Source organism: Mytilus edulis, chromosome 13, assembly GCF_963676685.1.
Source record: "Mytilus edulis chromosome 13, xbMytEdul2.2, whole genome shotgun sequence".
Lineage (NCBI taxonomy): Eukaryota > Metazoa > Mollusca > Bivalvia > Mytilida > Mytilidae > Mytilus > Mytilus edulis.
The window spans coordinates 69,074,662-69,146,750 of NC_092356.1; the positions used below are offsets into that span (position 1 = coordinate 69,074,662).

The following is a 72,089-nucleotide window of genomic DNA, read 5'->3' on the forward strand; positions in this document are numbered from 1 at the left end:
AAAATTTAAAAAAAATTTGTAAACAGTTTATTTATAAAAATAACCATATCAGTGATATTTCATGTCAGCACAAAAGTGCTGACTACTGGGCTGATGATACCCTCGAGGAAATAAATCTCCACCAGTTGTGGTATAAACGCTGTAATCACAACTTTGTATTTGAATGTTGTATTCCGTGAAAAATATAAAAACCTTAAAAAAAACTCTGATCCAACTACTTTGTCCTAGATTGTTTCATTTCGTTAGGAATAACTCAGTACGCAACATTGTGTCCCAAAGTGTTTAATTTTTCAGAAATTACTGTTGGTTTGAAAATCTGTAGCCACTACACTGTCGTGAAGTATTTTATTCCGTGTTGAATAACTTCGGCGTAGAAACTTAATTGCCACTTTTGTGCTCTGAAGTGTTCATTCCGTAAGGAATAAATGAGACCTTAAAGCAAATAGGACCAAACTATTGTCTTCTGAACTGTTGTATGCCATTAGGAATGATTGTGGTGTAGACACTTTGTACCAACTACTGTGTCCTGGAGTGTTTAGTAAGTAAGAAATGAGGCATTTGATAAACATAGAACACAATACTGTTTCCCTAAATGTTTTATTCTGTGAGGAAAAACTGGAGTGTGAAAACGTTGATGCAACAACATGTATCCTGAATAGATTATTCATTCAGGAATAATTGAGGCGTGGAAACTCTGTAGCCATTACTGTGTCCTATCAACCAGTAGGTCTTCATCTGACCCTTTCCCTGTAAATTTAAAACATTTGCATACAATATGTAACCCCTAATTTTGGTTCATCACTCAAGACATTTTACGGTCGCCATCATGAGCTGATTGGCCATTATGACAAAGGTGTGTCAGAAATCATATCTGATATTCTTCCTTAGTCATAATAACCTTCCATCATTACCGACCTCAACAAAGAAATAACATGACGGGTGCCTATACGGTGCAAGAAATGCTTACCCTTCCGGAGCACCTGATTTCACTTTTAGTGTAGTTTGTGTTGTTTCTTAATCAATATTTATAACTGTTGATGTAAATGTCCTTTGGTTTTGTGAGTCTTTGTTTACTCCTTGGTTTTGATTGATATGGTCTTTGGTAAGTTCATGATGATCAGTCTCTAGTTTTTAATGTAAATTGTTGGGTTGTTTACGTGAGTATGTCTGTCATTCTTCAATTTATGAGTTAATGTTTACCCTTCTGTCCCCTAATTGAAGCATGTCTTTTGTCTAACAGTCCAAAGGTATCCGTCACATGGGAATCACTCAATAAAGACAAAAGTAGTATACCGCTGTTCGCAATTTATAATTCGATTGAGAAAAAAAAAACAAATCCGGGTTACAAATTAAACCTGAGGGAAACGCATCAAATATAAAAAAGGGACAAAAGATACCAAAGGGACAGTCAAACTCATAAATCGAAAATAAACTGACAACGCCATGGCTAAAAATGAAAAAGACAAAGAGACAACAATAGTACATATGACACAACATATTAAAGAATACACAACACGAACCCCACCAAAAAATAGGGATGATCTCAGGTGCTCCGGAATGGTAAGCAGATTCTGCTCCACATGTGGCACCCTTCGCGTTGCTTATGTGATAACAAATCCGGTAAATAGTATATTTCGGTAGGTCACATTCATTAAAGGGAAGGGGATTGTAGTAACGACGTAAAGAACATATCCGATATCATTTGTGAAATGGTAATTCCATAACTCGTGAAATTAACGAAGGGATGATTTCAACTTCACCATTATAAGAGGAAAACTACGACAAAACAGAAACACGAAATTAAAACGTTACACACACAGAAAGAAATGAACTGATGAAAAATCTTTCTTAATTTAATTTTCTTAAATAGTGTGTCATACATGGGATACCAATATAATAATAATTTATTCATGTAAGTTACGGACTTCAGTCCACGATTTTGTTTCGACATCATTATTAGGAAGGCAATTTATAACAAAACATGAATCCATGTAAAGGTTTGAGTGACCATATTTAATTTGAGTATAACTTGGTAGTCATCTCATCCCTTTTTTGACATATAACAATGATATGAGGTACCTTTATTGGCATGTCACTTGTTTCTCTGACTTACCACGATGTGATTAGTTACATTTATTGTACCGCCAACTGTTTCCCTGACCTTCAGTGATGTGACTAGTAACCTGTAACCTGTTTATCTTACCTACCACGATGTGATTAGCTACCTTAGTGTCATGTCAACTCTTTCTCTAACCTACCACGATGTGATAAGTTACCTTAATTATCTTTTAACCTGTTTCTCTGACCTACCACGATGTGATAAGTTACCTTTATTGCCACGTCGCCTGCTTCTCTGACCTACCACGATGTGATAAGTTACCTTAATTATCATTTAACCTGTTTCTCTGACCTACCACGATGTGATAAATTACCTTAATTATCATTTAACCTGTTTCTCTGACCTACCACGATGTGATAAATTACCTTAATTGTCATGTCGCCTCTTTCTCTGACCTATCACGATGTGATAAGTTACCTTTATTGACATGTCACCTGTTTATCTGACCTACCACGATGTGATTAATTACCTTTATTGTCATGTCGCCTCTTTCTCTGACCTACCACGATGTGATTAATTACCTTAATTATCATTTAACCTGTTTCTCTGACCTACCACGATGTGATAAGTTACCTTAATTATCATTTAACCTGTTTCTCTGACCTACCACGATGTGATAAGTTACCTTAATTATCATTTAACCTGTTTCTCTGACCTACCACGATGTGATAAGTTACCTTAATTATCATTTAACCTCTTTCTCTGACCTACCACGATGTGATTAATTACCTTTATTGTCATGTCGCCTTTTTCTCTGACCTATCACGATGTGATAAGTTACCTTTATTGACATGTCACCTGTTTATCTGACCTACCACGATGTGATAAGTTACATTTATTGCCATGTTGCCTTTTTCTCTGACCTACCACAATGTGATAAGTTACCTTAATTATCATTTAACCTGTTTCTCTGACCTACCACGATGTGATAAGTTACCTTTAGTGCCATGTCACCTCTTTCTCTGACCTACCACGATGTGATTAATTACCTTAATTGTCATGTCGCCTTTTTCTCTGACCTATCACGATGTGATAAGTTACCTTTATTGACATGTCACCTGTTTATCTGACCTACCACGATGTGATAAGTTACATTTATTGTCATGTCGCCTTTTTCTCTGACCTATCACGATGTGATAAGTTACCGTAATTATCATTTAACCTGTTTCTCTGACCTACCACGATGTGATAAGTTACCTTTATTGTCATGTCGCCTTTTTCTCTGACCTATCACGATGTGATAAGTTACCGTAATTATCATTTAACCTGTTTCTCTGACCTACCACGATGTGATAAGTTACCTTTAGTGCCATGTCGCCTCTTTCTCTGACCTACCACGATGTGATTAATTACCTTAATTGTCATGTCGCCTTTTTCTCTGACCTATCACGATGTGATAAGTTACCGTAATTATCATTTTACCTGTTTCTCTGACCTACCACGATATGATAAGTTACCTTTATTGCCATGTTGCCTTTTTGTTTGACCTACCACGATGTGATAAGTTACCTTTATTGTCATGTCACTTGTTTATTTGACCTACCACGATGTGATTAGTTACCTTTATTGTCAGGTCGCCTTTTTCTCTGACCTACCACGATGTGATAAGGTACCTTTAGTGCCATGTCGCCTTTTTCTCTGACCTACCACGATGTGAGAGCTACCTTTATTGCCATGTCGCCCTTTTCTCTGACCTACCACGATGTGATTAGTTACCTTTATTGTCATGTCACCTCTTTTTCTAACCTACCACGATGTAATGAGTGACCTTAATGTCACATCACATCTTTATTTGACCTTCCAAGTTATGATAAGTTACATTTATCGTCATGTCGTCTGTTTTACTGATTTACCATGATGTGATACGTTACCTTTATTGTCATTTCACTTGTTTATCTGACCTACAACAATGATATTATTTACCTTTATTGTCATGTCACCCCTTTCTCTGATGAAAAACTCTGGGTATGCGTCTAAAGCTTTTTTTGTAGCAGACGATATCTGAATCATACCAGCTGAAACATTATAAAAATCATATATTATTAATTATCAAATTCTTAATGTAGATAGCGGGACAGCATAGTAACTAGATATATACGGGTAATAATGTTCCGTTTTTGGTTTTTTTCTAGTTTTTTTATGGTGGCTACTCTGTATATTTAATTATTGCCAATGAAATAGCAGATACTCTATAGCTCCTCTTACATCTTTTGAAGACGTTTATGTCACAACCCATATTATTTCTTATACACAGGTATATTATAGGAGTAATACCACCATTCATATTCCCATATTAGTCTTTGTTAAATATGCACTACAAAAATGGGCAGAATTAATTTTATGTTCCTATTATCCTGGGTAGTACTGTACACAAAATTGACAAAATGATAATAATCATCACTGGAAGTTAACCATTCAAATTGTCACACTGATTTGCCTTGGACTCAGGCCGTTGGTTTTTATTTATATCCACATTATTTCACATTTTCTAATCAGAGGCCTATTACAGATTTGATTCACATTTCATTATGACGTGAGCTTTATAGCTCAATTGTAGGAAGTCTACGGTGATCAAAATATAATTGTTTAAATCCACTTTCTTTAGACAAGTTGTACATTTGTCACATTGAAAATATTACAACATCTCTTTATTCTAAATTGTAATTTTGTGATTTAACTTAGTACATGTTGTGCCTTAAAACTAATTTATTTCATCGTTGTACTAAATAATTTACTTCTATACATTACATATAAAAAGAAGATGTGGTATGATGGCCAATAACAAATCTTCACAAAAGACCTAATGGCACACACATGAATAACTACAACTATATGCCATTATACGGCCTTCAACAATGACGAACATCCATACCAAAAAGTCGGCTTTAAACGGACCCAACATGACAATGTAAAACAATTCCAACGAGAAACTAACGGTCTTAATTTTGTACAAAAAAATTAACGAAATTTTTTTTTTTACTGAGCAACACACGACCCCTACTGAATTACAGGCTCCCAACTTGGACAGGTGCATACATTTTGTGATGGGCGTTTAGTTTTTAAATGTTATTGACATGTGTTTAAGATAAATAATAATATATTTTCAACATGGTAAACTGTTTCATTAAATATCTTTATGCTCACGTTTCCCAGACGATTCCATTCTCGATGCTACATTGACAGTGTCACCAAACAAACAGTACCGAGGCATCTTAGTACCTACTACTCCAGCTACAACTGGACCTAAAGACCAATAAATCGATATGAGAAAATATGGTAATGAAATAATTTTCGGGATTGGAATTTTCATTTTTTATTTTTAAGACCATTATTCATGAGTTATTATCATTGCTTTATCAGTTTGCAATTATACTCTATTCTCAATTTTTTAACACTCCATTATTTTCCTTTATCATGTAAACACTATCAAAGCCCGCGGTAATCACGAGAACTGCATCTTGAATGAAAGTTTATAAGACACTTGTACATTTGTTGACCTTTTGGAAAATAAAATTGAGAATGGAATGGGGAATGTGTCAAAGAGACCACAATCCGACCAAAAAACATAAAACAGTCGAAGGCCACTAGTTGGTCTTCAATATATATATATATTTATATTTTTCATCAAATGTAAATTATAACTCTCAACTGTGAGATTTATTTGTTTCATTGGCTTTTATTATTATTGTTATTAATATCATGTTCATTAGGGAGCCTCGGTGGCCGATTTTCTTAGTGGTTGACCAACTGTATCATGAGCCAGTAAACACTGAGTTTGTGAGTTCGAAACTTGCACTGGGAAGATGCACTCGACACCAATATTAGTAAACTAGGATTGTCAGGTATTCTACCGAAGTCAAATGGTTTTCTCCGGACACTCTTGCTTCCTACACCAATCACTAATGGATCTCCCTGATATAGGATAATAGGGGTGATAGTGGCGTTAAAAACCAATCCATCAATTATCATGATTATTATTACCTGAATTGATACCTATTCTCACTTTCCATTTTTCCTGTGGTAAATGAGGAACTGTAGCTTCACTGACTGTACTCATGATCTCTAAAGACATTGATGCCACTTCTGTTGCATGTCTTGTTCTGTTCTTTGCAGCCACTGGTAAGCCCGAGGCAACCATGTACGCATCGCCTGGAACAAATCAGCTGTACTAGACATATGACTAAAGCTAATCCGGAAAAAAATTAATAAGAGAACTTCATGATATTTCATGTCATACATCGGCTCTAAATCATCCTTAGGCACATTTTCAAAGACTTCAACTAATTTAGTACAAGGACAAAATCGTGAAAATATCAACAGAGACAAAACAAAATGAAACCAGATAAACTATATTGTTTTAATGCAATCAGTTTAATTATAACACATTGAATTTCCTAAATAGTAATAAGTCAACTGAAAGACATAGACCAGCAATTGACCACCTTAGTTTATGTGCCATTATGCGGAGAAAGTGTCTTAGTTCAACTTGACGTGACTACATGTATATATATTCAACACACACAAAAAGGGTGCCCCTTTGAAACATGAATTTGACATCTGAATGGAAATTCAGTCATGAAACCCCGGCAACAGGGTCTCATTTGGTTCCTATGATAATGTCGTATATGAACGAACTATATGTTCCACTAGATGTTGATACACAAACAATTATTTAATATATTATGTATGAATTAATTTACTTTAGTCATGTGAAGTATACAGTGTGTCCCTTTGATGTCTGAAAATTCATATCTGAAAACATTTTTAATGGCAACTGAAAATTATGCTAAGGCAATTGGACACTAACGGTGTCATTGACTTTTTTGTGTATGCCTATTTGAAGTTATAAATTCCTCAATTTACGCAGTTGTATAAATTACATGTATTCCATTTAACATGTTTTTCTATACATACCTATAGTTTCTACTTTATACACGTCAAAAGCCTCAAGTTTAGCGTCCATCATAATATATAATAGATTCAACATATAGATAACCTGCATTGGAGAACTTTTGGAACATATGTCAGTGAAACCAACAATATCAGAAAAATATACTGACACTGAATCATAATGCTCCGGAATTATCGTCATTTTTTTCATCATTCTCCTGGCTATGGATATGGGAAGCAGCTGATACAACAATTGTTCTGAACGTCTACGTTCCTTCTCAAGGTCATACGTTTTGTGCCTAAGTGAATTCGCGAATTGTTGAAGTTTGTTTGTGAGTCTGTATACGAGGATCACAGTTATCGGAAACAATAATATCGCACAAACCATTTTTATCACATTTATAATCAAATTTGTTTTTAACGACGTTACGTAGTCTTCCAGCATTTCTATTATTTCCTGAAATAAAAAAAGTCATTGTATGTAAGCCTCGAATGTAACTCCACGATTAAGTCTGATCATCGGCTTTGTTGTTACATTTGTAACTTAACGGTGGGCGCAGATGGAGCAGGATATGGTCACCCATCCGGACAAACAGAGATTTCTCCATGTTCGTTTTGGGTTTGTTTTGCTCAGTCTTTTGTGTTCTTTATTATGTTTAATATACCGCTGTCTTTTGATCCTTTTTTTTAGTGTATTCAATGAAATTGTCAGGTTTTATTCCGACTAGCGATTTGTATATTCATTAGGTATATATATCTTTCTTCTCTTTTTTAATAAAAAATCATTAAAATCTCTAAACATTCCTGTAAATAAATGATTAAACTTTTCATGTCTAGTTCCCCCTTTCATGATTTTTTCTTTCTTTAAAAGTAATGTCTTTCATTTAAACGAAACATACAAACTCTGTCTTTCCATAATAGTATCTACCTGCGATAAGATATCTTGTATTTCTTTCAGCAAATCTATATAACTAGTGATGTTATTGAACCATAAGATACTGGTTTCAACAGATCCATGAGTACAATTATTAGTCAATATGTCTGACCTCATGATGTTAATATCTGATTCTAGTTCACTTGAGGTATAACGACTATTTATTTGTTGTTGTACTGTGGTAGAATATTGCATACTTCTTTTTAAATAGCTTGCACCAAGTGTTGTTTTTTCTTTATACCACAAAAGTTCTGGTAATGCAACACTACCTGCAAATATTTTTTTATAATTGGTTATGATGTCTATACATGTAGCTTGAAGTATCAATTAGATATATACAGAAAGGTTTTATTAAATATATATTTACATTCTATTCTATTCAATCTAATGGTAGTAGACAATGTAGGGTAATTTTTAAAAACGGGTATGTTTACTAAATGCATACAAATACCTTTGTACATACATCTTGATCATTCAGTGATCACATGGCATAGTATCATGCAGATTCCATAAAAAACTACATATGTGTAAATAGGGGGAAAATCTGAGATACCAATTAAGGTTAAGGTCAGAAAAATCATTTGTCAATATATTATATATAACAAGTGTTTCGTGGTTGATGCACTGTCCTCTTGTATCCATCATAAGTCGTATTAAAGTGTAATGTACTATATGGCATTATCGCAATCTGTGATTCAAACGTCAAAGAAGCGTACAAAGATGATTTCGTACATATGTTCAGGTAAATTGAAAAACGAGAATACATAAACAAATTCATGAATCATTTACAACAGCATCTAATTACGTTAACTTTGCTTTAAAAGGTCAGTATAGCTACGATAAGATAAAACAATATGATGAATATACTTTTGAACTAAAAAACCTTGACAAATTCAATTGGACGTACGTTCCGTTTGTTCAGATATTCATGTAAGTTAATATCGGGTTATATGCCCATTGACAGTCGTTAGACACGCAATGTGTATGCAAAATCTTAAGTACATGTGTTGTGAATGCTTATTTTAAAATTTTGAATATCCCTCTGGTATCTTTCGTCCATCTATGCCAACTCTGATGTTAGGAGTTCGGGCTTTGACTCCGACATTGATTGGCGAAGATTGGATGTTTTCATTCCATGTCGGAATGAGACGCCTGCTTTCGTTATAGAATATTATCAAGATTCACGACAAGGAAGTAAAACAACAACTATCAATCGGTCTTAGCTAACCATGGGGACTGTGCAGGTTTTATTTATTTTGAGGGTAGGGGTTTGAGGATCACGGATAGTTTTGTGATTGAGGTCGGTGCAATGATTTTTATCCATCTGATGAGGACAATTCACATATACTTTATACTGTCTTTATTTGTTTTTTGACACATCTATCAAAACACTTCAACTGTTATTCTATACGACTTTACTATCAGTATTTGCTATACCAAGAAATAAACCATTTTGATTGATATACTAACATGACCTGATTATGAATGTAATGAGCTTTTATTTGACATTGGCTTATGTTTATGTCTGATTTTTACCAGAGATAATGTATCGTTGAAATCTGATTATTTTTTTCAATTAAGGCTAGGAAGGCGTGCCTTACATTTCAAGAGAACACTATTTACATTTCAAGAGTACACTATTTACATTTCAAGAGTACACTATTTACATTTCAAGAGTACAAATAGCTTTTAGAAGGTCGGTTAAAATATCAACAACCATATTTGTTTACTAGGCTGCCACAGGAACTGTAGACACATGTTCTAATTGGCTGCATCTTTTTTTATATATAGTTTGGCATCTGTTAAATTTTATTTGAAATAAGGTTTTTGGTTTTTGGTATTGATTATTTGTCTGTTTGTCCTTGTTATGTTTAATCAGGCGTTGTCAGTTTATTTTCGATTTATGAGTTTGACTGTCCCTCTGGTATCATTCGTCCCTCTTTTACAGAGAGCATATAACGTAGAACTTAGTCCCTTTCAGTCGCCGTGCACCCATTTACAATGAAATGAACACAGTAAGGGTAGCAAGCTATGAAAGGACATGACAACGCACAATGTAAAGCGAATAAATGGAGATGGTCAGCTGCCTGATTTATTTCAGCTATACAAGGAATTTAAGAACTTTAACTATCAAAGTTACTTTCTTTTAAAAAATATAAAAATACTTGTGAACATACAGTACCACTCGTATAACGTAATTACTTATGGTTCTACAACTACTTTTGTTTCGTCTACTAGCATTACAGCCAGTCCTACTACTACTACTACTACTACTACTACTACTACTACTATTACTACTACTACTACTACTACTACTATTACTACTATTACTATTTCAACTACTACTATCGGATAGGCTCGTAGATAAAGGCAAAATTTGTAAACGGGGTGTTCAATAGTTATAATGTGACTGAGAACAAATTTATCCGGGTTACAAATCAAAACACACCAAATATAAGAGAAAAAAAAGGAATAATAAATACAGCAACACTGAGGTTCAACAAAAACAAATGCCCAATACAAATTGAAACGAAAATGTTGATAACACTGCAATATTCCTGACTTGGCACACGTGACTTTATATGTTGCAGCCCAGTAGTCAGAACAGAAGTATTTTCTACTTCATGAATAGATTACCTTAGCTGTATTAAGAAAACGTTTTAGAAATTTTGGTCATCAATTCTCTTAAAATTCGTCATTTTAACTTTTTAGAATCGAACATAACTTATGAGACTTTTGAAGACAAAACGCGCGTTTGGTGTAAATACAAATTTTAATCCTGGTATCTATGAAGTGTGTATTTGGGTGGTGATATTACGAAAAGAAAGTTAGTTTTATTCGGTCAAATAATTTTATTTACAAAGAATGTTGCAGATGTATTTAACCTTGAACTTTTACAAAGATTGATACTATTTTATCAAGTAAAGTGAAATGATCTTTGATGTTGACTTATCCATTATGGTTTTTTTTGTTATTTATATTCAAAGAACAAGATCAATACCGTCGTTTTTCTCTTTAACAATAGAGTTAACATTGCGATCTATGGCTGCCTTGTCGGATTTAATCAACAGTTATGTTATGACAATATAAGATTGTTTAAACATGAAAAGAAATAATTTCCCATATGATTCTGCTACGGTTCATTTTCATGGACTCATATGTCAAATAAGCTGCGATATTGTTCCTAAGTCTTATCGTTTGTGATAAATTCATCAACTAAACACTATCGATAAAAGGAGATAAAGTGTTGCAGTTTATCATTTTTTAAAGCAACCAACTTCACTGATATCAATATGGTTATAGAAATAATAAAATAAATGCATTCCTTGTAGTTATTGTATTATACTTTATTGCTTGATCAACAGTATAATTGTTGATATAAATCTTTAGCCTCTAGACTTCAACAGAACGACTTCTGTCGTGATATTGTACAATCGTGGTATTTGTTTGAATATATTCTTGTGTGCGTAATAGTTCCCAAAGTACCGGGATTATAATTTAATACGCCAGACGCGCGTTTCGTCTACATAAGACTCATCAGTGACGCTTAGATCAAAATAGTTATTAAGCCAAGCAAGTACAAAGTTGGAGAGCATTTAGGACCCACAAAAGTTTTGCCAAGTACGGCTGAAGTAATTTTCTCCTGGGACATCCTTAGTCGTAATTGACTCTATAGCATCTCGATGCTCTTTGACTAAAACTTTGAATTGGGCCTTTCATATTTTTGTATTGAACTGTCACTTTTGAGCCGTATGCAGACAACACTTACATCTGACGTTGACCATTACAACAGATAAAGCTTTATTCGTAAACTATGCAGCTCGTTTGATGTTCACGTTTAGCAAACAGTTAAAAGTAAAAAACAAAGACACTCCGAGGAAAATTCAAAACGTAGACCATCATCAAACGACAAAAGTGATACTCTTAAACACTTTAAACGAATGGACAAAACTGCTGTCATATTTCTTCCTTGGTACAGGCTCTTTTTTATTTTATTTTTTTCTTATTCAAACACATATATTGAGCTATAACGGATCAGGAACTTCGTTGGTGAATTTAAATGACTTTTATTTTTCATTGAAGAATGTATGTTACGATACATTTTAATAAAAATGAAGCCATAGTAGAATTGTCATAAAGATATTTGATGTAAGCATCTAGTAGTACATACTATTGTACGGCATTCACATATTAGCCTATCCAATACTTGGATATATAATACAGCGACAAACATGACCAAATATGAAACAATTCACATTTGTAAGACCACACGACTTAGAACAAAGTATTTGACATAGACATTTAATTTTTGCTGACTCCCAGAAGCATTTTTTGGTTTCAGTTTGTTGTTGGGTTGTTTTTGTGGTACATTTTACAACGATTAAAACATCATCCTCCATTGATGATAAAGTGTCCACACCACGACAAAAATTATTCCGCACTATTGATGAGGCAGTAGAAAATATGCACTTTATTCGAATTCTAATCTAGATAACATCAAAAAGAAAAATGCAACCGCTTTAAAATTCATTTTCAATTACTAACCATTAAAGATCAAGTCTTCAAGCAAAAACAAAAATTAATTTAGTAAGCCATTCTTTGATATTAAGATCAAGAAATTCAACCTAAAAAAAGTTACGTCATATTGAAAAGGTTTTTCTATGAATAACGTGACTCTTTAATGAACAGAGATAGAAAACTGATACGTTTAATGAAAGTCGTATATTTTGCATTATGATTTTGAATGTATCATTTTTAAAGGAAATTAGTTAAAAATTATAATATCTTCTTACAACAAAAAATCAAAACAATATGTTATATATTGAATGAGTCCGGATTTTATTTTTGGATTTAACTTCATCAGTTGAGCGCAAAGCCGAATATTAGAAAGACAGAATTATAAGAACCGAAACAATTGAAAAGACCTTAACCAAATTGACATAAAAGAATTAGCCAAAAACATCTAAAGTCAACTTTTCTTGATGAGGTTGAAACCTAAGAGTCTAATAAACAGATAATTACAGATTGGTTTGTTAAAAACCATTTCATTACCAAATAACCATTTACTAGAATGGTGATATCCTCGGATATTGATAGTCAACCAGCAGAGGTACCGACCCAGTGCTTAAAAACATAAAAAAAACACGCTATTATTGCATGCGTCAAGCGGTCGTTTCAGTATTTACCCTCATCAGAAATAATACATTTGTCCATGTTTGAAAATCATAATTTCAAGAGATTTGAAATAGAAAAACTTTCAAAATGCTGAAAATGTAATGGTAGTAATCAAAAATCTGTAATACCTAAATTTCAAGTACAAATTTAGTACTGTAAAAACAGGTCCCTAAATATTACAATAATTTTAAAGTAGCAAAATAGTACTGTATATTAAAAGTAAATATCCAGTACTACAGATTTTTAGTACAGAAATAGTACCTATGCAAAAGTAGCTGTGTATATTTGCTAAGATCTATATGTTCGTTGTTTTCGTCTTTGATGTATATTTTTTTCCATTGTTAATCGTACAAAATCTTTCTCTCATACTAATGTTATGATCTCTTGTATGACATATCAATCAAATAAAGCAACAACCACTGAACTCCGAATTGAGATAGGTAAGGATAAATTCTTTCAAACTAGACTAGGGGTCAATTACATTGGAATGTAATTATTTAAATTACACATTACATTGCAAAAATGATCAATTACACTAATTACACGTTACAAAGTTTTTGAAATGTAATTAATTAAATTACAATTACATTCCATCATGATTCTTTTTATCAATATACGACATGTGTAAAATCTTCATGTAACCATAGGTTTAAGCATTGCATTTGATATTCATTAGTTATCTAATGTTTTGCCATTTAGTCTAAATCTCTCTGGTCTTAAAACTTTGACAGCAATTCTAAAAATAGCCTTTCGAATGGAGCTAATCTGGCAGATATTGCTTAATCAGAACATTGAAGTTCCATGATCAGAAGATCGTCATACTGATAGGAGAAGGAATTTGTTCCTATTGACTTGCCACTACATTAAGGGGTATTTTAACATCTCAGAAATGAAGTCATTTTAATTAAACATAATAAAGAAATTATAAATAAATAAAAAAAAAAAAAAAATTCACTTTAAAAGTATTAAAAAGTGTGCCTGTCACAATATTGAATTTGTTTTTTAGTACATTATATATATAATGTCTAAAGATAAGCAATAGTTTGCTAATTAGATAAAATACATGTAATAATGGTATTGCCACTGGACATTTCTAATCGGATTAATTGCTGTTTGTTTTTATAGCTGTTAATTTTTATTTCTATAATCCTTTTGTGTATACAAATTTGACAAAATAATTGAGTGCATTGAATGTTAATTCTAAATGAACTGTATAAGAATGATTTTTCACAATCACACATTTATTTGTTTTTGTTTAACAAGGTGATTATATATAATTAATTATTTATTAATCTGTTTAGTTAATAGATCTTTCTTAAAAACTGAGTAACACTATCACATGTTCCTCAAATTTTTTAAGACTATTTAGAAAAAATGTGTAGGTCAAATAAATAATATAAAAATATCAAAATAAATTACAGACTTCATATATTAAAGACGTATGTGATATCAATATTTGAAAAAAATAAATATAATTTTACAATATATATTATTAAACACAAATCCTTATCTTTAACATCATACAAGTACATGTAATTGAAATGTTATTCAATTACATGTACTTTTTCAATGTTATTAATTAAATTACCATTCATGTAATTTATAAAATGCTCAATTACACATTACATTCAATTACATGGAAAATGGTAATGCATTACACCTAATTACCATTACATTTTCAATTAACCCATCCCTGTTTCAAACCATTTTATTATCCACAGCATCAGAAAATACTGACACTTCGTGGTTTGTACGAGAGCTTTACAGCTCAGGAGCGTAAATAGCGAGACCGTCTGTATGGTGTATAGCATATACAAATCACCATTTCTAAGACTCGTTGATGATTAATATTCGTTTGATCATGCTTAAGAATGGTTATTTGAGAAGATCAAACGCTTTTTAGTTAATTAAAAAGATGAGTTTAGGACATGTCATTTCTACAATGGTAATTGTTATAAATAAGGTTAAGGTTTTATCTTGAACGCAGGTATATGATCTCAATACTGCATAAAACGTTTATTAATTTGACTTTTACATTAAGTGTCTGCATTATATACACTTTAATGCTGGATCACTCACTCTTCTGGTTGAAATGCATTGATCTAGACATTTCAATTTTCAGAGATTAACCTGTGTAATTGACAAACATTATATACCTGTACTTTTTAAAAAGGTTAAAGCAGAATACATTAATTAGATGCACTGTAAAGTATGTGGTTGATTAGTACTGGTAAATGATCATGTAAATCAGTTATTTTACACAAAGTCATTTAAATTAGCTTAAAACTGTATGTGCATATTTAATGCAATACTTCATACAACATGCGTTCTAATGACTGCTCAATTAATTAAACTTGATTTCAATTTTTATCATCTACAAAAAACATGGAATTTGATTCTAATTCAGTTGTTATGAATGTCTAATTGACATATACGTTGATGTAATGTATTTCATATGAACTCATTTATTAAGAAACAGTTCACTCGACCAGTAATGGCTAACTAAGTGTTCACGGTTATTGGTGGTTTATCCATTGTTTTGGTAACATATGATGGAGAGAGAAACATATCCATCCAATCGTGATCCCGTTAGCAACGTTAAATTTAATGATGTCATACGCACTCTACGGAAAGCACGACTTTAGTTGTTTTTTCCAAAATAAAGGTATCTACAAATTGTAATGTTATAATTTCGAGAATGTTTTAACTTTCAAGAAATATATGCATCTTAATAGTCAGCGGTCGATTAAGAAATGTTTGTATAAATGAAAAGATTTGAAATATTGCAATTACACCATAAATATATATCTTCAGCTTATCTACCTAGCTTTGAAACTAAAGTAGTTTTATTGATTTGTAATGAAGATGATATAATGTAATGTTTTTTTTTATCATTTCCATGAAATCTGATTTGTATCTGATAGATATGCGATGTTAAATAACTTCAGTTTATGACAAACGGATGTCATTCTGAAAATTTTCTCATCAAATTCTACAGTAATAATTAGCTACTAACGCTGTGTTTTTTTACAAATTGAAGGTGCAGTTATAACAATAAAACTGAGATTGAAAACGGGAAATGCTTTAAAGAGACAACAACCCAAGCACAAAGATAAAAAGAAAAAAAAAAGTTCAAATTATTAAGCTCTCAAAATAAAAAAAAATAGTTAAAATTACTCTTACAAGCAAAAGTATGTTGTCAAATCAAAGAAGACTATATTGCAACTGTACTATAAAAGTGATAACATTAGTGGGAACAAAGTATAACAAAGATATCATATTAAATTCTGAATAATTGTTTAATCATAGAACAGGCACTTTGGCCGATGCGGGCTTTATAAACAATTAAGTTCTGCATTATGATACCAACTTACTCATGTGTCATGCCACATTTATTTTTCATGGTGTTGTTGTAAATTAAGTAAGGAATCAAGTCCTGATAAAAGGTCGTAATTTATGATCTGTTAATATAAGTATTAAAGGAAGAATGAACTGTTTATTCAATAACCTATTACATACTTCCAATGTGAATTTCATAAAATACGATTGAGAATAATGATTATAAAAATAATATATCAATATGAGGATTTTAAAGAAGAAGAGATATGAAAACAGTCATATGGAAACAGAGGAATAGAGCTGTTTCATTGGAAAATATATATTATCTTCTTCGGACGCAAAATATTTTAAATGTGTCGTTTATTTTTCTTTCTTTCATTTTTTTCTATTTTATATCGTTTATTGGTAAATTTTAAACAGATAATGAGTTGATTTACATTACTCTTATGTATCAATGGATTAATAGTCCTTAAACTTGTACATCTATAATTACCAAATAACGTGCGATGCATTAGATAGATAAGAAAGGTTAATCTTTGTTGTAGATCAATATCAAATATCAATATGTGTATGGTATGTCTCGCAGTGTTGACTTTAAGCATATATTCAAATCAAACACAAAACTCCAGTAGCAGAGACTACTATCATGTTTTGCAACTCTAGAAAATGAAAAGATATTTTTATATATTAAAGTGTAATTCGTTTGATCTCACTTCTTCATTGGTCAAAAATCAATAGTTACTACTAATTGTTATTTCTACTTAAAGAATGAAATTGACCAATTCTGGTATATGGTCTATAAAACAAAAATGAAATTGAAAAATTCTGGTATATGGTCTATAGATCAAAAATGAAATAGATTCCTCCACCGTATCTCGTTTTATAAGATATCATAAATCAGTAAGTCTGTCGTCCAAACGTATATCACGAATCTCACATCAAAGAAAACATATAAAGTGTTTAATACGGCACATTCTATATGTGTACTCCTGTGTCAAGTCAGGATCCTGTAATTCAGTGGTTGTCGTATTTTGATATGTTACATGTTTATTTTTCGTTCATTTATTTTGTACATAAATTAGACCGTTAACTTTCTCGTTTGAATTGTCATTTCGAGGTTATGAATATGTGTCCATGCGCTAAGTTCTTTGCTCATTTTTTAAGGCCGTATAGTGACATTTAGTTGTTAATTACTGTTCAATTTGGTTTCGTCTGGAGAGCTGTCTCATTCACACATTATCTTCCTTTTTGTATAAACATCGTATTTGTTTGAAATTTTGTTTTAGCATATGTATCCCCATTTTTTAAACGGCATTTTAACATTGGTATCAGAACTAAATTATCGTTTTTTTTTCTCAAGCAGTACGATATCATATCATTTGTGTTCATCAAGGGTTTTTTCTGTAGGTTGTAAATTTCTTTATTCTGTAATATGTTTATAGAAACAAATTCAAATGTCCTGTACAGTTTTTTTTTTTAAAACGAGTGTAAGCCTATTAGGTTTTTTTATTCTGTTTCAGTCATTATGCTGTAGGTTGTTTTTAGTCTAGCGTTATGTTTTGTTTCCGCGTTGGTATGTCTTAGTGTTTTTCCATTGTTAATTAATATTTAATCGACTTAAATTTCATTTAATGATGCTTGAAAATATTTAACTTTTTTAGATAAGATGTAAACATGTGATATCATTACCTTTCGCATAATATACTCCACCCAATGCTCGTTCCAACCCAGCTTGTTCTTTACTTAACACAATCATATGATACGCTATTAATGGTTGCCAGCTTGTTCCAGTTATATATTTCGCGTCTGTTATAACAGAGCCTAACCAATCTAATATGATGTCATTATCATAAGAGTAAAATCTTATTACTTCACTAGAACTTTTGTTAAGGCTATCAAAAGTATTTCTATGTTCCTGTAGTCGTTGAAAATATGTACTTCTGGAACGGAAGTGTCCAGGGATAGACAACGATATCCATTCTTCTAGAGCGTTTAATGACATGTCTGTTATTGTCCGTTTATTTTTTAGAACTGGTAGAATATCCATCCTTCCTGAAGAAACATACATGGTTGTGATTCCCCTTTCAATTTGTAAATTGTGGACGAGTAGTCCAATTTCTACACTAAATTTTATATCTGCTTCCACTTTGTTTTGTGTCACAACATGATTATTATCATAAGCAATAGTTATACCTCCTTGAATTACTAGAACAATAATAGGTATGATAGTCAATACTAATATTTTAACGAGTATGATATGTTGTCCACGTTTAGTCGAAAGATTTGAGTTGCAAGTGCAACAGCTCTTAAATGGAACAAATAAATCTGGTTGATCCATATTTATTTTGCAATACAGATACTAAGTTCGTAAATAGTCTTCGAATTATGCTGTGTAAAGGTTGCGATCTGTAATGTAATGAAAACGCTACTGTCGATATGTAAAAATATTGATGAAAATTAAGATCTTTCAGGAATATTTTTTTCTACTGATTTTTTTTTTCAATCTGCGCGAACAATATCACAAAATAAATATTGTCTAACTTATATTTCATCAATCTTGTGCTGCAAAGTAAAGTTGATGTAGAAAAGATTAAAGGACTGTATTGATTATAAAGTATTTCATGACAGTCCTGATTGGCTGAAAGGTATCTGGTGTAGGAATATGGTTGATTATCTCGATTCCTCTTAAGCATTGCATTTTTTGTTAGGAAGTATTGTGTTTCCAATGGATTTAGATAAAGTTTATAGTGTTTGAAAGCTCATTATTATTGAGATTTTTTTTTTTTTTTAATTATTTTTTGGTTACATCATATCTTTGATGAGAGCACGTCTTACGCAAAACAACTTTACAAAACTTGTTTTCATTTTTAAAAAATTGAATAGATCGTTTTCACAAAGTTTGCCGTTCAACATGTGAATTGGTTACGTCGAGTTACATGTATACAGGAAAACCTGCAAATGGCAAAGCCCTAGGTATTCTCTTCTCATGAAAAGGTAAAACTATAAAATCTCAAGATTGGAACCGGAAAGTTCCTTAATCAAATGGCAACACAAAAGCTTTAACACAATAAACGATACAGGCATATTCTTACGTAAAAAACAGTAAAATTAATCTAGTTTTAAAGATATCGAAACATCTCACTGATATGGCAGTCGCATAGCATTCCCACTTTGTGACATTTGTCCATTTTGGATTATATGATATAGTACTCAATAACAAGTCTGTTCTTCATGTTAAACGTAAGAATATCAAACAGTCATTAATCATTAATAATACCTATTACCAGAATTTTATATCTTAATTGACTTTAAGATATTTAAATATCAATGAATTATATGTTATATAAGCACTGCAACGCAGAACTAGATATTTCATAATGCATGTATACCCAAAGTGTATGCATACGTTCCGAATATGTCTTAAGTACTGGTTTTGAATATGACTAATGCGAGACACCAATATTGCAGCATTTTATATGAATAATAATTAATATTATCACCAAAATATATTTTTTTTTATTTAAGCAGAAAACGCCTTTTTGATTTATCAACATTGTTATGATTGAGAAAAGAAATAAACTAGTTTTGTAAATTTGGCCAAATAATATTGCTTTTTAAATTTGTATATTTAGGTCTTTCCACCTTTCCGTGGAAAGACCTATTGATTTTGTTCTGATTATTATTATAAGGTCTTTCCACCTTTCCGTGGAAAGACCTATAGGTTTTGTTCTGATTATTATTAGGTCTTTCCACCTATCCGTGGAAAGACCTATTGAATTTGTTCTGATTATTAGGTCTTTCCACCTTTCCGTGGAAAGACCTATTGAATTTGTTCTGATTATTATTATTATTATTATTTTTTTTTTTTTTCTTCCGCCTAATTTTTTTTCTTGCGTATTATTGATGTTTCAAAAGATGTCGCTTAGATATTTGGAATATGGTATCGTATAGTTTATACGCTTTAAAACTTTACAACTGTGTAACAAAATACTTTACGTTGTAAGAGTTATCTCCCCAAACACTGTTTTTCTTGTGGCCACTACTCCTTCGCAACCGTTAAAGATTACGACAAATTTATTTTACCAAATTGCTCGTTACATCTTCAGGATTAGGATATTCATTTGGACCGAAGCTTTACGGAGACTCCATATGAGAGTTATTCCCCCTTTTCTATTTAATTAAGTGATATGCATTTCTAAATGGTAAACCATAAGTGATAAAGACATAGGGTCTTTAGATTTGGGGTCCTTGGTCGAAAATAATAAAAATGAGGTCAAGGTCAAAGGTCAAGGTCATATTCTAAATTTTGATTTTGGCTTATTTTCATTTATTTTCAAATACCTTATGACATATCGACAAATAATTTTTCATAAATTGTTAGTTGCGACATGTCCTTACTTGTATATTTTGATTGAAAGGGTGCGCAGACAATAAATGGGAGTTTTTGCCCATCTTACATTTAGAATTACGCGTAAAGTGATATTACTAATAAACCAAACATATTAAAGACCTTGGGTCTTTTGATTTAAGGTCCTTGGTTTGTGAACTTGAAATTGAGGTCAAGGTCATAGGTTGATATGACGTTCTAGAATTTGACCTTTGCTTTAAATTCATATAAATACATCATAAAGCCATAGGAACTAACATTTTAAACTGATTTTTAATATTTCAATATCAAAATAGATCTTTACTAGTGGAAAGACCTACAATTGTTCTCTGAACAATTGGTTTTTAATTATTTTTTTTTTCTTCCGCCTAAATTTTTTTCTTGCGTAGTATTGATGTTTCAAAAGATGTCGCTTAGATATTTGGAATATGATGTCGTATAGTTTATACGCTTTAAAAATTTACAATTGCGTAACAAAATACTTTACGTTGTAAGAGTTATCTCCCCAAACACTGTTTTTCTTGTGGCCACTACTCCTTCGCAACCGTAAAAGATTACGGCAAATTTATTTTACCAAATTGCTCGTTACTTCTTCAGGATTAAGATATTCATTTGGACCGAAGCTATCCGGAGACTCCATATGAGAGTTATTTCCCCTTATGCATCTGATATAAGTGATATGCATTTCTAACTGGTAAACCATCAGTGATATAGGCCTAGGGTCTTTGGATTTAAGTTCCTTGGTCCAAAAAAATGAAAATAAAGTCAAGGTCAAAGGTCAAGGTCATATTCTAAATTTTGATTTTGGCTTACTTTCTCTCATTTTCAACAACCATGAAAGATATTGACAAATTATTTTTACTAAATTGTTAGTTGCGACATGTTGTAACTTGTAAATTTTGGTTGGAAGGTTGCGTAAACAATAAATGAGAGTTTTCGCCCATCTTATATTTAAAATCATGCCTAAAGTGATATAACTCATTAACCATACATATTAAAGACCAAAGGTCTTTTTATTGGAGGTCCTTGGTTGGTGACCTTGAAATTGAGGTCAAGGTCAAAGGTTAATAGGACGTTCTAGATTTTGACCTTTGCTTTAAATTCATATTTATACATTATAAAGTCATAGGAACTGAAATTTTAGATTGATTTTTAATATTTTGATCTTTACTCGTGGAAAGACCTTCAATTGTTCTTTGAACAATGGGTTTTTAATTAGGTCTTTCTACCTTTCCGGTGAAAGACTTATTGAATTTGTTCTGATTATTATTTTTTTTTTCTTCCGCCTAAATTTTTTTCTTGTGTAGTATTGATGTTTCAAAAGATGTCGCTTAGATATTTGGAATATGATGTCGTATAGTTTATACGCTTTAAAAATTTACAACTGCGTAACAAAATACTTTACGTTGTAAGAGTTATCTCCCCAAACACTGTTTTTCTTGTGGCCACTACTCCTTCGCAACCGTAAAAGATTACGGCAAATTTATTTTACCAAATTGCTCGTTACTTCTTCAGGATTAAGATATTTATTTGGACCGAAGCTATCCGGAGACTCCATATGAGAGTTATTTCCCCTTATGCATCTGATATAAGTGATATGCATTTCTAACTGGTAAACCATCAGTGATATAGGCCTAGGGTCTTTGGATTTAAGTTCCTTGGTCCAAACAAATGAAAATAAAGTCAAGGTCAAAGGTCAAGGACATATTCTAAATTTTGATTCTGGCTTACTTTCTCTTATTTTCAACAACCATGAAAGATATTGACAAATTATTTTTACTAAATTGTGAGTTGCGACATGTTGTAACTTGTAAATTTTGGTTGGAAGGGTGCGTAAACAATAAATGAGAGTTTTCGCCCATCTTATATTTAAAATCATACCTAAAGTGATATAACTCATGAACCATACATATTAAAGACCAAGGGTCTTTTTATTGGAGGTCCTTGGTTGGTGACCTTGAAATTGAGGTCAAGGTCAAAGGTTAATAGGACGTTCTAGATTTTGACCTTTGCTTTCAATTCATATTTATACATTATAAAGTCATAGGAACTGAAATTTAAGATTGATTTTTATTATTTTGATCTTTACTCGTGGAAAGACCTTCAATTGTTCTTTGAACAATTGGTTTTGAATTAGGTCTTTCTACCTTTCCGTGGAAAGACCTATTGAATTTGTTCTGATTATTATTTTTTTTTTTCTTCCGCCTAAATTTTTTTCTTGCGTAGTATTGATGTTTCAAAAGATGTCGCTTAAATATTTGGAATATGATGTCGTATAGTTAATACGCTTTAAAAAATGTACAACTGCGTAACAAAATACTTTACGTTGTAAGAGTTATCTCCCCAAACACTGTTTTTCTTGTGGCCACTACTCCTTCGCAACCGTAAAAGATTACGACAAATTTATTTTACCAAATTGCTCGTTACTTCTTCAGGATTAGGATATTCATTTGGACCGAAGCTATCCGGAGACTCCATATGAGAGTTATTTCCCCTTATGCATTTGATATAAGTGATATGCGTTTCTAACTGGTAAACCATCAGTGATATAGGTCTAGGGTCTTTAGATTTAAGTTCCTTGGTCCAAAAAAATGAAAATAAGGTCAAGGTCAAAGGTCAAGGTCATATTCCAAATTTTGATTTTGGCTTATTTTCTCCTATTTTCAACAACCGTGAAAGATATTGACAAATTATTTTTACAAAATTGTTAGTTGCGACATGTTGTAACTTATAAATTTTGGTTGGAAGGGTGCGTAAACAATAAATGAGAGTTTTCGCCCATCTTATATTTAAAATCATGCCTAAAGTGATATAACTCATTAACCATACATATTACAGATCTAGGGTCTTTTTAATTGAGGTCCTTGGTTGGTGACCTTGAAATTGAGGTAAAGGTCAAAGGTTAATAGGACGTTCTAGATTTTGACCTTTGCTTTAAATTCATATTTATACATCATAAAGTCATAGGAACTGACATTTTAGATTCATTTTTAATATTTTGATAATAAAATAGATCTTTACTTGTGGAAAGACCTTCAATTGTTCTTTGAACAATTGGTTTTTAATTATTATTATTTTTTTTTCTTCCGCCGAATTTTTTTTCTTGCGTAGTATTGTTGTTTAATAACATGTCGCTTAGATGTTTAAAATATGATATTGTATAGTTTATACGCTTCAAAAATTTACAATTGCGTAACAAAATACTTTACGTTGTATGAGTTATCTCCCCGAACACTGTTTTTCTTGTGGCCACTACTCCTTCGCAACCATAAAAGATTACGACAAATTTATTTTACCAAATTGCTCGTTACATCTTTAGAATAAGAATATTCATTTGGACCGAAGCTATCCGGAGACTCCATATGAGAGTAATTCCCCCTTTGTTATTTGATTCAAGTGATATGCATTTTCAACTGGTAAACCATAAGTGATAGAGACCTAGGGTCTTCAGATTTGAGGTCCTTGGTCCAAAAATAATGAAAATGAGGTCAAGGTCAAAGGTCAAGGTCATATTCTAAATTTTATTTTGGCTTATTTTTACTTCTTTTCAAATACCGTATGACATATTGACAAATAATTTTTCATAAATTGTTAGTTGCGACATGTCCTTACTTGTATATTTTGGTTGAAAGGGTGCGCATACCATAAATGGGAGTTTTTGTCCATCTTACATTTAGAATTACGCGTAAAGTGATATTACTCATTAACCAAACATATTAAAGACCTAGGGTCTTCTGATTTAAGGTCCTTGGTTTGTTACCTTGAAATTTAGGTCAGGTCATAGGTTAAATGGACGTTCTAGATTTAAACCTTTGCTTTAAATTCATATAAATACATTATAAAGCCATAGGAACTAACATTTTAAACTGATTTTTCATATTTCAATATCAAAATAGACCTTTACTAGTGGAAAGACCTTCAATTGTTCTCTGAACAATTGGTTTTTAATTTGTTTCTGTTTTCCTTGTTTTCTATGAAATGTTCTTTGTATATTAGGAATGGAAAAGAATCGGCACACTCAAATACAACAATTAACGATTTGATTGACAAACGTTCTGTCCGAAACTTAATAGCGTGGTAATGTTTTATTTGTATTGTATTGTTTGTTTGTTGTAGTTATTAGAAAATGTGGTATGAGTACCAATGAGACAACTGTATCAACTATATTCCAAAAGGTAAATCACAAAAAGACAGAACTCCAAGAAAAATTCAATGGAAAGTCCCTAATCACAAGGCAAAATCAAAAGACAAAACACTTCAAAAACTATTGAGGAAGAGGTGGAATCATTCGAAGGACCTGTATCAGTACAGGAATGTCTATCCTCTCTTAAACATATGAAGAAATCTAAATCACCTGGTATAGATGGATTCACTGTTGAGTTTAATAAATTGTTTTGGAATGATATTAAATTACCACTAGTATGATGTTTAAATGAGGCTTTAGAGTATGGAAAGTTCTCTATCACTCAAAGACAGGGACTCATTACCTGTATACCAAAGGAGGGTAAGTCAAAGTTTTATCTTAAGAACTGGCGACCTATCACACTTATGTGTGTAAACTATATGATAGCTACAGCCAGTCTAGCAAATAAATTTAAAAAGGTCTTGGTAAACATAATTAGTCAAACACAAAAAGGTTTTCTTAAAGGTAGGTATATTGGGGAATGCACTAGATTTATTTATGATTTGATGGAAAAGATAGAAAAAGACGACATTCCTGGACTTTTACTTTTAGTCGATTTTGAAAAAGCTTTCGACACAGTCGAATGGTCTTTTATATATGAGGCTTTGCAGTTTTATGGCTTTGACCATACATTTATAAATTGGATTAAGGCTTGCTACTGTGATGCTTCTAGTGCAGTGTTAAATAATGGTTATATTTCAGAATTTTTTTCATTAAAAAAGGGGGGGGGGGGTCCATCAAGGGGATCCTCCGTCTCCTTACCTATTTATTTTAGTGCTAGAATTACTAAATGCAGCTATTAAAAATGACCCTGATGTTGCAGGTGTAACAATTAATGACTCTGAATTTCTGTTGAGTCAATACGCTGATGATTCTTCCGTAGTCCTGGATGGTGACCAAAAATCCCTAAATCAGTGTTTATACTTGTTTGATAAATTTTCAGAATGTGCTGGACTTAGGTGTAATGTTGATAAAACCGAAGCCGTATAGATTGGGTCAAAAAAGGGTAGTATGGAAAAACTTTTGCCAGAAAAAAATCTTGTATGGAACCATTCTGGGAGGTTTAAACTACTAGGTATATGGTTTGTGCTTGCTAAAATGGATAAAAATCTATGTAATTTTACAGCCAAGATAAACAGTATCAAGTCATTACTCAATACATGGGCTTATAGAGACCTAACATATATTGGGAGGGTTGTAGTTATTAAGACTTTAGCACTTCCCATTTTGGTTCAAGTTCTGATTGTCCATCCAACCCCCCAACCCCCAGAAGGGGTTTTGAGGGAGATTCAGAATATATTTTTTAACTTCTTATAGAAAGGAAAACCTGATAAAGTGAAAAGGGCAGTGATAATGTCCGAACACTGTGATGGTGGTCTTAAGATGCCTAATATTTATTATTTTTGCTATGGTGTAAAAATGTCTTGGCTGTATAAATTATTAGATCCCCAAAATTACTCTCCATGGAAAGTCTTGCTACTTAGTTATATACAAAAATTTGGGGGGGGGGACAAGATTTTACACTTAAGTCAAGAAGGTGTACTTTATTTAGCAGAAAAAGTTAATCCATTTTGGCATGATATCCTGGTAAATTTTTCCAAGTTAAAAAATAAGCTTCAAGCTGAAAACAATACTGACATTTTGACCCAGTTCATATGGCTGAATCCGGACATCAAAATGGATGGAAAGATGATTGTGAGGTTCAAATATGTTGAAAATAGTATATTCTTCATTAATGATCTGATGTCAGATAATAATACATTATTTTCATATGATGAATTTAAAAAAAAGTATGATATCAATACTAATTTTGTAGAATTTTATAGTATTTTAAGTGCGATTCCAAAAAGATGGAAAAGTATAATAGAAGGTAGTTCAAAACTGGAAATTATTAAAAATAAATTAATAGATAAAGTTAAAAAGGAACCATTGTAAATTTTTCTATACATTATTTTTGGAGGATAATAAAGTATTATCTTTATCTTTCCGTGAAAAATGGGAAAGAGATTTAAATATGCAGATTGAAGATTAAAATGCTATTTATTCCATGCCCTTCATTATAACCAGAAACTCTTTTTTGCAAAACTTTCAATTTAAGATTGTTCATAGGATTCTACCATGTAATTCATTTTTATTGAAATGTAAATTAAAAGAAACTGAACTTTGTAATTTTTGTTCAGAATTTAAAGAAAATATTTTCCACATTTTTTGGGAATGTAATGTATCACAAAACTTCTGGCTATCCGTTATAGATTGGATTAAAAAATTATGGCATTCTCCTGCCTTTCAGTGCAAAAGAAGTCATGTTAGGTGTGTCTGAGGATTTTGTTAATAGTAAAACAGTTACCAATATTTTGTTGTTATTCAAATATTATATATACAAATGTAGATGTAAAAACATATCCCCCACAGAATATGGTGGAGTAGAATATTTAAAATATTGGATTAATATACTCTGTATGTTTCTTAACCCCTGTACAAAAAGTAAAAATTGATCAGAAATTGCATATGTTAGAAGCAGCTTTTATTTAATTTATTTGATTAATTAACAAAATATTTTTGTAATATTTATATATATATCTTATTATATCCATATGACATAATTGATTTATCAAGTATTACTTTATTTTCAAAATGTGTATCGAATACTGTAGTATGTAATATCACATGTTTCATCATCAAAAATAAAATAATTACAAAAAAAAACCACTTCAAAAACGAAAAGACAACAACTGTCATATTCCTGACTTGGTACAGGCATTTTCAAATGTAGAAAATGGTGGATTGAATTGGTTTAATAGCTCTATTTGTCGTGGCTCAGTACTTATACATCCCGTTATTGTGTTATTGTACTATATATATATATATATGAAAAAGATTTGTATTCTTGTTTTTCGCTTTGGCTAATGTTTATATGCACGTAGATCCCTCCGTTTGCGGAGCACCCCACGAGAGCTGAGAGGATACAGTTGAATTCGTGTACACTCCCTATCGAGAAAAATGGAGATGTATCACTTACGTATTTACAGTTGTTTTTTAATATTTACATGGACAATCCTCAGCCAACACGAGGGAGTGTTAGGACACCGGACATAATCTGTAATCATGATGTAGAAAGCCGAAGAACTCGGGGAAAACCATCCGGGAACAGACAAGAGACTTCAGCAGATTTGTCTCCAGGTCAGGGAGCAACTGATACCAACTGATGCCCTAAAGTACCCATTTTAATTTAAACTCCGGTCTGGGTACCAGAGATGTGTGTGAGAGGGTGAAAATCAACCTTCTGATGGTATTAGCACCCCATGTGAGAATCGAACTCAGAACCTGCAGCAAAGACATCTTTCTTAAAACCAGTAGACCACGAACTCACATGTTTTGCCTATATTGTTTTTAGCTTTACGTTTAAATTATCTTAATAGAAACGAGTAGTTACCTTCCACACAACAATATTGAGTTAAACCATTAACTGTACTGTGATCAAAACCCTTCATTTCTTGAGTAGCTTAATGTATCTTAACATTACCGTATGTTATTAGAAAAGATTTCGGTATGACCGCCTTTTATCATCAACTGTTTTAATCTCAGACTTATCAATCATGAAACGAGTACTGATATGAGCAAAAATTAGTTTTAGCAGCATATTTTACGTGAATAATAACAAAACAAATATATTTACGTCATGATCATTTTTCATCAACACAACTATTTTCAGTTTCAGCGTTTGAAAAAAGCAGATTATTTGATGTTTTGTTCAAGGACATTGCCAATATTCAATATTCTTTTAACTTATTTCAACTACTAATTCAGAAATACTTCCGTGCATTTATTATTACGATTTTGTCATTTTAGACCCAAATGCGATTTTTATTTTTACGATTGTTAGAGTCATTATCTAATATTTCGGTGACATTTTTAAATGCAAATAGTCGTGGAAAGTTAAAGACGACCTTCGAATTATACCAATGCAATTGTCAATACTTTAATTGAGGAATTGCAGAGGATTGTTTATCACAGAGTGTGTATGACAGCATTTCTTTAAATCAAAACGTGGATGGGTATGGTTCTCTCGTCGAAAATGCTCGATTGTTAAAGTTGAACATAAATAAACTGTTGTTGTCCCTGATTTAGTACACATGTCTTTTCTTTACTAATTCACTGTATTATTTAATATTTGTATAATTCGTTATTTTTAATCAGTGTCTTGCATCTAATTATCAGAAGCGCTCCAATAAAAATGTCAAAGTCAAATATGAAGTTAACTTAACTATACACTTTCATGACATCAGTCATTTTTGGATCTCAAAAGTCTAAGATTACATATGTTTTTATCGAACAATAACTGCAAGGACATCATGTATCTATTTCGCTATTCACGATACGATATTCCCGTGCTTGCATTTCCTATCATGATTTTCTTGATACAGGGTTGTTGCTCACAAAGAAGCTATTAAATCGAGAATTCCAAATAGTGAAGTTGAAATCATCTCTTCGTAAATTTTATGGACGCCATCCCGAGTTGGTTGACTCTATTGGAATAACCGCTTCACAAATGATATCGGATTATGCTCCTTACGTCGTAACTACAGTCCCCTTCCCTTTCATAAATGTAACCTATTGAATTAGAATATTTACCGGATTTGTTATCTCATAATCAACACGACGGTGCCACATGTGCTTACCCTTCCGGAGCACATCCGATCACCCTTTATTTTTTGGGGGTTCCGTGTTGCTTATTTTTAAGTTCTCTAGGTTGTGTTATGTGTACTATTGTTTGTCTGTTTGTTCTTTTCATTTTTTTGCCATGGCGTTGTCAGCTTATTGTCGATTTATGAGTTTGACTGTCCATCTGGTATCTTTCGTCCCTCTTTTACATAATTATATGGATAGGTTATAAGTGAATTTGACTGCTTTGACACTGATTAATATCCGACGCTTTGTCACTTTTTTGATAAATTATAGCTGACGGGATTTATCACAAACGATAGACAAAACAGTTAAAAAAAATATATAAGTGCCTTTTTTTTAAAACTATTTTAACATATGATTGCAAAAATAAACAAACAGTAAAAGATTCGTGTAGGAAATAATTTCTGTAAATGTTAAACCAATCTAATATTATTATACCATATCTGTTGATTCTTATCTTAAATCACATAAAGCAGCCATAGATCGCAACATTAATTTCATTGTTAAAGAGAGAAAAAGCGGTAGTAATCCTAGAAATTAAAATGATTAATATCCATAATGTGTAAGTCAAGATCAAAGAACAGCCTACTTTACTTGAGAAAGTCAGTTCAATCCTTGCTAAACTCAAGCCTAAATAATCCATCAACTTATTTATAAATATATTATTTGACCGACTTTAATTTTTTTTTTCTCACAATATCATATCACAACATTCTCTGTCACTTTACAAGGCAATCAACAAAATGTAATGCTAATTACCATGAAACTCAGATCTAGCACGAACTTGTGCGGTATTACCATTACTATTTTGTTTAGTTATTCACCTTTATAACGTTATAAGCTGTGTGTCATAAACACATTTTACATTTCTTTTTCTATATGTGCTGACATCATAATTATGTATAGAAAACAAATCATGAAAACTACATATCTGGCTTTATATATATGTTAATTGTGTGTATGCATTTGACATTAAATCCAATTGAAATGTGCTGTTAAGGAAACTGGGAATTCAAATGTTGATGTTTGTTTGCCGATGTAGCAATGTTCATGCAGACAGTTTTGAAAATAAAATTATATTCATCCTGATTCATGTCTTGTTTTCAATTTTAAGAATCATAAATGCTCCGATCTTATTTTTAAACAGTAATAAATACGTTTTTCATTAACCATGAAAGATAAAACAAAGGTGAACTGAAAATTCAACATTATTTATTTTTCTAAAATGACCCGTTTATCAGTTTGGTTAAAGTTCTTGTTTAAACTAAAGAAAGATTCAGACAACGATAGATGCCAAGTGGTCATGTCAATAGTTCACATTTACCTTTGACCCAAACGTGACTACAAGTGCAGATCAGGGATAGGAGGAGGGTTTCAAGATTTGTGAAATTTTATCTAAAAAGTTACTATTTTATTAATATATTTATTAAAGTTATTGGTCACATGACGTTGTAACGGTCAAGTGATTATTTACTATAAACACGTGTGTGTGTTTATATCAAACACATGGTTTGTATTTATGTTCAATTTGATTGGATGGCATATACCCGTATTGCCGATTTTACGGGTATATGCCCTCATGATTTTCGAGAAAAGCATGAATAGGTATTACTTAAGGGGTTAGTTTGAGAAATTAAAGTTATTCGAAGTTTGCCTATAGTTCAACGTAGCAGCATTCGTGATTATGTGAACCCACCCACCCACCATTTTATGAGATGGTTATCGTTAATAGGAGTATATGCATATATGACATTATATTAATACAGGACAATAGACAAAAAATCCAAAATAAAGTGTTCCAATAAGGCAAAAAGAAAACTTTAAGGAATAACGAATATCGATTTGCTAAAATAAAAAGAATAGCCAAACATGTCATAAACAATAACGGAACAAAGAAATGACAAACCTCTGCTTGAAGTTTACACAGAATAATGGTCAAATGTAAAGAAAAAGCAACCACAAATTACAGAAATGAAAAAAATAGGATACACAAAAAAAGAACAAATAATAGTAGGGTACTTTAATTATTATTATTGTTACTATAACAAGTAGTGGTAGCAGTAAATATAATGTAATTTGAGCAGTTTAGAGGATTAAATAAACTGCTGTATCAATTTATTATTTCAATCTAGATAGAAAAGATTAGACACTCTTTGTCACACAGAATTTACGTTGAAAGTGAACATCACATACACATTTAGACGAAACAAAAAAGATTAGATTCTATAAAAACTCAATCGAACTGTAATTTGGTTAATTCAATTGAGAACGTGAGGATAACGGTCATAGGTTCGATAAAGATAAATCTCTTGAAACTATTTTAAATGAAAAGCCAGGTGCTTTCTATCATTTTAAACCTCCAAATAGCCGCAAGCTTAGTTCAAAATAATGTTAAACAGTGAAATCCAAATGAAAGACATAAAACCCATTGATTAAGTTATTATATTTAATTAATACCAATATATAAACTAAACACGGTTAGTTATTGAATTTATGTTTCGTTTGCAGTCACACTAAATCATGTCGCAGCTGTAGTGTAAATACAACATGTTGTTGTTGTTAAAAAGGTATGTGTACTCTAAGAAAAAAAAGACACGCCTTCTTGATCTCAATTAAACACATAATCGGATGTCACAGAAACATTATCTCTCAAAAGTTCAGCAAAAATAAATAAAACTCATTATATTGATAATCAGGTCACGTGTCAGCGAACAAAAAATAAATGCATATTAATTATTATAATTGTTAGTAAATAAAGATCGAAATCGAACGCACATTTAATGGTTTAAGTTTCGAAAGACACAACGTTAGATAAACCAGTTAGTCCACGCGGCAACCATGACCTCTGGCTGACTAAGACATTGTAAGATAAAAGGTTTTCACGAATTTTCGTTATTTATTTACTAATCATTAACTAATTTTCACTTAGTAAAGCAGCTGATATTAAACCCGGTTTCTGGTAGGATGCATGTTGATAATCTTTACTATTCTCATTTGTATTTTCGATACTAATATTTGGTTTTTCTTCTTGTTTTTTTTTTTGCCATGACGTTGTCAGTTTTCTTTTACTTATACGTTTAAATGTCCCTTTGGTATATTTTGCCTCTCCTTTACAATTGGCACCTTATTTCCTATAACGATTTACATGCAATTTGAAGAATGTATGCCAAACAAATATTATTTCATTCACACATTTTTAAACAGCGATAATATTTCATAGCTAATGTGTAGCATGCATCAGTTCACAATATCCCATTTTAGAAACCTTTGGCCAAAGGGTATCACATCGTACATAGGTAGTCCGATAATGTTATCTTTCAATGGTGACACTCTTCAATAGTATCCAATAAATACTACTTCATGTCTATTTGTATCATTTTTAAATGTAATCGTATTAAAGAGTATCTTTTCTGATTAGATAAACAAATGCATGTCAATTGATCAGTTAAGTTAATTCATAGTTAAATAAGATGTACGTGTATAGTTTATTTTAGGTACCGTTAACAATTATCCAAAGTAAAAATGGAAACGGTGTCAAACGAATTAAATTTACTAACATCACTAAATTTAATCCGGGAGAACTCGCCGTATCAGCTGTTATTACAACCATAAGTTCTCTGTTGTCAATACTTGGAGGATTAGTATTAATTTGGTCATATTATGTTGTATCATCTACTCGTAATACTGTTCGTTTGATGTTAATATCTCTAACATTAGCAGATATACTGACTGCATCAGGCTACTTAATGGCGACTGTGAGATGGTATTCGATTGGAATGCAGAAAAATAACACTTGTGATTCCGCATCGGATAATTTCTGTAAAGCTCAAAGTTTCATTACAACATTTTCGAGTATTGCTTCTTTTCTGTGGACATCATTCATTGCAATTTATCTTTTCATCTGCGTTTGGTTTTCCCGAGTGGTAGATATATCTGGAGTTAAGTTTATGTGTGTTCATGTTGTAGCATGGGGAATACGAGGTTTGAAATTTTCTAACTCGTCAATTTTACGGTTTACCAGCTGGATATTTCTGGTCCAGAGACTTGTTCAATTTTCGTTGATGTTCTTTTGTACGTTAAGGCAGATTGATAAATGAGGTCCGAATATAATGAATTTCATTTCAGTATATATGAAAACTCTCCTTTTCTATGTATACTGAATAACTTGACTAATGTTTAATTGTTTATAATCAAATAACGAATGATATATACGTACTAAATGTATGGTAAACATTATTAATATATATTGAACTAACTCCTTTTTTCTTTGAATGGCAACTTGAATAATATTTTGAGTTACACACGTTTCAAACTGTTGTATTCGTTTTCTTAGTACATATTTTGATACATGTTTCAGGAATCATTACAACGGTAGCGTAAACAATTGGCGTGTTAGGGAAGAACGAACCAATGACCGGAATAAATGGAGTATGGTGCTGGCTAGCGGTTACGTCTTATGATCATCACGGAGTGTTGTGGATGCTTTTAGCGGGAAAAGGCTGGGAAATACTTACATATCTCATCACTGCTATACTTTATCTGCTTTTAAAGGGTAAAAGATTTCTGAATGTAAGTTATATAAGAATAATGCAGAAAATAATGTTTTAATTAAGCTCAGCAAAACTGCTAACATGGATTTATCAGAATATAATGTTTGTTTTACGGAGTCAGTAATCATACCACATCTCATTGTCTGTATCTAGACACTTCCAGGTTGTAAATCATGAATATCGATAATCTTGAAAGACAATAAATTTAGATCACAATATTATAAACTTAAAGTAATAAGCAGCCCCAGTCTTGACCATTGGTGATTAAATAACTATGAAAACACATACTGAAATAACACATTAATCACATAAATACCACACTTTTATATTCACAAACAAAACAAAAATCACTGAATTCGAAAAGATAGGTTTTCGATGGTCCAAAAAGCTGTATGTTTGGTTATCAACTTTAAATATAATTATTTGGAGATTTAAAATATGACTAAGACTATTAATCATGTCGATTAGTTTAGCAGGTTCGACCTTTTTTTAAATCTGTAAATGTTTTGTCAAGTTGGTGTCAATGGGTATTTTTTTGAACTAAATGAAATCCGAGGTAACAGTATATAAAAAGGAAAATCACAAAAGTACTGAACTCCGAGGAAATTCAAAACGGAACGTCCTTAATCAAATGGCAAAAACAAAAGCCCAAACACATCACACGAATGGATAACAACAGTCCCATTTCGAACATGGTACAGTCATTTTAGAAAATGGTGGATTGAACCTGGTTTTATAGCTAGCTAAACCTCTCATTTGTATGACAGTCACATCAACTTCCACCATACCAACAGCAATATGCGAGCAAAATAAACAGATGCAACAAGCAAAAATGGCACACAGAACAAGCACCCTAGGAAAATATTAATGACAAGAATACACATATTTACCGTAGTACAATTAACCAATGACTGGTTGTATAAGTACAGAGTCACGTCATATATGTAACAAAGGAACACAAAAAGTCATACAGACAAAGCAAACAGTAAAAATGAAAGACAAGCATACACACATGTTTTACAACAGCAAAATAACGGGATGCATAAGTACAGAGCTACGTGATATACATGTACCGAAGTAACACCAAAAGACATACAGACAAATCAAATCTTCAAAATTGAAAGACAAGAATACGAGAATATCATAAATAATAACATGACAGGATGTAAAGTACCACAAGGTTCTAAATTACAATAAAAGAAACAAATATTTAACAAAGAAAGCACAGAAAGGCATATTATATCAATCAAACAACCTCGTTCATTGCTTTTTTAAATTCTATTTAAGTATGTTTAATCCATCCGTAAGCGATTGAAAGATTTTAAATACTGGGACCGAATGGTTAGAATAACTTGAATATGACGTACATTATTCGAACGATACCAACCAATGGAAAATATCCGAAAGATCGCACAAACATGCAAAACAAGCTGCCTTGACACGCAAACGTTTAACAATAGTTATTATACACCCGCCCTCTACTTATCCGCCATATTGACGTGATGCTTTTTGGTACATATATTAATCAGCACATTAGTTAAATAAAAGAGGTATATTTCAATTTTTTAAATGAATTATTTGATCCCATCTTATATCATATCTTTATCATGTTAAAAAATCGCTTAAACACGAAATTAATATTTAAACTCATAAGTAGACAAAGACAAAAAGTGTCATTACAAAAACAATAAAACACGATTGTAACACAGTGATGACTGCTGTAACCATAGTATGTCTGTTTTGTTCACGCATCGTTGTAACAGGTCGAGAACTCTTGATTTCCTGACGTCAGAATATATTTTCATAGTAATTTCCAAAACACAAGACCAATACGACCTTGAAAAACTGACCAATCGACTCAATGAACTTCATTGCATTGTGGGCTACTACGAATTTACTATCACTTGAAACACGTGGAATTAGTGGACAATAGTCGACTTATATAGTGTCCGGGACTCTAAAAATAAATGTTTTCTATCTGCTAATATTTTTATTGTAAAATATATAACTCAATCTTCAATTTGCTCAGATTAAAAAAGTATTGTTTACGGGCTTCACGATTCGACTTTCTTTATTGCCTTGTACAAGTAGTTGAACAGGTTTTTCCATTGTATAACTGTACCTGTGCAATAATTTCATAGCGTGAAACAGTGAAATTTTAGATGAATTGGTCGCTGTCTAGTATGATATTGTTTTACTCTTTTAAACCTGAATAATGTCATTCTAAAAACATTTCTGCCTCGAAAAGCATGAAAACTGGCACTGAAACACTTCTATCTGTACTGGATAGATAAACTTTTTTTCAGGATCTGTACTAAAAGCAAGAGCACCATAATATTCATTATTCTAAAATTTAGCGTTATAAAAGCGGGATCGGAAAATAGCTAAACATTTTTTGTATAGTTCATCCATCGATAAAAAAAGACACAATCTAGTAAAGTAAGCAATCATAGATTCAATGCTGAAAAGTAAGTTTATATACATGTTATAAAGGGACCAAAAATTACTTGTGTAAAACATTCCAAACAACAACAACAAATACAAAAAACAATATATATTATTTAATATATACAAAAGGAGAACACAATTAAATTCATCCGATAAATAAATGAAATATAATAGGTTTATTTCCAACGCTGCAATTTTCACAAAACATATCAAAGCTCCCACCTTGTCGCACATGAACATAGATAACATCATTAATGGTTGTAATAAGGTGGCAAATGTCCGAGTCCGTTAAAAAAAACATAATATCTCCATTAGAAAACTATAGTTGCTGCTTTACTACCTTCAGAAAAAATGGAAGAGTTTGAAGTCCCAAATACTGAAATATGTCAAAAATCAATTATACCAATCGATTTTGTTAACACTGTCAGACAATAATTTAAAAAGGTCTTGTGTGCAGTTTTGATGAAATGGTTGTATACCGGGTAATTCAAGCGCTTGTTTCTTCGTCTAGAAACATCTCTTCGTTAATCTGACCATGGAATGAATGCTTTCTAACTATAAATATGGATACAAAAAATGAAAAACTAAGTGAAATTGTTAATCCCGCATTGCATAAAAAAAATGTGAGGTACTATAGTAAATAACAGACGTTTTGGGTTGATTGTAAACACGTAGTAGTCCATCATGCAGTGTTACTCATTTAGTGGATTGGTCAAAAACCCAGGTAAAAATAAATTGCGTCACACGAACATAAACAATTACATGTGCGAGGACATACGTATGCTAATTTATGCATTTCCATATAAGGTAGTGTTCCCGCCCTGTGTAAGTATAACGGAATTTGATGTGACTGTCATACAAGTGAGAAGTAAAGCGCTATAAAACCAGATGTAATCCACCGTTTTTAACATTTGAAAATGCCTCTACAAAGTCAGGAATATGACAGTTGTTGTCCATTCGTTTGATGTGTTTTAATATTTGATTTTGCCATTTGACTAGGGACTTCCCGTTTCAATTTTCCTATGAGTTCAGTAGTTTTGTGATTTAAATTTTAACTGTAACATTTTCATACAATATTAGATTTCTTGACTATAAATTGTGTTCCTTTATATAAAAAAGAAGATGTGGTATGATTGCCAATGAGACAACTGTTCACAAGAAACCAAAATGACACAGACATTAACAACTAAAGGTCACCGTACAGCCTTTAACAATGAGCAAAGCCCATACCGCATAGTCAGCTATGAAAGGTGCCGATATGGCAATAAAACAATTTAAATGTGAAAACTAGCGGCCTTTTTATGTATAAAAAATGAACGAAAAACAAATATGTAACACATAAACAAACGAGATACACTGCATTACAGGCTCCTGACTTGGGATAGACACATACATCAATAATGTGGTGGGGTTAAACATGTTAGCGGGATCACAACCCTCACCTTAACCTGGGACAGTGGTATAACAGTACAACATAAGAAAGAACTATAAAAATCAGTTGAAAAAAGCTTAACTCATCAGATGGAAAGTTTGAATTGATCTTATGAATTATCATCAAAATCTTCAAAAATATCATTAAGGTCGATTTCTGGAAAATAATCCATAAATCCTTCCCTTTTTGTATTAATGTCATGGAGTACATGTGTGACTATTTTGTTGTTAATAATTACTCGAACGAGATCCTGAATGAATAACAAAATACATGGTCGGTAAGATTTTATACGAGCTATTGCATAAGGTTTATTTATATCTTTGGCAGCTCATTTGATACACTGTGTATACAATATGTTTAATGCTAGATATGTTATACATGTAGATGGTCATGATGGTGAGAACAGGTGTTTGAATACACAGTAGGAAATATACATTGTGTTAGATTTTTTACGTGATGTTTATACACACTCTTCAATATGTTATACATCGTTTGTACAAGATATTTAATACAGGATCAGTAACATTTTATACCCCCTTTTTGAAATTGACAACACACCTGGTTATTCTGGCATAACGCCTGAAACGATTTCCATGTCAGATTCTCTGTGATTTTTGGTAAGCTCTTCTTTTGTCATTATATTAACATATTTTAAAAAGACTGTCTGACTGTCTGTTTTTATAAAAAATGTTGTTTTGGTCATGGAATGCATGTTTTCCTGACCGTTTATACAAAAAATAGAGTGTTACGTCAATTTGCACTTTATGTGCAAGTCCTGTAGGTAAATTTGGCGAAATATATAAGGATATGTTCAGTTTTTCTGGGTAACATTTATCAATGACTGCATGGTGTTTGGTGTTGCTATCATTGAATTCAGTATACTTCAATATATCAAATGTTTTATTGTAAGGTAGATATTTTATCTGTTTAATACATGTCTTATAGCTTCACACAACCAAAAATTTCAAAAACACAGTTCTGATTCTTTTTCTTCTTCAAAAAATCTCAAAGAATGTTCGCCCATCTTTTGTTTATAGCCATTAAAGTATTGTTTGAATTTATCTTTAGGAGTTTATCTGTGATTTCCTCGTCTGATTTACTTTTGAAACACTTCTGAGTCTTTTCGTCGCCATCTTTTTTGTAGTAAAACCTTACAAAACCTAAATGGTAACTTACCCCATATGTTTTAGGACACTATATATCATTTATATATAGTCAGCATGTGTAGTCCCTTATCCAATCATATCCCAATAAATCTTTGCGATGTAAGATAAATATATATACATAAGAAACAGGAATATCGCATTAAGTCCTGTCTCATTATTATATAACCTAATAACTATAATATTGATTTCATCTGTATGCAAAAATATATGTTGAAAGTAAGAAATAAATGATGTTATCTGTTCATACGACTTGCAAAAATGTGACAGAACAAAACACAAAACACTGAACATGACACACCTAAACCGGGATGATTTTTTCAATTATTCTTATAGTTGGTATAGAGTGTTCACACCTCAGTTATTTATCACAGTATACAACAATATCGAGTACTCAATTTTACCACCATAGTTATTCCTCAAGGAATGAAGCACTTTATGTCCCAATAATTGGTATCAACGCCACAGTTATTTGTAACTGAGAATGCACTTCATGATATACGATAGAGATGAGTCTTAAAGCCAGATTTATCCATCACAGAATAAGCATAGAACAAAATACATCGGATCACAATAGTGTGTAGATAGTTTCAATGTTCAATATAGCATATGATAGCATTTAATAGCAACGGTCACAGCTCGGAATAATGTTTATGCATTGCAAGCATAAATTCTGAACTTATGTTGCTATCATCATTACATCAAATACAGATAATATCAACAGAAATGATCTTAATAAAATTAAAACATTAACTTTTATGCATATAATCAAATGACAAATTAACCAAAATGTTTACACAAACTTATAAATGCGGTACGGGTTTTGCTCATTGCTGAAGGCCGTACGACAACCTATAATTGTTAATGTCTGTTTCATTTTGGTCTCTTGTGGGGAGTTGTCTAATTGACATTCATATCCCATTTTCGTTTTTATATTATAAAGATGCCTAGATATAGCACTTATAATATTTAATTATAATTTTAAGCTATTTTGGAGAACATTCAATTAGTCGTTTTCCACATGATTCTTACGGTCAATGATCATAACTATGAAAGAAAAGCGTTAATGTGAATTTAATTTAGATAGTGCTGTCATCAAAATTTCCATGTATTTGAAGTTACTCTTCTTAAACAAAAATATTTGTTATATATTGTATGAAATTTATGAGAATGAGAATTTTTATGAATGAAAGATTATTCCAATAAAACAAACTTACATGGACGAAACAAGTGATTTTAACGAATCATTTAATATTAAAATATTTGTTTTACAACGTGCCTTAAACTATTATTCATGGTTAGCAAAGAATGAATTCTTATAAATGACAAAACAAATCATGTATCTTCTACGAGATTACAAAAAGCGCATGTGATCTTTGGACAACACCCTCTAATGGACCTCACATGTACGATTGAATAAATAGTATAAAGATAAATGTTGAAATATAAGTTTGTTGATCAGTTTGTTTGATACATTACAATCTATTCAATGCTATTTTTGCTATTTCATTTGATTTCAATATTCTTAAAACAAGCCCTATAGCTACATGTTAAGATGCGTATCTTGAAGGTATTGTGATATGATCATGTCAATAAATGAAAATAACTCTAAATAAAATGTGTTCGTTAAATGAACTTTTCTAATTTTACCGTCATCAAACATTTACAAGCAGATGATGCATTATAAAATATTATAAAAATATTTCTAAAGGAGGACTTAAAGTAATAACAAATTCATGGAAGGTCAAACTAAAGCTCTAAGTCAGGAATATGACAGTTGTTGTCTATTCGTTTGATGTATTGCAGATTTTAGTTTTACCTTTTGGAAATTTCCATGGAGTTTTGTATTGTTGTGTACTTACTTTTTATATGCGGTAGTTGATTTTTGATTCTTAGTAATTTATCTATTTATCAAATGAGAATTAAACAAAAAAAAGTAACAGAGGTATTGAGGTTGATTGTTGACGACACTATACATTAAGTGCTGGATCATGCATTACGTTTTGTTTCTTTGAACCCTTTCGGGACCTCTGCAATTGCAGTTGATGATGAAGTTTTCATTGTTCAGTCTTAGTCTTTGTCGTACACATTATTACTTGACGTGTGAAGTTGAATTTCACGATGCAAAGTCTCTTGTTTGGTCCGCAATGCTCTTCAACTTCGTACTTTATTTGGCCTTTTATAACATTTTTGATTTAAGCGTCACTTTTTGATGGCGTTAATATTAAATTGTATTCCTGGTATCTATGATGAGTTTATTTGAAATCATTTTTCAACATTCAAATCTAATTTATTAGAACCTAATCAGAAAGAGACATAGAACCTAAAAATAAAATATAGAATAATATACAGCACAAAAACACAAAAATCAATTTGTTGGATATATCTTATTTTAATATCGATATTTTATGCTTAGTTTTCCATGGCGAGAATGTGACACTAGCCAATTTTAGAAAACTTTCCAAAAGGGAATTAAATCGAACAGGGAAGTCTATTTCTTGTAACCTTTGAATGGTGACAAACACTTCAATAGTAACCAATAAACACTACTACTTGTCTATTTGTATCTTTTTTGCATGTTATCGTATTGTAGGGTATCTTTTCTGATAAGATTAAAATGCATGTCAATTGATCAGCTAAGTTAATTCGTTGTGAATAAGATGTACGTGTAAATAAAGTTTATTTTAGTTACCGTTAACAATTATGGAAATGGAAACGGTGTCAAACGATACAATTAAATTCAACTCGATAGAACTCAACGTATCAGCTGTTATAACAACTATTAGTTCTTTGTTGTCAATATTTGGAGGTTTAGTATTAATTTGGTCATTCTATGTTGTGCCGTCTACTCGCAATACTGTTCGGTTGATGTTAATTGCCTTAACATTAGCAGATATGATATCAGCATTAGGCTACTTTATGGCAAGTGTTAGATGGTTTTATATTAGTGTGCAAAATAGCAGTATTGGTGTTCCCGAATCGGATGACTTCTGTATAGCTCAAAGTTTTATAACGACGTTTTTGAGTATTGCTTCATTTATGTGGACCTCATTCATTGCAATTTATCTTTTCGTCTGCGTTTGGTTTTCCCGAGTTGTAGATTTGTCTGGAGTTAAGTTTATATGTGTGCATGTGGTAGCTTGGGGAATACCAGGTATGTACTTTTCTAGCATATACATTTTACGGTTAACAATCTAGATATTTATGATCAAGAATCTTGTTCAATTTTCATTGGTGTTCTTTTATATACGTTAAAACAGATTGATAATGAGGTCCGCAAATTATCAATTTTATTTCAGTATATCTGAAAACTCAACTTTTTCATGAATGCGGATTAACTTGACCTCAGTAAACCATTTACATTCAATCTCAAATAATGAATTACCTATACCTGCTAAATGTATAATAACAATTAAAAATATTTTGACCCAGTGCCTTTTTCTACCTTAATAAAGATATGATTTACATATAATTCAAACTGTTATATTCATTTTCATTTTACAAATTTTGATACATTTTTTAGGAATCATTACAACTGTAGCGTTAACAATGGGCGTTTTAGGACGAAACGAATCACTAACAGGAATAAATGGAGTGTGGTGCTGGCTAGCGGTGACGTCAAAAGATCACAACGGAATTGTATGGATGCTTTTAGCGGGAAAAGGGTGGGAAATACTTACATATCTCATCACTGCCATACTTTATATCCTTCTAAAGGGTAAAGGATTTCTGAATGTAAGTCATATAGGATAAAACAGTTCTGTATAAATGCAAAACAATGTATTTGTGTTTTTGTTAAGCTTAGCAGTACTGTTAACATGGATTAACGTCTTTTTTTCGGAGATAAAAGGAATCCAAAATGAAGTTATCATATCACATCTCATTATTTAAAATGATGTAAACATACATGGCGATCTTCATGAAAGGCCATAAATGTTTATCATGATATTATACATGTTATATAACTTAAAGAAATAAACAGCCCCACAACAGACTTGACAACTAGTGATTAAATATAACTATGAAAACCAACATATGCCTTAAAGCTTATATAGTACAGTTATCACATAAATACCACATTTTGATATGAACAAAAAAAACCAAAAACAAAACGAAAGAACGGAAAGACAAGATTAGCGTGAATTAAAAATAAGTGTTTGGTTTGGTTATTAAATATCATCATAATTATTAGAAGGTTTAAAAGATAGGCCACTAATCTTGTCAATGATTTTAGCAAATTTGATCTATTATGCAATCTGTAAAACCTTTACGTTGGTGTCAATATTTTTTTAACTAAATGAAATATGGGGAAACAGTATGTAACATATGGTCACTACTTACAATTATTTGAAAAATACCAAGAAATAAAAAATACCCGAAAGATTGCATTAAAATATTAACAATAGTTATTATACACATATCTACCATGCTTAAGTGTAATAATTGATCAGTAGAAATAAGTTAGACAAAGAGTAGAATATTTATACTTCCAGAAAAAAAGAAGACGGCAATTTCTATGGAATCAAATCAGTTCAGGACTTCGCAGAGAAGACGAATTATTTTGTTTTACCTGGTTGGTTCTTTATTGTCTTAGAATATGGGGTACTGTACGATTTTTTCTAGACATTGCAAAGTGTAATAGTGGACAAGTAGAAATTGCATTTCTTATGTTACAGTCATATGGTGATAGTGCACAGGCTTTTTGGAACTTTATTTTATTTTGTGTTTGTGATCAAACTGTTCGTTCTTATATAATGAGCCGTTATCTAACTTGTGGCAATACATCTACATTACGTAACACGCATGAGGATATTCAACATATAGACGATGAAAATAGTCCATTGTTAAGAAATCCAGATTTATGAGTAGCAAAAAAGATAAAACATATTGACACATGGACGTGTTATGCCTTTCGAAACATGTATATATTAATCTGCATATGAGTTCAATAAAAGAAAACTATTTCCATCTTCTTACTATCAACAATTATTTGAACACATTACCTATCATCTTTGTTTACTTCTTACCAAATGTCAGTATCAGTGGACTGGTCGTGATAATGAAATTATTGGGTCAGTTCGCAATTGACATGCGCGAATGCCCCGCGTAAGGATCTACTTTCCCTTTCATACACAAAATCGTGCGTTATTTTTTTCGCAGAAACACATGCGTTTTTTTGTGAATCAATGAAAAAACACTTGTCATTCTTTGAAACAAAGCCTTTTTGAACACCCAAAAATGGAAAATTAACAATAGCGAACGATTTTCGTACCTTTTGTCGTAAAATTTTAGTGTGGAGTTTCCCGTTTAAAACCGAAATATCTAAATCCAGGAAAGGACAGTTATTACCGAATAAATTTTATTTATTTAAACTAAGTTCCTTGGGTTAATTCCAGCAGTATATTGAGAAAACTCTTGATTATTTAATGAAAAAATATCATCAAGATTTTGTTTTGAGGTAAAATTGTACAAGTACATACATTTTTTCAATAAACCTCACGTAATTGATTGAATAAATCCTACTCTTATCCTATCAGAAGATCTACCCAACAACACTTTTACGTACATTAAAAAAATCATACAAGTCGACATTTAGTTAAGATTGAAAATTTGCACATTTCAACATTCAAAGATTAAAAGTGTTCGACGTCCCTGTAAGATTAAAACCACTCTATAAAATAGTTCATGGTGTATCAAACAACACATGCGATATATCCTGTTTTGCTAATCTATATAAATATATATTGTCATATTGTAATAAAAGAGGGACTAAAGATATCAAAGTGACAGTCAAACTCATAAATCGAAAATAAACTGACAATGCCATGGCTAAACATGAAAAAGACAAACAAACAAACAATAGTACACATGATACAACATAGAAAACTAAAGAATAAACAACACGAACCCCAATTACATTCTAATAAATTTAACATTGATTGATCTTACGGAACAATTGCAAAAGAGAAAATATAGATATTAAAGATAAGTCTGAAATCTGAAATGAACTAAAAATGCCATGACAGAAATGAAATACGACCAAACGAAAGAACTCAGTATACACATTCAAAAAATTTAAAGAAAATAAAGACTCATAAACACAAAACCACGACAAACTGCGGCTGATATTTATTTCTTCGATATAATTCACAAAAACAATAATAATGTTTTATCAATTTTTGACGTATAATATTAGGAATAATTGAGTGTTTCGTCAAATCAGTAATCTTCGTCGGCACTTGCGGCATTTGCAAAAGACGGGCGAAAGATACCAGAGGGACTTTCAAATTTATAGATCGAAAACAAACTGACAACGTCATAGCTAAATAATAAAAATTTAAACACACAGATAATAGTATACAAGGGACAACATAGAGAGTATACCAGGCACAACATAGAAAGTATACCAGGCACAACATAGAAAGAATACCAGGCACGACATATAAAGTATACAAGGCACAACATAGAAAGTATACCAGGCACAACATAGAAGGTATACCAGGCACAACATAAAAAAACACAACACAAACCCAACAAAAATCGGGGGATGCATCCTGGTACTCTGGAAGGGTAACATAAAAAGTATACAAGGCACAACATAGAAAGTATAGCAGACACACCATAGAAAGTATTGCAGGCACAACATAAAAAGTATTGCAGGCACAACATAAAAAGTATACCAGGCACAACATAGAAAGTATACCAGGCACAACATAGAAAGTATACAAAGCACAACATCGAAAGTATACAAGGCACAACATAGAAAGTATACCAGGCACAACATATAAAGTATACAAGGCACAACATAGAAAGTATACCAGGCACAACATATAAAGTATACAAGGCACAACATAGAAAGTATACCAGGCACAACATATAAAGTATACCAGGCACAACATAGAAAGTATACCAGGCACAACATAGAAAGTATACAAAGCACAACATCGAAAGTATACAAGGCACAACATAGAAAGTATACCAGGCACAACATATAAAGTATACAAGGCACAACATAGAAAGTATACCAGGCACAACATAGAAAGTATACCAGGCACAACATAAAAAAACACAACACAAACCCAACAAAAATCGGGGGATGCACCCGGGTACTCTGGAAGGGTAAGCCGATCCTGTTTCACATGTGGTACCCGTCTCAGCACTCTACTGTGCTGCAACATATTTTTGTTTTAAATTCCCGTTGATAAACTAACAAATTACGCAAAGTTGAACATAGCTGAATTTGGCTATAGTTTTTTTCAGGTCTCTGTTGGGCATATTGCCCTTAACGCCTCCATGTTTTTTAATATCCTTTATTGTAAATGATTATTTTTTAATGAAGGTTAATCAAGAAAAATGATTTGAACGGTAGACATTTTTTAACTGTCACTTTCATGAAATCTATGGCTATACAACGTACAACGCCATATGTTAGCCTCTTTACACGAAGGCCTATAAAAAATAGCTTTAACATATAGAACAAGATAAAATACTGTCATGATGTAAACAGCAATCCACGAATCGGAAAGTATCAAGCAAACTTATCAATATTGGTGTGTATAGTTTACAGAGAGACAGGACACGATAGAACAAGACATGTCAGGATATATAAATATTATATAATACAATAATATAAGATAATATAATATACTGTTGATAGGAACTATGTTAAATGATCTTTGTGTAAAACGTTAAACGTGTGTCCTGTTGTTCTTTTTATCGTATGAATAACTTTGGTGTTGAAACTTAGTAGCAACTTCTTTGGCATGAGGTGTTTATGATGTGAGCATTACCTGAAACGTATAATATATAAACTTATCATAGATACCAGGACTAAATTTTGTATATACGCCAGACGCGCATTTCGTCTACAAAGGACTCATCAATGACGCTCGAATCAAAAAAAGTTAAATAGGCCAAATATAAAGTAAACAAGGTTGAAGAGCATTGAGAACCAAAATTCCTAAAAGTTTTGCCAAATACAGCTAAGATAATCTATGCCTGAGGTAGAAAAGCCTTAGTATTTTAAAAATTAAAAAAAACCAGTTAATTTATAAAAATAACCATATCAGTGATAATTCATGTCAGCACAAAAGTGCTGACTACTGGGCTGGTGATACCCTCGAGGAAATAAATCTCCACCAGCAGTGGCATAAACGCTGAAATCACAACTTTGTATTTGAATGTTGTATTCCATGAAAAATATATAAACCATAAAAAAAACTCTGATCCAACTACTTTGTCCTAGAGTGTTTCATTTCGTTAGGAATAACTCAGTACGCAACATTGTGTCCTAAAGTGTTTAATTTTTCAGAAATTACTGTTTGTTTGAAAATCTGTAGCCACTACAGTGTCGTGAAGTATTTTATTCCGTGTTGAATAACTTCGGCGTAGAAACTTAATTGCTACTTTTGTGCTCTGAAGTGTTCATTCCGTGAGGAATAAATGAGACCTTAAAGCAAATAGAACCCAACTATTGTCTTCTGAACTGTTGTATGCCATTAGGAATGATTGTGGTGTAGACACATTGTACCAACTACTGTGTCCTGGAGTGTTTAGTAAGTAAGAAATGGGGCATTTGATAAACATAGAACACAATACTGTTTCCCTAAATGTTCTATTCTGTGAGGAAAAACTGGAGTGTGAAAACGTTGATGCAACAATATGTGTCCTGAATAGATTATTCATTCAGGAATAATTGAGGCGTAGAAACTCTGTACCCATTACTGTGTCCTATCAACCAGTAGGTCTTCATCTGACCCTTTCCCTGTAAATTAAAAACATTTGCATACAATATGTCACCCCTAATTTTGGTTCATCAAAAAGAAGTTTTACGGTCGCCATCATGAGCTGATTGGCCATTATGACAAAAGTGTGTCAGAAATCATATCTGATATTCTTCCTAAGTCATAATAACCTTCCATCATTACCGACTTCAACAAAGAAATAACACGACGGGTGCCGTATACGGTGCAGGAAATGCTTACCCTTCCGGAGCACCTGATTTCACTTTTAGTGTAGTTTGTGTTGTTTCTTAATCATTATTTATAACTGTTGATGTAAATGTCCTTTGGTTTTGTGAGTCTTTGTTTACTCCTAGGTTTTGATTAATATTGTTTTTGGTAAGTTCATGATGATCAGTCTCTAGTTTTTAATGTAAATTGTTACGTGAGTATGTCTGTCATTCTTCAATTTATGAGTTAATGTTTACCCTTCTGTCCTCTAATTGAAGCATGTCTTTTGTCTAACAGTCCAAAGGTATCCGTCATATGGGAATCACTCAATAAATATATTTATGTACGTGGCGGAAGAATTTTATCGTATGATAATTCTATTAATATAACAATAGAATTGTAACAGGTTTTATGAACCCGAGTGTATTTAAATACGGTGGACTCGAATTGAAATTATCGATAAGGGCGTTGACCATTCGCATGTACACACGTAGTTTTTGTTAGTTAAACTTAAGCACATATAGATTCGAAAACAGTATTAAATGTATTTTTTGTAACATTTTTTGTTTGTTTTTTGTAGATTGTTGAGACAACCTTTTTAAGTTTATTTAAACAGAGGACGTATATATATTCTGTGATGTGGACTGTATTTGCAAAATTACAAACATTTGTAATTTGTTGTTCATTTGATAAACATGTATTGCAATGATTTGGTATTAGATAAAAGAGAATGGTCATCGTGCCTGACAAGTTCTAAAACTAGTGTTTTAGTTATTTATATATGAATGAGATAAGAAAAAGATTGGGCCGAGGTATATAGAAATTATATAGTCTAGTACATAGATAATTTATGTTCGTTTGAACGAAGAGAATTTAGAAAATAAAGACAACAGTAGTATACCGCTGTTCGCAATTTATAATTCGATTGAGAAAAAACAAAAACAAATCCGGTTTACAAACTAAACCTTAGGAAAACGCATCAAATATAAAAAAAGGGACGAAAGATACCAAAGGAACAGTCAAACTCATAAATCGAAAAATAAACTGACAACGCCATGGCTAAAAATGAAAAAAGACAAAGAGACAAACAATAGTACACATGACACAACATATTAAAGAATACACAACACGAACCCACCAAAACATAGGGATGATCTCAGGTGCTCCGGAATGGTAAACAGATCCTGCTCCACATGTGGCACCCTTCGCGTTGCTTATGTGATAACAAATCCGGTAAATAGTATATTTCGGTAGGTCACATTCATTAAAGGGAAGGGGATTGTAGTAACGACGTAAAGAACATATCCGATATCATTTGTAAAATTGTAATTCCATAACTCGTGATGGCGTCCGTAAAATTAACGAAGGGATGATTTCAACTTCACCATTATAAGAGGAGAACTACGACAAAACAGAAACACAAAATTAGAACGTAACACACACATAACGAACTATAATATAACAATTTGACTGGCTTGTGATTACAGCAGTAACTACTTAGACCACTCGGCCACCGAGGCCCCTTATTTCGTAAAGAAATGAACTGATGAAAAATCTTTCTTAATTTAATTTTCATAAATAGTGTGTCATACATGGGATACCAATATAATAATAAATTATTCATGTAAGTTACGGACTTCAGTCCACAATTTTGTTTTCGACATCATTATTAGGAAGGCAATCTTTAACAAAACATGAATTTATGTAAAGGTTTGAGTGACCATATTTAACTTGAGTATAACTTGGTAATCATCTCATCCCTTTGTTTGACATATAACAATGATATGGAGTACTTTTATTGGCATGTCACTTGTTTCTCTGACTTACCACGATGTGATAAGTTACCTTTATTGTACCGTCAACTGTTTCTCTGACCTTCAGTGATGTGACTAGTAACCTGTAACCTGTCTATCTTACCTACCACGATGTGATTAGCTACATATACCTTAGTGTCATGTCACCTCTTTCTCTGACCTACTATGATGTGATAAGTTACCTTTATTGCCATGTCGCCTATTTCACTGACCTACCACGATGTGATAAGTTACCTTTAGTGTCATGTCGCCTCTTTCTCTGACCTACCACGATGTGATAAGTTACCTTTATTGCCATGTCGCCTATTTCTCTGACCTACCACGATGTGAAAAGTTACCTTAATTATCATTTAACCTGTTTGTCTTACCTACGACGATGTGATAAGTTACCTTTAGTGTCATGTCGCCTCTTTCTCTGACCTACCACGATGTGATAAGTTACCTTTATTGCCATGTCGCCTTTTTCTCTGACCTACCACGATGTGATAAGTTACCTTTATTGCCATGTCGCCTATTTCTCTGACCTACCACGATGTGAAAAGTTACCTTAATTATCATTTAACCTGTTTGTCTTACCTACGACGATGTGATTAATTACCTTTAGTGTCATGTCGCCTCTTTCTCTGACCTACCAAGATGTGATAAGTTACTTTTATTATCATTTAACCTGTATCTCTGACCTACCAAGATGTGATAAGTTACCTTATGCCATGTCGCCTCTTTCTCTGACCTACCACGATGTGATAAGTTACCTTCATTGCCATGTCGCCTATTTCTCTGACCTACCACGATGTGATAAGTTACCTTAATTATCATTTAATCTGTTTTTCTTACCTACCACGATGTCATAAGTTACCTTTAGTGTCATGTCGCCTCTTTCTCTGACCTACCACGATGTGATAAGTCACCTTTATTATCATTTAACCTGTTTCTCTGACCTACCAAGATGTGATAAGTTACTTTTATTATCATTTAACCTGTATCTCTGACCTACCACGATGTGATAAGTTACCTTATGCCATGTCGCCTCTTTCTCTGAACTAACACGATGTGATTAATTACCTTTATTGTCATGTCGCCTTTTTCTCTGACCTACCAAGATGTGATAAGTTACTTTTATTGCCATGTTGCCTTTTTGTCTGACCTACCACGATGTGATAAGTTACTTTTATTTTCATGTCACCTGTTTATCTGACCTACCAAGATGTGATTAAATACCTTTATTGTCATGTCGCCTATTTCTCTGACCTACCACGATGTGATATGTTACAGTAATTATCATTTTACCTGTTTATTTGACCTACCACGATGTGATAAGTTACCTTTATTGCCATGTTGCCTTTTTGTCTTACCTACCACGATGTGATAAGTTACCTTTATTGTCATGTCGCCTCTTTCTCTGACCTACCACGATGTGATAAGTTACCTTTATTGTCATGTTGCCTTTTTGTCTGACCTACCAAGATGTGATAAGTTACCTTTATTGTCATGTCATCTGTTTTTCTGACCTACCACGATGTGATTAGTTACCTTTATTGTCATGTCGCTTTTTTCTCTGACCTACCACGATGTGATAAGTTACCTTTATTGTCATGTCACCTCTTTCTCTAACCTACCACGATGTGATAAGTTACCTTATTTATCTTTAAACCTGTTTCTCTGACTTACCACGATGTGATAAGTTACCTTTAGTGTCATGTCGCCTCTTTCTCTGACCTACCACGATGTGATAAGTTACCTTTATTGTCATGTCGCCTTTTTGTCTGACCTACCACGATGTGATAAGTTACCTTTATTATCATTTAACCTGTTTTTCTGACCTACCACGATGTGATTAGTTACCTTTATTGTCATGTCACCTCTTTCTCTGACCTACCACGATGTAATGAGTGACCTTAATGACATGTCACTTCTTTATTTGACCTTCCAAGTTATGATAAGTTACATATATTGTCATGTCGTCTGTTTTACTGATCTACCATGATGTGATAAGTTACCTTTATTGTCATGTCACCTCTTTCTCTGATGAGAAACTCTGGGTATGCGTCTAAAGCTTCTTTTGTAGCAGACGATATCTGAATCATACCAGCTGAAACATTATAAAAATCATATATTATTAATTATTAAATTATTAATGTAGATAGCGGGACAGTATAGTTACCAGATGTATAGGGGTAATAATGTTCCGTTTTTGGTTTCTTTCTAGTTTTTTTTTATGGTGGCTACTCTGTATATTTAATTATTACCAATGAAATAGCAGATACTCTGTAGCTCCTCTTACATCTTTTGAAGACGTTTATGTCACAACCCATGTTATTTCTTATACACAGGTATATTATAGGAGTAATACCACCATTCATATTCCCATATTAGTCTTTGTTAAATATGAACTACAAAAATGGGCAGAATTAATTTTATGTTCCTATTATCCTTGGTAGTACTGTACACAACATTGACAAAATGATAACAACCATCACTGGAAGTTAACCATTCAAATTGTCACACTGATTTGCCTTGGACACAAGCTTTAACAAGCATGTTACCTCCTGTTTCCCAAATTTTTAATTGAAAAATACAAATAAAAAAGATTGGAGATTTGACACACTAAAGATGTATATGTATGACTTTATGTTTTGCTGGGTGTGACGTATTGATATGGTGGTATCACATCGTTTACATTTTGTTGAAACATTTTTGTTTTTGTTTTGAGGGAAACATTTTATGCAACATTCCTTGTTCTGTTACATCATTGATGCAGGTTGTAGAGGGTTGAGCCCTCGTATACACGTTAAAGTCCGCCACATTCTTTATGTGGGACTCATATATCAGGAGTTTGTTAGTCAGTTGTAATTGTTGTTTATTGTTTGTAATATCTGCTATTTGTTTTCTGCATGTTATACACCAGGCCGTTGGTTTTTATTTCTATCCACATTATTTCACATTTTCTAATCAGAGGCCTATTACAGATTTGATTCACATTTCATTATGACGTGAGCTTTATAGCTCAATTGTAGGAAGTCTACGTTGATCAAAATATACTTGTTTAAATCCACTTTCCATAAACACTTTGTACATTTGTCACATTGAAAATATCACAACATCTCTTTATTCTAAATTGTAATTTTGTGATTTAACTTAGTACATTTTGTGTCTTAAAACTAATTTATTTCATCGTTGTACTAAATAATTTACTTCTATACATTACAAATAAAAAGAAGATGTGGTATGATGGTCAATAACAAATCTTCACAAAAGACCTAATGGCACACACATGAATAACTACAACTATATGCCATTATACGGCCTTCAACAATGACGAACGTCCATACCGAAAAGTCGGCTTTAAACGGACCCAATATGACAATGTAAAACAATTCCAACGAAAAACTAACGGTCTAAATTTTGTACAAAACAATTAACGAAATAAAAAATATTACTGAGCAACACACAACCCCTACTGAATTACAGGCTCCCAACTTGGACAGGCGCATACATATTGTGATGGGCGTTTAGTTTTTAAATGTTATTGACATGTGTTTAAGATAAATAATTATATATTTTCAACATGGTAAACAGTTTCATTAAATATCTTTATGCTCACGTTTTCCAGACGATTCCATTCTCGATGCTACATTGACAGTGTCACCAAACAAACAGTACCGAGGCATCTTAGTACCTACTACTCCAGCTACAACTGGACCTAAAGACCAATAAATCGATATAAGAAAATATGGTACGTGTGGTAATGAAATAATTTTCGGGATTGGAATTTTCATTTTTTTTTTTTAAGACCATTGTTCATGAGTTATTATCAGTTTGCAATTATACTCTATTCTAGATTTTTTAACACTCCATTATTTTCCTTTATCATGTAAACACTATCAAAGCCCGCGGTAATCATGACAACTGCATCTTGAATGAAAGTTGATAAGACACTTGTACATTTGTTGACCTTTTGGAAAATAAAATTGAGAATGGAATGGGGAATGTGTCAAAGAGACAACAATCCGACCAAAAAACATAAAACAGTCGAAGGCCACTAGTTGGTCTTCAATATATATATTTTTATATTTTTCATCAAATGTAAATTATAACTCTCAACTGTGAGATTTATTTGTTTCATTGGCTTTTATTATTATTGTTATTAATATCATGTTCATTAAGGAGCCTCGGTGGCCGATTTTCTTAGTGGTTGACCAACTGTATCATGAGCCAGTAAACACTGAGTTTGTGAGTTCGAAACTTGCACTGGGCAGATACACTCGACACCAATATTAGTAAACTAGGATTGTCAGTTATTCTACCGAAGTCAAATGGTTTTCTCCGGACACTCTTGCTTCCCACACCAATCACTAATGGATCTCCCTGATATAGGATAATAGGGGTGATAGTGGCGTTAAAAACCAATCCATCAATTATCATGATTATTATTACCTGAATTGATACCTATTCTCACTTTCCATTTTTCCTGTGGTAAATGAGGAACTGTTGCTTCACTGACTGTACTCATGATCTCTAAAGACATTGTTGCCACTTCTGTTGCATGTCTTGTTCTGTTCTTTGCAGCCACTGGTAAGCCCGAGGCAACCATGTAGGCATCGCCTGGAACAAATCAGCTGTACTAGACATATGACTAAAGCTAATCCGGAAATGAAATAATAAGAGAACTTCATGATATTCCATGTCATACATCGGCTCTAAATCATCCTTAGGCACATTTTCAAAGACTTCAACTAATTTAGTACAAGGACAAAATCGTGAAAATATAAACAGAGACAAAACAAAATGATTGTTTTAATGCAATCAGTTTAATTACAACACATTGAATTTCCTAAATAGTAATAAGTCAACTGAAAGACATAGACCAGCAATTGACCATCTTAATATATGTGCACAATAATGAGGAGAGAGTGTCTTAGTTCTAGTTCAACTTGACGTGACTGCATGTTTATATATTCAACATGCACAAAAAGGGTGCCCCTTTGAAACATGAATTTGACATCTGAATGTAAATTCAGTCATGAAACCCCGGCAACAGGGTCTCATTTGGTTCCTATGATAATGTCGTATATGAACGAACTATATGTTCCACTAGATGTTGATACACAAACAATTATTTAATATATTATGTATGAATTAATTTACTTTAGTCAGGTGAAGTATACTGTGTTTCCCTCTGATGTCTGAAAATTCATATCAGAAAACATTTTAAATGGCAACTGAAAATTATGCTCAGGCAATTGGACAATAACGGTGTCATTGACATTTTTGTGTATGGCTATTTGAAGTTATAAATTCCTCAATTTATGCAGTTGTATAAATTGCATGTATTCCATTTAACATGTTTTTCTATACATACCTATAGTTTCTACTTTATACACGTCGAAAGCCTCAAGTTTAGCGTCCATCATAATATATAATAGATTTAACATATATATAACCTGCATTGGAGAACTCTTGGAACATATGTCAGTGAAACCAACAATATCAGAAAAATATACTGACACTGAATCATAATGCTCCGGAATTATCGCCATCTTTTTCATCATTCTCCTGGCTATGGATATGGGAAGCAGCTGATACAACAATTGTTCTGAACGTCTACGTTCCTTCTCAAGGTCATACGTTTTGTGCCTAAGTGAATTCGCGAATTGTTGAAGTTTGTTCGTGAGTCTGTATACGAGGATTACAGTTATCGGAAACAATAATATCGCACAGACCATTTTTATCACATTTATAATTAGATTTGTTTTTAACGACGTGACGTAGCCTTCCAGCATTTCTATTATTTCCTGAAATAAAAAAGATCATTGTATTTTAGCCTCGAATGTAACTCCACGAGTAAGACTTATCAGCGGCTTTGTTATTACATTTGTAACTTAACGGGGGACACGGATGGAGCAGGATAGTGTCACCCATCCGGACAAACAGAGATTTCTCCATGTTCGTTTTGGGTTTGTTTTGCTCAGTCTTTTGTGTTCTTTATTATGTTTAATATACCGCTGTCTTTTGATCCTTTTTTTTAGTGTATTCAATGAAATTGTCAGGTTTTATTCCGACTAGCGATTTGTATATTCATTAGGTATATATATCTTTCTTCTCTTTTTAAAAACAAATCATGAAAATCTCTAAACATTCATGTAAATAAATGCTTAAACTTTTCATGTCTAGTTCCCCCTTTCATGATTTTTTTTTCTTCAAAAGTAATGTCTTTCATTTAAACGAAACATACAAACTCTGTCTTTCCATAATATTAACTACCTGCGATAAGATATCCTGTATTTCTTTCAGCAAATCTATATAACTAGTGATGTTATTGAACCATAAGATACTGGTTTCAACAGATCCATGAGTACAATTATTAGTCAATATGTCTGACCTCATGATGTTAATAACTGATTCTAGTTCACTTGAGGTATAACGACTATTGATTTGTTGTTGTACTGTGGTAGAATATTGCATACTTCTTTTTAAATAGCTTGCACCAAGTGTTGTTTTTTCTTTATACCACAAAAGTTCTGGTAATGCAACACTACCTGCAAATATTTTTTTATAATTGGTTTTGATGTCTATACATGTAGCTGAAAGTATCAATTAGATATATACAGAAAGTTTTTTTTAAATATATATCTACATTCTATTTTATTCAACCTAATGATATTAGACAATGTAGGGTAATTTTTAAAAACGTGTATGTTTACTAAATGCATACAAATACCTGTGTACATACATCTTGATCATTCAGTGATCACATGACATAGAATCATGCAGATTCCATAAAAAAAACTACATGTGTGTAAATAGGGGGAAAATCTGAGATACCAATTAAGGTTAAATATCAGAAAAATCATTTGTCAATATATTATATATAACAAGTGTTTCGTGGTTGATGCACTGTCATCTTTTATCCATCATAAGTCGTATGAAAGTGTAATGTAATATATGGCATTATCGCAATCTGTGATTCAAACGTCAAAGAAGCGTACAAAGATGATTTCGTACATATGTTCAGGCAAATTGAAAAAAGTGAATACGTAAACAAATTCATGAATCATTTACAACAGCATCTAATTACGTTAACTTTGCTTTAAAAGGTCCATTATAGCTACGATAAGATAAAAATAATATGATGAATATACTTTTGAACTAGAAAACCTTGAAAATTCAATTGGACGTAAGTTCCTTCTGTTCAGATATTCATGTAGGTTAATATCGGGTTATATGCCCATTGGCAGTCTTTAAAATTTTGAATATCCCTCTGGTATCTTTCGTTCATCTATGCCAACTCTGATGTTAGGAGTTCGGGCTTTGACTCCGACATTGATTGGCGAAGATTGGATGTTTTCATTCCATGTCGGAATGAGACGCCTCTTTCGTTATAGAATATAATCAAGATTCACGACAAGGAAGTAAAACAACAACTATCAATCGGTCTTCGCTAACCATGGGGACTGTGCAGGTTTTATTTATTTTGAGGGTAGGGACTTGAGGATCACGGGTAGTTTTGTGATAGAGGTCGGTGCAATGATTTTTATCCATCTGATGAAGACAATTCACGTATACTTTATACTGTCTTTATTTGTTTTTTGAAACATCTATCAAAACACTTCAACTGTTATTTTATACGACTTTACTATCAATATTTGCTATACCAAGAAATAAACCATTTTGATTGATATACTAACATGACCTGATTATGAATGTAATGAGCTTTTATTTGACATTGGCTTATGTTAATTTCTGATTTTCCAGAGATAATGTATCGTTGAAATCTGATTATTTTTTTCAATTAAGGCCAGGAAGGCGTGCCTTACATTTCAAGAGTACACTATTTACATTTCAAGAGTACAAATAGTTTTTAGAAAGTCGGTTATAATATCAACAACCATATTTGTTTACTAGGCTGCCACAGGAACTGTAGACAAATGTTCTAATTGGCTGCATCTTTTTTTATACATAGTTTGGCATCTGTTAAATTTTATTTGAAATAAGGTTTTTGGTTTTTGGTATTGATTATTTTTAACTTAGTAAAACCTGCTGCTTTTGTGACATGATTGGCAATGTGACGAATATTTTACAAACGAATATTGTTTGTCTGTTTGTCCTTGTAATTTTTAGTCAGGCGTTGTCAGTTTATTTTCGATTTATGAGTTTGACTGTCCCTCTGGTATCATTCGTCCCTCTTTTACAGAGAGCTTATAACGTAGAACTTAGTCACTTTCAGTCGCCGTGCACCCATTTACAATGAAATGAACACAGTAAGGGTAGCAAGCTATGAAAGGACATGACAACGCACAATGTAAAGCGAATAAATGGAGATGGTCAGCTGCCTGATTTATTTCAGCTAGACAAGGAATTTAAGAACTTTAACTATCAAAGTTACTTTCTTTTAAAAAATATAAAAATACTTGTGAACATAACAGTACCACTAGTATAACGTAATTACTTGTGGTTCTACATCTACTTTTGTTTCGTCTATACTATTGCTACTAGCATTACAGCCAGTCCTACTACTACTACTACTACTACTACTACTACTACTACTACTACTACTACTACTACTACTATTATTATTACTACTACTATTACTATTTCAACTACTACTATCGGATAGGCTCGTAGATAAAGGCAAAATTTGTAAACAGGTGTTCAATAGTTATAAAGGGACTGAGAAAAAATTTATCCGGGTTACAAATCAAAACACACCAAATATAAGAGAGAAAAAAAAAGAATAATTAATACAGGAACACTGAGGTTCAACAAAAACAAATGCCCAATACAAATTGAAACGAACATTTTGATAACACTGCAATATTCCTGACTTGGCACAAGTGACTTTATATGTTGCAGCCCAGTAGTCATCACAGAAGTATTTTTTACTTCAAGAATAGATTACCTAGCTGTATTAAGAAAACGTTTTAGAAATTGTGGTCGTCAATGCTCTTCAAATTCGTCATTTTAACTTTTTAGAATCGAACATAACTTATGAGACTTTTGAAGACAAAACGCGCGTTTGGTGTAAATACAAAATTTAATCCTGGTATCTATGAAGTGTGTATTTGGGTGGTGATGTTACAAAAAGAAAGTCAGTTTTATTCGGTCAAATAATTTTATTTACAAAGAATGTTGCAGATGTATTTAACCTTGAACTTTTACAAAGATTGATACGATTGTGTCAAGTAAAGTGAAATGATCTTTGATGTTGACTTATCCATTATGGGTTTTTGGTTATTTATATTCAAGGAACAAGATCAATACCGTCGTTTTTCTCTTTAACAATAGATTTAACTTTGCGATATATGGCTGCTTTGTCGGATTTAATCAACAGTTATGTTATGACAACATAAGATTGTTTTAACATGAAAAGAAATAATTTCCCATATGATTCTGCTACAGTTCATTTTGTCATGGACTCATATGTCAAATAAGCTGCGAAATTGATCCTAAGTCTTATCGTATGTGATAAATTCATCAACTAAAAACTATCGATAAAAGGAGATAAAGTGTTGCAGTTTATCAATTTTTAAAGCAACCAACTTCACTGATATCAATATGGTTATAGAAATAATAAAATAAATACATTCCTTGTAGTCATTGTATTATACTTTATTGCTTGATCAACAGTATAATTGTTGATATAAATCTTTAACCTCTAGAATTCAACAGAACGACTTCTTTCGTGATATTGTATAATCGTGGTATATGTTTGAATATATTCTTGTGTGCTTAATAGTTCCCAAAGTACCGGGATTATAATTTAATACGCCAGACGCGCGTTTCGTCTACATAAGACTCATCAGTGACGCTTAGATCAAAATAGTTATTAAGCCAAGCAAGTACAAAGTTGGAGAGCATTTAGGACCCACAAAAGTTATGCCAAGTACGGCTGAGGTAATTTTCTCCTGGGACATCCTTAGTCGTAATTGACTCTTTATCATTTCGATGCTCTTTGACTTAAACTTTGAATTGGGCCTTTCATTTTTTTTTTATTGAATTGTCACTTTTGAGCCGTATGCAGACAACACTAACATCTGACGTTGACCATTATAACAGTTAAAGCTTTATTCGTAAACTATGCAGCTCGTTTGATGTTCACATTTAACAAACAGTTGAAAGTAAAAAACAAAAACAATCCGAGGAAAATTCAAAACGTAAAGACCATCATCAAACGACAAAAGTGATACTCTTAAACACTTTAAACGAATGGACAAAACTACTGTCATATTTCTTCCTTGGTACAGGCTCTTTTTTATTTTTATTTTTTTCTTATTCAAACACATATATTGAGTTATAACGGATCAGGAACTTCGTTGGTGAATTTCAATGACTTTTATTTTTCATTGAAGAATGTATGTAATGATACATTTTAATAAAAATGAAGCCATAGTAGAATTGTCATAAAGATATTTGATGTAAGCATCTAGTAGTACATACTATTGTACGGCATTCACATATTAGTCTATCCAATACTTGGATATATAATACAGCGACAAACATGACCAAATATGAAACAATTCACATTTGCAAGACCAGACGACTTAGAACAAAGTATTTGACATAGACATTTAATTTTTGCTGACTCCCAGAAGCATTTTTTGGTTTCAGTTTGTTGTTGGGTTGTTTTTGTGGTACATTTTACAACGATTAAAACATCATCCTCCATTGAAGATAAAGTGTCCACACCATGACAAAAATTATTCCGAACTATTGATGAGGCAGTAGAAAATATGCACTTAATTCGAATTCTAATCTAGATAACATCACAAAGAAAACTGCAACCGCTTTAAAATTCAATTTCAATTACTAACCATTAAAGCTCAAGTCTTCAAGCAAAAACAAAAAATAATTTAGTGAGCCATTCTTTGATATTAAGATCAAGAATTTCAACCTAAAAAAAAAAGACGTCATATTGAAAAGGTTTTTCTATGAATAACGTGACTCTTTAATGAACAGAGAAAGAAAACTGATACGTTTAATGAAAGTGGTATATTTTCCATTATGATTTTGAATGTATCATTTTTAAAGGAAATTAGTTATAATATCTTCTTACAAAAAAAAAATCAAAACAATATGTTATATATGAAATGAGTCCGGAACTTATTTTTGGATTTAACTACATCAGTTAAGCGCAAAGCCGAATATTAGAAAGACAGAATTATAAGAACCGAAACAATTGAAAAGACCTTAACCAAATTGACATAAAAGAATTAGCCAAAAACATCTAAAGTCAACTTTTCTTGATGAGGTTGAAACCTAAGAGTCTAATAAACAGAAAATTACAGATTGGTTTGTTATAAACCATTTCATTACCAAATAACCATTTACTAGAATGGTGATATCCTCGGATATTGATAGTCAACCAGCAGAGGTACCAACCCAGTGCTTAAAAACATAAAACAACACGCTATTATTGCATGCGTCAAGCGGTCGTTTCAGTATTTACCCTCATCAGAAATGTTAAAAGCAAAATATTGTTCGGGAGCATCTCAGTTATTGTTCATTCGTTTGTGGTGTGTTTTGTCATTTGATTTTGTCATGTGATTAGAAACTTTCCGATTTAATTTTCCTCGGAGTTCAGATTTTTGTGATTTAACTTTTTTCATTAAATGTTATAGATGTTCTTGGCTCCTGTCTGTAAATAAGATGTTTCCGTAAAGGAACTGTGATAAACTCTCACAAACTATAAATACGAGTACTATTTCTTTACTTTAAAATTATTGTAATATTTAGGTACTTGTATTTTACTTTACTTGATTTGTACTAAATATTTAGGTACTGAAATAATACATTTGTCCATGTTTGAAAATCATAATTTCAAGAGATTTGAAATAGAAAAACTTTCAAAATGCTGAAAATGTAATGGTAGTAATCAAAAATCTGTAGTATCTAAATTTCAAGTACAAATTTAGTACTGTAAAAAACAGGTACCTAAATATTACAATAATTTTAAAGTAACAAAATAGTACTGAATATTAAAAGTAAATTTCCAGTACTACAGATTTTTAGTACAGAAATAGTACCTATGCAAAAGTAGCTGTGTATATTTGCTAAGATCTATATGTTCGTTGTTTTCGTCTTTGATGTATATTTTTTTCCATTGTTAATCGTACAAAATCTTTCTCTCATACTAATGTTATGATCTCTTGTATGACATATCAATCAAATAAAGCAACAACTACTGAACTCTGAACTTGAGATAGGTAAGGTTAAGTCCTTTCAAACTAGACTTGGGGTCAGTTACATTGGAATGTAATTATTTAAATTACACATTACATTGCGAAAATGATCAATTACACTAATTACACGTAACACAGTTTTTGAAATGTAATTAATTAAATTACAATTACATTTCATCATGGTTTTTTTTATCAATATCCGACATGTATATATGTCGTGTACAAGTTGCAATTTTGTACAGGTTATAACATGTACAAAAATGTTGTACATGTTATAACTTGTATAATGCAAAAATACAAGTTATAACATGTACAAAAGTACCTCATACATGTTATAACCTGTACAAAATATTGCTTAAAAATGGTTTTAACTTGTACAAAATCAAAAAATAAGATGATATTGACCTCAATAACTTTTTTTATTATTCCTTCATGTTAGTGTGTTTTGTCCTTTTTTGATACAGTTAATGTCCAGGGGTCGGTATTACGAAGCATTCCTAAGATCTGTCATAAGATATATCTTAGGACATGTCTTATGATCCTTTTATGACTATCTATGGACGTATCTTTATTTAATGAATTATAATTGTGAGTGTCCACTTTGAAGGCAATAGTAAAATACTTTCATTCTAATTGACACTAAAAAGACGTAAGAGGATAGCCAGGATAGATGTGTCTACAATTGAAATTGGGAATTGAAATGGAGTATGTGTCTAAAAGACAACAACCCGCCCATGGACCAAACAACACCTAAAGGCCAAAAATACATACTTTCAAAGTAGAGGATATATTTTAAACATCAAAATGACATTCGCCTCATGCAATGATCCTAGAGTTTATAAAACAAGATTGAGTTATAAATTTACATAAGTCATGCTGAAGGCCAAAAATGTTGAAGAGTAGATCCAAAGATATTGATAATGAAGCGTGGTCCAATGAAAACTATTTCAGCTCACTCTTGCTTTTACAGAGTAAGCATATAAGACATTGTTTTAGTCTTTGCATGCTATAAAATGAGAGGGAGGAGTATTACCCAAAATTATTCGGCATCGTTCTTAAACTTTTTGGAAGAATTTAGTTACTAGTATCTAATGTAATTGTCATTGAGTTGAGGAAATGCAAGCTTTTAGTAAATAGTTTCACACTTATTTAAGCCATGATGGACTGCATATAACATACAATTACATGAAAACACATTTGCCAACATAAGTCATGAAACATATATTTCTGAAACTTTGTGATCATTGTCCTCTACAGAAAAAGACACGTTCTGGCCTATTTATTGTTGTTCTTTATGCATTGGTGAATTTAAATGTATATTTTACCTCATTAAGATTTATTTTTAATTTTGTACAAGTTAAAACCATTTTTTAGCAATATTTTGTACAGGTTATAACATGTATGAGGTACTTTTGTACATGTTATAACTTGTATTTTTGCATTATACAAGTTATAACATGTACAATATTTTTGTACATGTTATAACCTGTACAAAATCGCAACTTGTACACGACATATATGATGCATGTGTAAAATCTTCATGTAAGCATAGGTTTAAGCATTGCATTTGATATTCATTAGTTATTTAATGTTTTGCCATTTAATCTAAATCTGTCTGGACTTAAAACTTTGACAGCAATTCTAAAAATAGTCTTTCGAAAGGACATTGAAGTTCCATTATTAGAAGATCATCATATTGATAGGAGAAGGAATTTGTTCCTATTGACTTGCCAATACATCAAGGGGTATTTAAACATCTCAGAAATGAAGTCATTTTAATTAAACATAATAAAGAAATTATAAATACATTAAAAAAAAAACATTTTTCACTTTAAAAATATTAAAAAGTGTGCCTGTCACAATATTGAATTTTTTTTAGTACATTATGTATATAATGTCTAAATATAAGCAATAGTTTGCTAATTAGATAAAATACATGTAATAGTGGTATTGCCACTGGATATTTTAATCGGATTAATTGCTGTTTGTTTTAATAGCTGTTAATTTTTATTTCTATAATCCTTTTGTGTATACAAATTTGACAAAATAATTGAGTGCATTGAATGTTAATTCTAAATGAACTGTATAAGAATGATTTTTCACAATCACACATTTTTTTGTTTTTGTTTAACAAGGTGATTATATATAATTAATTATTTATTAATCTGTTTAGTTACTAGATCTTTCTTAAAATCTGAGTAACACTATCACATGATCCGCACATTTTTTAAGACTATTTAAAAAAAATCTGTAGGTCAAATAAATAATATAAAAACTTCAGAATAAATTACAGACTTCATATATTAAAGACGTATGTGATATCAATATTTGAAAAAAAGAAATATAATTTTACAATTTATATTATTAAACACAAATCCTTATCTTTAACACCATACCAGTACATGTAATTGAAATGTAATTCAAAAGTAATTGAGCATTACATGCTTTTTTCAATGTTATTAATTAAATTACCATTCATGTAATTTACAAAATGCTCAATTACACATAACCTTCAAGTACATGGAAAATTGTAATTACACCTAATTACCATTACATTTTCAATTACCCCATCCCTGTTTCAAACCATTTTATTATGCACAGCATCAGAAAATACTGACACTTCGTGGTTTGTACGAGAGTTTTAAAGCGCAGGAGCGTAAATAGCGATACCGTCTGTATGGTGTATAGCATATACAAATCACCATTTCTAAGACTCGTTGATGATTAATAATCGTTTGATCATGCTTAAGAATGGTTATTTAACCAGATCAAACGCTTTTTAGTTAATTAAAAAGATGAGTTTAGGACATGTCATTTCTACAATGGTAATTGTTATAAATAAGGTTAAGGTTTTATCTTGAACGCAGCTTTATGATCTCAATACTGCATAAAACGTTTATTAATTTGACATTTTCATTAAGTGTCTGCATTATATACACTTTAATGCTGGATCACTCACTCTTCTGGTCGAAATGCATTGATCTAGATATTTCAATTTTCAGAGATTAACCTGTGTAATTGACAAACATTATATACCTGTACTTTTTAAAAAGGTTAAAGCAGAATACATTAATTAGATGCACTGTAAAGTATGTGGTTGATTAGTACTGGTAAATCAGTTATTTTACACAAAGTCATATAAATTAGCTTAAAACTGTATGTGCATATTTAATGCAATACTTCATACAACATGCGTTCTAATGACTGCTCAATTAATTAAACTTGATTTCAATTTTTATCATCTAAAAAAAACATGGAATTTGATTCTAATTCAGTTGTTATGAATGTTTAATTGACATATACTTTGATGTAATGTATTTCATATGAACTCATTTATTACGAAACAGTTCACTCAACCAGTAATGGCTAAGTGTTCACAGTTATTGGTAGTTTATCCATTGTTTTATGACGTAGAGAGAAACATATCCATCCAATCGTGATCCCGTTAACAAAGTTAAATTTAATGATGTCATACGCGCTCTAGGGAAAGCACGACCTTAGTTTTTTTTCCAAAATAAAGGTATCTACAAATTGTAATGTTATAATTTCGAGAATGTTTTAACTTTCAAGAAATATATGCATCTTAAAAGTTAGCGGTCGATTAAGAAATGTTTGTATAAATGAAAACATTTGGAATATTGCAATTACACCATAAATATATCTTAAGCTCATCTACCTTTCGCTAGCTTTGAAACTAAAGTAGTTTTTTTTTTTTTTTTTTATTTAGTTTTTTTTTAAATTATACATACTTTATTGAAAACTTTCACATTTGTTAGTTTGATACAAAAAGTACCGGTACCTTATCCCGGCCTCGTTAAACATTAGATTGTATATTTAGAAAAATTGTTAGTACATAAAGTAGTTTTATTGATTTGTAATGAATATGATATAATGTAATGGTTTTTTTTTATCATTTCCATGAAATCTGATTTGTATCTGATAGATATGCGATGTTAAATAACTTCAGTTTATGACAAACGGATGTCATTCTGAAAATTTTCTCATCAAATTATACAGTTATATTTAGCTACAAACGCTACTTTTGTTTTACAAATTGAAGGTGCAGTTATCACAATAAAACTGAGATTGAAAACGGGAAATGCTTAAAAGAGGCAACAACCCAAGCACAAAGATAAAAAAAAGAGTTCAAAATATTAAGCTCTCAAAATAAAAAAAAATTGTTAAAATTACTCTTACAAGCAAAAGTATGTTGTCAAATCAAAAGAAAACTATACTGCAACTGTACTATAAAAGTGATAACATTAGTGGGAACAAAGTATAACAAAGATATCATATTAAATTCTGAATAATTGTTTAATCATAGAACAGGCACTTTGGCCGATGCGGGCTTTATAAACAATTAAGTTCTGCATTATGATACCAACTTACTCATGTGTCATGTCACATTTATTCATGATGTTGTTGTTAATTAAGTAAGGAATCAAGTCCTGATAAAAGGTCGTAATTTATGATCTGTCAATATAAGTATTAAAGGAAGAATGAACTGTTTATTCAATAACCTATTACATACTTCCAATGTGAATTTCATAAAATACGATGAAGAATAATGATTATAAAAATAATATATCAATATGAGGATTGTAAAGAAGGAGAGATATGAAAACAGTCAAATAGAAACAGAGGAATAGAGCTGTTTCATTGGCAAATATATATTATCTTCTTCGGACGCAAAATATTTAAAATGTGTCGTTTATTTTTCTTATCATTTTTTTTTCTATTTTATATCGTTTATTGGTAAATTTTAAACAGATAATGAGTTGATTTACATTAATCTTATGTATCAATGGATTAATAGTCCTTAAACTTGTACATCTCTAATTACCAAATAACTTTCGATGCATAAGATAGATAAGAAAGGTTAATCTTTGTTGTAGATCAATATCAATATCAATATGTGTATGGTATGTCTCGCAGTGTTGACCTTAAGCAAATATTCAAATCAAACACAAAACTCCAGTAGCAGAGACTACACTATCAGGTTTTGCAACTCTAGAAAATTAAAAGATATTTTTACATATTAAAGTGTAATTCGTTTGATCTCACTTCTTCATTGGTTAAAAATCAATAGTTACTACTAATTGTTATTTCTACTTAAAGAATGAAATTGACAAATTCTGGTATATGGTCTATAAAACAAAAATGAAATTGACCAATTCTGGTATATGGTCTATAGATCAAAAATGAAATAGATTCCTCCACCGTATCTCGTTTTATAAGATATCATAAATCAGTAAGTCTGTCGTCCAAACGTATATCACGAATCTCACATCAAAGAAAACATATAAAGTGTTTAATACGGCACATTCTATATGTGTACACCTGTGTCAAGTCAGATCCTGTAATTCAGTGGTTGTCGTATTTTGATATGTTACATGTTTATTTTTCGTTCATTTATTTTGTACATAAATTAGACCGTTAACTTTCTCGTTTTAATTGTCATTTCGAGGTTATTAATATGTGTCCATGCTCATTTTTAAGGCCGTAGAGTGACATTTAGTTGTTAATTACTGTTCAATTTGGTTTCGTCTGGAGAGCTGTCTCATTCACACAGCATCTTTCTTTTTGTATAAACATCGTATTTGTTTAAAATTTTGTTTTAGCATATGTATCCCCATTTTTTAAAAGGCATTTTAACATTGGTATCAGAACTAAATTATCGTTTTTTTTTCTCAAGCAGCACGATATCATATCATTTGTGTTCATCATTCTGTAGGTTGTAAATTTCTTTATTCTGTAATATGTTTATAGAAACAAATTCAAATGTCCTGTACAGTTTTTTTTTTTAAAACGAGTGTAAGCCTATTAGGTGTTTTATTCTGTTTCAGTCATAATGCTGTAGGTTGTTTTTAGTCTAGTGTTATGTTTTGTTTCCGCGTTGGTATGTCTTAGTGTTTTTCCATTGTTAATTAATATTTAATCGACTTAAATTTCATTCAATGATGCTTGAAAATATTTAACTTTTTTAGATAAGATGTAAACATGTGATATCATTACCTTTCGCATAATATACTCCACCCAATGCTCGTTCCAACCCAGCTTGTTCTTTACTTAACACAATCATATGGTACGCTACTAATGGTTGCCAGCTTGTTCCAGTTATATATTTCGCGTCTGTTATAACAGAGCCTAACCAATCTAATATGATGTCATTATCATAAGAGTAAAATCTTATTACTTCACTCGAACTTTTGTTAAGGCTATCAAAAGTATTTCTATGTTCCTGTAGTCGTTGAAAATATGTACTTCTGGAACGGAAGTGTCCAGGGATAGACAACGATATCCATTCTTCTAGAGCGTTTAATGACATGTCTGTTATTGTCCGTTTGTTTTTTAGAACTGGTAGAATATCCATCCTTCCTGAAGAAACATACATGGTTGTGATTCCCCTTTCAATTTGTAAATTGTGGACGAGTAGTCCAATTTCTACACTAAATTTTATATCTGCTTCCACTTTGTTTTGTGTCACAACATGATTATTATCATAAGCAATAGTTATACCTCCTTGAATTACTAGAACAATAATAGGTATGATAGTGAATACTAATATTTTAACGAGTATGATATTTTGTCCACGTTTAGTCGAAAGATTTGAGTTGCAAGTGCAACAGCTCTTAAATGGAACAAATAAATCTGGTTGATCCATATTTATTTTGCAAAACAGATACTAAGTTCGTAAAATATTCTTCGAATTATGCTGTGTAAAGGTTGCGATCTGTAATGTAATGAAAACGCTACTGTCGATATGTAAAAATATTGATGAAAATTAAGATCTTTCAGGAATATTTTTTTCTACTGATTTTTTCAATCTGCGCGAACAATATCACAAAATAAATATTGTCTAACTTATATTTCATCAATCTTGTGCTGCAAAGTTAAGTTGATGTAGAAAAGATTAAAGGACTGTATTGATTATAAAGTATTTCATGACAGTCCTGATTGGCTGAAAGGTATCTGGTGTAGGAATATGGTTAATTATCTCGATTCCTCTTAAGCATTGCATTTATTGTTAGGAAGTATTGTGTTTCCAATGGATTTAGATAAAGTTTATAGCGTTTGAAAGCTCATTATCATCGAGATTTTTTTTTTATTATAATTTTTTGGTTACAATATATCTTTGATGAGAGCACGTCTTACGCAAAACAACTTTACAAAACTCGTTTTCATTTTTAAAAATTGAATAGATCGTTTTAACAAACTTTGCCGTTCAACATGTGAATTGGTTACGTCGAGTTACGTGTATACAGGAAAACCTGCAAATGGCAAAGCCCTAGGTATTCTCTTCTCATGAAAAGGTAAAACTATAAAATCACAAGATTGGAACCGGAAAGTTCCTTAATCAAATGGCAACACAAAAGCTTTAACACAATAAACGATACAGGCATATTCTTACGTAAAAAACGATAAAATTAATCTAGTTTTAAAGATACCGAAACATCTCACTGATATGGCAGTCACATAGCATTCCCACTTTGTGACATTTGTCCATTTTGGATTATATGATATAGTACTCAATAACAAGTCTGTTCTTCATGTTAAACGTAAGTATATCGAACAGTCATTAATTATTAATAATACCTATTATCAGAATTTTATATCTTAATTGACTTTAAGATATTTAAATATCAATGAATTATATGTTATATAAGCACTGCAACGCAGAACTAGATATTTCATAATGCATGTATACCCAAAGTGTATGCATACGTTCCGAATATGTCTTAAGTACTGGTTTTGAATATGACTAATGCGAGATACCAATATTGCAGCATTTTATATGAATAATAATTATTATTATCACCAAAATATATTTTTTTTATTTAAGCAGAAAACGCCTTTTTGATTTATCAACATTGTTATGATTGAGAAAAGAAATAAACTATTTTTGTAAATTTGGCCAAATAATATTGCTTTTTAAATTTGTATATTTAGGTCTTTCCACCTTTCCGTGGAAAGACCTATTGATTTTGTTCTGATTATTATTAGGTCTTTCCACCTTTCCGTGGAAAGACCTATAGGTTTTGTTCTGACTATTATTATAAGGTCTTTCCACCTTTCCGTGGATTTTTTTTCTTGCGTAGTATTGTTGTTTACTAACTTGTCGCTTAGATGTTTAAAATATGATATCGTATAGTTTATACGCTTCAAAAATTTACATCTGCGTAACAAAATACTTTACGTTGTATGAGTTATCTCCCCGAACACTATTTATCTTGCGGCCACTACTCCTTCGCAACCATAAAAGATTACGACAAATTTATTTTACCAAATTGCTCGTTACATCTTTAGAATAAGAATATTCATTTGGACCGAAGCTATACGGAGACTCCATATGAGAGTTATTCCCCCTTTTTTATCTGATTCAAGTGATATGCATTTTCAACTGGTAAGCCATAAGTGATAGAGACCTTGATTTGAGGTCCTTGGTCCCAAAAAAATGAAAATGAGGTCAAGGTCATATTCTAAATTTTATTTTGGCTTATTTTTACTTCTTTTCAAATACCGTATGACATATTGACAAATAATTTTTCATCAATTGTTAGTTGCGACATGTCCTTACTTGTATATTTTGGTTGAAAGGGTGCGCATACAATAAATGGGAGTTTTTGTCCATCTTACATTTAGAATTACGCGTAAAGTGATTTTACTCATTAACCAAACATATTAAAGACCTAGGGTCTTATGATTTAAGGTCCTTGGTTTGTTACCTTGAAATTTAGGTCAGGTCATAGGTAAAAGGACGTTCTAGATTTTGACCTTTGCTTTAAATTCATATAAATACATTATAAAGCCAAAGAAACTAACATTTTAAACTGATTTTTCATATTTCAATATCAAAATAGACCTTTACTAGTGGACAGACCTTCAATTGTTCTCTGAACAATTGGTTTTTAATTTGTTGCTGTTTTCCTTGTTTTCTATGAAATGTTCTTTGTATATTAGGAATGGAAAAGAATCGGCACACTCAAATACAACAATTAACGATTTGATTGACAAACGTTCTGTCGAAACTTAATAGCGTGGTAATGTTTTATTTGTATTGTATTGTTTGTTTGTTGTAGTTATTAGAAAATGTGGTATGAGTACCAATGAGACAACTGTATCAACTATATTCCAAAAGGTCAATCACAAAAAGACAGAACTCCAAGAAAAATTCAATGGAAAGTCCCTAATCACAAGGCAAAATCAAAAGACAAAACACTTCAAAAACTATTGAGGAAGGGGTGGAATCATTCGAAGGAACTGTATCAGTACAGGAATATCTATCTTCGCTTAAACATATGAAGAACTCTAAATCACCTGGTATAGATGGATTCACTGTTGAGTTTAATAAATTGTTTTGGAATGATATTAAATTACCACTAGTAAGATGTTTAAATGAGGCTTTAGAGTATGGAAAGTTCTCTATCACTCAAAGACAGGGACTCAGTACCTGTATACCAAAGGAAGGTAAGTCAAAGTTTTATCTTAAGAACTGGCGACCTATCACACATCTGTGTGTAGACTATATGATAGCTACAGCCAGTCTAGCAAATAAATTTAAAAAGGTCTTGGTAAACATAATTAGTCAAACACAAAAAGGTTTTCTTAAAGGTAGGTATATTGGGGAATGCACTAGATTTATTTATGATTTGATGGAAAAGATAGAAAAAGACGACATTCCTGGACCTTTAGTCGATTTTGAACAAGCTTTTGACACAGTCGAATGGTCTTTTATATATGAGGCTTTGCAGTTTTATGGCTTTGACCATACATTTATAAATTGGATTAAGGCTTGCTACTGTGATGCTTCTAGTGCAGTGTTAAATAATGGTTATATTTCA

The 72,089-nt window shown here is 31.7% G+C and overlaps 4 protein-coding genes across 4 annotated transcripts; 2 read left to right on the forward strand and 2 right to left on the reverse strand.

Annotated features, from left to right (window-relative positions):
- Nucleotides 1-7,308: 7,308 nt before the first annotated feature.
- LOC139500510 (uncharacterized) lies at nucleotides 7,309-18,795 on the reverse strand. Its single transcript, XM_071289254.1, has 3 exons — nucleotides 18,147-18,795; nucleotides 7,913-8,212; nucleotides 7,309-7,466 (listed from the first exon to the last, which is right to left on the reverse strand). Exons 1-3 carry the CDS (start codon nucleotides 18,793-18,795, stop codon nucleotides 7,309-7,311), a joined length of 1,107 nt encoding a protein of 368 aa, XP_071145355.1.
- Nucleotides 18,796-25,291: 6,496 nt separating this feature from the next.
- On the forward strand, nucleotides 25,292-35,131 carry LOC139500511 (G-protein coupled receptor 157-like). The gene is made up of 4 exons (XM_071289255.1): nucleotides 25,292-25,348; nucleotides 33,208-33,784; nucleotides 34,104-34,282; nucleotides 35,003-35,131. Exons 1-4 carry the CDS (start codon nucleotides 25,292-25,294, stop codon nucleotides 35,129-35,131), a joined length of 942 nt encoding a protein of 313 aa, XP_071145356.1.
- A 6,842-nt stretch (nucleotides 35,132-41,973) lies between these two features.
- On the forward strand, nucleotides 41,974-44,238 carry LOC139501312 (G-protein coupled receptor 157-like). The gene is made up of 3 exons (XM_071290341.1): nucleotides 41,974-42,460; nucleotides 42,830-43,041; nucleotides 43,800-44,238. Exons 1-3 carry the CDS (start codon nucleotides 42,010-42,012, stop codon nucleotides 44,169-44,171), a joined length of 1,035 nt encoding a protein of 344 aa, XP_071146442.1. The 5' UTR covers nucleotides 41,974-42,009; the 3' UTR covers nucleotides 44,172-44,238.
- Nucleotides 44,239-47,983: 3,745 nt separating this feature from the next.
- LOC139500512 (uncharacterized) lies at nucleotides 47,984-68,911 on the reverse strand. The gene is made up of 7 exons (XM_071289257.1): nucleotides 68,263-68,911; nucleotides 56,333-56,607; nucleotides 55,431-55,863; nucleotides 54,506-54,673; nucleotides 53,673-53,771; nucleotides 52,069-52,160; nucleotides 47,984-48,070 (listed from the first exon to the last, which is right to left on the reverse strand). The coding sequence occupies exons 1-7, from the start codon at nucleotides 68,909-68,911 to the stop codon at nucleotides 47,984-47,986; spliced, it is 1,803 nt and encodes a 600-aa protein (XP_071145358.1).
- Nucleotides 68,912-72,089: the final 3,178 nt, after the last annotated feature.

Bases quoted from the DNA above. Each gene is read 5' to 3' on its own strand.
- LOC139500512 (XM_071289257.1), bottom strand. From the start codon at position 68,911: ATGGATCAACCAGATTTATTTGTTCCATTTAAGAGCTGTTGCACTTGC. The intron at 54,674-55,430 runs GTATGTATAGAA...GATTTGTTCCAG, and splicing joins GTATAAAGTAGAAACTATAG to GCGATGCCTACATGGTTGCC. The intron at 48,071-52,068 runs GTAACTTATCAC...TTTAATTTACAG, and splicing joins GAGGTGACATGACAATAAAG to GGAAAGGGTCAGATGAAGAC.
- LOC139500510 (XM_071289254.1), bottom strand. From the start codon at position 18,795: ATGGATCAACCAGATTTATTTGTTCCATTTAAGAGCTGTTGCACTTGC. The intron at 8,213-18,146 runs GTAATGATATCA...AAATATTTGCAG, and splicing joins TGGAGTATATTATGCGAAAG to GTAGTGTTGCATTACCAGAA. The intron at 7,467-7,912 runs GTTTGTATGTTT...TTTTTATTTCAG, and splicing joins TACTATTATGGAAAGACAGA to GAAATAATAGAAATGCTGGA.
- LOC139501312 (XM_071290341.1), top strand. From the start codon at position 42,010: ATGGAAATGGAAACGGTGTCAAACGATACAATTAAATTCAACTCGATA. The intron at 42,461-42,829 runs GTATGTACTTTT...TACATTTTTTAG, and splicing joins GGTAGCTTGGGGAATACCAG to GAATCATTACAACTGTAGCG. The intron at 43,042-43,799 runs GTAAGTCATATA...TTATACTTCCAG, and splicing joins AGGGTAAAGGATTTCTGAAT to AAAAAAAGAAGACGGCAATT.
- LOC139500511 (XM_071289255.1), top strand. From the start codon at position 25,292: ATGGAAAGTTCTCTATCACTCAAAGACAGGGACTCATTACCTGTATAC. The intron at 25,349-33,207 runs GTAAGTCAAAGT...AGTTTATTTTAG, and splicing joins TACCTGTATACCAAAGGAGG to GTACCGTTAACAATTATCCA. The intron at 33,785-34,103 runs GTACGTTAAGGC...AAACAATTGGCG, and splicing joins ATTTTCGTTGATGTTCTTTT to TGTTAGGGAAGAACGAACCA.